Raw genomic sequence first — 72,089 nt, 5'->3', positions numbered from 1 at the left:
TTTCTGTGCAATACAACTCATGGTTCCAACCCCATTAAGAAGGCAAGAAATTCCACAAATAAAGCCTGACAAGGCCCACCTGTGTAGGGAAAACCATTTCAGGTGACTACATCATGAAGGTCACTGAGACAAGGTGAAGGGGTTCAGGAATCTAAATATATATATATAACATATAACATCGACTAACAGGTGTGATGAGATGAGTGAGTGCACTTCCTGTGAGGAGAATAATGGTAGTTCAAGCCAGAATGATACACAGGATAAAGCTCAGACCTTTGTTAACCGTGTAGATTAAGTTTTGGTTGGAGGTGGAGACAACGCTCAGCAGCAGCTAGCTTCAAAGTAAAACAGGAAGCTCACAAACTGTTTTACAAAGACAAACTCAGGGACACGAACAGAACATGAGGGGGGAGAATACAGGTTGGAGTAATAAACCACTGAACACCAGAATCAAACCATGAGAACTAATACAAAATCAGAAGAAACTAGAAAATAATAACAATAAACTCAAAGCAATGGGTCACTGACCCAGGACCATGACACATAGTGGGCAACAGAGCATTTACTTTCAGCTTCTCTGACCTTCACATACTGACCTGTTCACTATGATCATAACACCTCTATTCATTTATATTTTGTAGTGCTCATTATTCATTTTTCATTGTTTTTACTGCTTTAAAGAGAGTGCAATGTTTTACAACTTTAATGTAACACCATCCACTCATTTTGACGCTATGTGGCACCGAAAAGATGAAGGTAGCTGATGTCCACAGCTGTGCAAACACATGAGTGAGAATGAAAGAGACATAGGAGAGTTCACCTATAACATGAGGAGACATGTTACAGCAGAATGTGAGCACAGAAATGGATGATTCTGTCTTCCAGCAAGAATCAGAGGACATGAGTGGACAGAACAACTTTTCCTAATCTATGACTAATGATTTTACCATTTCTGTATTTGATTTGATTTGATTTGATATTTTGGAAGGGTTGGGTCGGGACTGCTATCACTCAATGCCTCTAGATCAAAAAGTGTATAATTCCCATTTAACATGTGTGTATGTGTGGCAACGCAAGGGAGTGATGATGAGAAGGTAAAAAGGGAAAGCAATCATGATGCACGCACACTAGGGTGGTGGTGTGGTGACTGCAAGCTCAAAAGCTTTACTGTTACAAGGAAAAACCTGAAAGCACCACCCATATTACTTACGGCTTGTATATTGTACATTATATATATATATGTTTTTCCCTATGTTAATACTGTCCATATGTACATAGCGCTGCAGAAGTGTACCCCCCCCCCCCCCCAGCATGTTTACACTGAGTAGGAGATGCTCTGTATCTCATTGTACAACTGTATAGTGACAATAAAGGCATTCTGTTCTATTCTATTCAGTCACGCCCACTTTAGGCTTTCAGCTTCTGAATAAGGGAAACAAAAGTTTTGAATATATCCAAAACATGAAAACAGTCGTCCTCTTCACCCTCTGTAGTTACTGTAGAAACACACTGGTGATATGCAGCTTCAAAATGACCTCTTTCCAGTGCTGTGACACAAAAATAAGAATTTACAAATCATTAATAAACAAAATGTCCAAAACAAAAGAATAAACCGAATCTCCAGTTTAAAGCAAAGAAACTATCCAGTATTGTGGATTGTGCTGTAGAATGAAAAAATCCATGCATTCAAAACACATTAACAAATTAACATTAACAACATTATTTTTCAAGGGAACTTAAAACCTGAGCAATAAACAAAGATTAATGCTAACTAGTACCCATCACGTTATAGAGCTGGGCACTCCCTTAACCACACGCAAAGCAGAATAAACAAAGTGAAAAAAAAGGGAAGGGCAAAGCAGCAGCTCTTCTGTAACACAGCCCAGAGTAGCAGTAGTGGCTCCGCTGAAAGAAAATATTAAGTGCAAACCAGGTATCTAGAATGTGCAATAAATTGTGCAAAGTCCTGTTAAAACATTTACACTGACCATTTCCAGTCAGATGATGGGGGTGTGATTAGGCCTCACTGAAAGTAGAAACCTATATTTAATAGTCTTTTGTGCATTACTGCACGCTTTGGATAGAACTGTTCCTCCTTTGGAAGGCCATGACAGAAACTGTATCCCATGTACTAAACCCATAAATACTCATCAACCTATATTCTCTCAGACCAGGGCCAACAGTTTGTATTCTCTGTATTTGTATCTGAATTTCTAGAAGATAAAGACTTCAAAACATCATCCCTAAAACTACCCAACTTGAAAGAAAGGATGAACCATTGAGGTAAAGATTGTTTCATATGTTGTTCGGCTCCGAGATTATTAAATCTTCGTCAGTACCGGCGTACAATCGCAGATTATGTAATGGACTTTTGGACCGCAGCTGCAGAGGCAGGCTTGGCCGGGTCAAGCCCTTCAGGAAGTTTACCTCTGTTCCTTGAATGAAGCTATGAAAGATCAAATGGCCTCACCTGACAAGCCAGCCACCTTTGAGGCGTTAGCCTCTCTCCCCCTTTGTATTGATAATTGTCTGAGGGACAGAGAGGGAGAAAAGAGTTATAGTTACCAACGTTCGCATGTGATTCACAAGCCCTGTCTTCTTCTCTCTGTGTCATTAATCATAAACCAGGTCACTCACTTATTTCAGGCTCTTGTTGATTCAGGCTATAAATATAACCCCTTGATTTGTATCTGGCTAGTCAGTTAAATATACCTCTCCTGCCCCTGGATTGCCCTTTTCTGGCCAGTGCTAACGGTAACCATAGAGAGAAACTGCCTTTCTTCATCATCTGTTCATGGTTCAGGTTTCAGGGGTGGCCGCTATTTATCATGACCTCCATCCAAGAGGTTTTCAATAACAGTAAAGCCCTGTCACTTCCACCATTCCACGACTGCACCATAGAACTCCTTCTCAGTGCCAGTCTACCCACCAGTCACCAGTACAATCTGTCAAAACTAGAATGAGTTGCCATGGAAAACTTCAATGGGTGCAGGGTTTGTTTTTGTAGGGGAAAAGGATGACTTGCATTGCCCCTGACTTCCAGGGCCTCTAAGAAAAAAACCCATAAAAAAATACCCCCGTTCCACTCATCAGCTCCGCATTTCAGCTGCACAATATTCACCAAACTCCACCTCTGAAAAGCATACCATTCGGTTCATGGTGTGCCAGAAATAAGGTACAGACTCTGCATCGTGACTTTTGTAGCCTTTATTCACACCTCACAGGCCATGGTCAAATATAATATTAGACTTTGTCACTGGTCACCCAGTTTCCTCTGGGAAAACAACCATGCTTACCGTCATAATCCCAGAAAAGCTCCCCACTGCTTCCTAAACCGCAAAAACACTGGTTGAACAGGTATTCGGGTTACATGGGATACCTATGGAAATAGTGTCAGACAAGAGACTACAGTTTGTTCCACAGGTCTGGAAGAAGTTTTGTACGGCCCTAGGGGCCAAAGCCATATCTCAGTTTGGGATATCTCCCTCAGGCTAATGGTCAGACTGAGCACTTCAATCAGGAGCTAGAAGCCACGCTCTGCCGCATCACTACCCATATCCCGGGTCTCCTTGTACACTTACCTTCCATGGGTCGAATATGCTCACAACAAACTCACTTCTTCTGCTACAGGTCTCTCTCCATTTGAGGCATCTTTAGGTTATTAACCTCTGCTGTTCCCAGAGAAGGAAACTGAATTTTCTGTGCCGTCAGTACAGCATCACCTTCAGTGCTGCTGCCAGGCTCGGTCATGGACACGGGAGGCCCTGCTTCGTTCGGTGACACGGCAGCTTCATTATACCAACCAACAACTCCTCTCTGGAGGGGAGAGGGAGGGGAAACAGGAGGACAAAGGAGGGAACAACTAAGCTGTAGTGCCTCTTCACCTCACTGTGCAATACCTTTTGTGCAATACTTTTGTAAATAGTGTACGGTGCAATAGACTCAATACTTGAAATGTGCAATTCACTTGTATTTTTATTTTTATTCCTATTTATTCTATTTATCCCCTTCGTATATTTTATTTATATTGTCTCTGTATTTATATATATGTGTGTGTGTATAACTCTGTAACTTCTGTCGGTGCTGTGCTTTTTTGGAAATCGAATTTCCCAGAGGAACCCACCCGAGGGATTAATAAAGTTCTATCTTATCTTATCTTATCTTATCTTAACAGCATACAGGGGCTCCTACATACTCGCTGTCACAAGAGGTGTGGCTGGCTGCAAAAGACATTCCGCTCCGGACATCTTCTCGCAAACTTTCACCTAGTATCCTCGGCCCTTTGATATTGACACAGTGCTAAGTCCTGCAGCTGTCATGCTCAAGCTTTCTTTCATCCATGTGGGTCCATCTCACATTCTGCGTGTTCCAAATCAAAGTGGTGCTTTTAAGTGCTCTGTGCCCACCATCCGAACTCTTGCCTCCACCCCAGCTCATCAACGGACCCCCAGCCTACTCAGTCCGGCGTATCTTAGATGTGCTGTGGTTTTCAGGAATCCTCTGGTCCAATATTTTAGTCTTGGTGATATTCAAATTCAAATCTGAATTCAGGGCAAACTACGCTAAATTAGCGTTTTTAGCTAACAGCTACAATAAGCATAACAGTTACTGTACGGCTATCATTTGTTAACATGACGCTTGTTCTTATACATGTAATACATTTATTAACAACCTGAGAGTTCATCCGCTGGTCATTCTCTATGAGGAATGACTTCTGAAGTCTTAATTCAGCTCAAGACACTGTAGATTCCCATCAGTAACACTTTCGGTCCGCTAGTAAAACGTAGTTCTATTAATCTGCGCTTGAACCGGAACCGGATGTAAGTTCCAAAAAACTGAATTTTGGAACTGAAATTGAATTGTAGAACTGAAACTGAATGGTGAGAAGTGAATCTGAAATTATTCGAGAGCTGAATTTTTAAAGGATAAAATGCAGTTTCAAAGCAAATCAATTCATTTTCAAAATATAAATTCAATTTCAATTTAGTGATGATCATTTTCAAACCATAAATTGAATTTCAAATTAGACTAATTCAAATTCAGTTTTCAAAAGCATTTATTCAAGTTACAATTCAGATTCAATCTGAGCAATTCAAATTCAAATTGAACTTGTTCAAATTCAGTTTCTGATGGCACAGATTTCTGCCCATAAACTAATTACTGACAGAGTGAAATGTGGGGAATTTATGCCAGAGTATTTATGTGAGTAAAAGTATTTCTATCAAATGTATTGATATTTTAAGCTCGAATGTGAAATATGCCTGAGGTTAAAGTTAGTTGACCTAGCAAGAAAAAACAAAATTGTGTGTGTGCACACGAATTGCTTTCGTTACCTTCTGTAATTGTAAGCATAATGTGAAGTGTGGTATTGTGGCATCTCAACAGTGATCTTCAAATAATTCTCTCACACATTTGGATATGACACAATTTTTCCAATTTTAAACTACAGTCTGTAGATTTATTTTATTATTTTTGGATTCATCTTTTCAGTGTTTCATTGTAGTGTTTTAGAGAAGGTTTTATACTTAAAATAACTTGTTTACTCAAAAGCCTCGATAAGTCTTTACATTACCAAAAGTTGCAATAAATTTCAAAATGCACTGGACTTGCAAAATTTGCAAATTTGAAACACCAAGAAGGAATCAGCTCTTAAAGCATTACAGGCTTAGACATAGCCATGGTGAACTATTTATGCCTTGTCATTTAAAACATGGAATAGCTTGCGAACCCATTTATCAAGGAGGTAGGAGGTATATTCCACCACGAGTAAAATTCAAAAGCTAAATTCTGTTTTGGTTTTTTGTTTTGTTTTTTATATAGGTACCTCAATGTCTCATCCTGCTAAACTTCGGATCATACTCAAAGAGCATAACATTCGAAAACTGGACTTACCACATGGAATCCCTGGAACAGTGGAAGAACTTGAATCTATTGTGAAAGAGACTTTTGAGGTTGATGGGAAGTTTACTTTGCACTATAAGGATGCTGACTTTGGAGAAGAATATTTTTCTCTGACATCAACAGGTGATATCAAGGACAAGGACACACTTAAGGTGGTTCAGATTATTGAACCTCCCACAATTACTCTGACATTTAGTGATGTAGACAGTTCCTTCAAATCTGCATCAGAGACCTTGGTCAATGCTTCAGCAATTTCAGAGACATCAGTCTCAGAGACATCAAGTGTGTCCTGTGGCACCAGTTGCTCATCTGGATCTCAGGATACAGTCATTCTTTCCTCACCTGAACATTTGAGTCGGCGTTTACAGCGCTGGCCTACCAATTTTTCTGTTCCTCGCTTTGCTTATGACACAGAGCTTTTACTTGCTTCAGGAAATGAAACTTTCAAAAAGGATGGAACTAAACTTAACTTTACTCCACTTCTTCCAGACATCCTTGAGAAACTGGCTGAAACAATCTTTCAGTATGTTGCCTACCCAACATCTGCACAATTAGCAGATGTAGCTGAAGCACTTGTTCAACAACATCCTTGCCTTAAAGAACCGGGATCCTATAATGGATGCTATGGATGGCAACAAAGACTGAAATATAAAATGGGCAATTACAGAAGTAAACTCAGAGGGCTTGGGTGCCCTGAGCTGGATGTGAACTCTCTCAAAAGAAAGCAAGCACATAAGAAGACACCTTCAAAGAATCTCAAAAAGCCAAGAAAGGCTGAGGTGAACTATTTGCCACCTCAACCACAAGGAGAAACAGAGGAAAGCTTGGAAAAGGAAAGATTGGAACTTCTTGATGAAGTGAAGAAGAGGAACAACTATCGGATCATCAGTGAAAAAATGGCCAAAACATTCTCGAATCGCAGACAGGAAGTTGTTAATCTGGCACCACCTGTGAATGACTTCAGAAGTAGATGGCCTGCGCTTTTTGATGCAGCACAGGTGATTTTATTAAATAATTTATAGGATAACTTATAAATGTCCCTGGTCTCTTCAAAAGGCGGTGCTGCAAAAATTAAGATTTAGCGCATCAGGAACATGTTGCAAGAGGTAAAAAAAAAGAAGCTGAATATAATTGATAATCTTACACACCTTAAAAGTTAATTATCTAATTCATTATCTCAGGAGCATTGTTGGCTATCTTTTACTGAAGAGTGAAAAAATGAACATCAGAGGTGGACAGAGTAAAAATTTGCTAAAGAAAACATCACTCAAAATATATTTGTCTGTTTTCTTTGTTGTAAGAGTCAAGGATATAGTGATGTATTTGTAACTTGGTAACTCAGATTGAAGAGAAAAAGTAAAACTCAGATGCATAAGTATTTTGCACCTCATAAGTGAGATGAAAAGACATTAATGTAACTTTTGGTCACATAATTGCAAACTGGGGTGGGTAAATTTAAATAGGTACTTTCCATGTCACATGTAACTTGACAATACATTAAGGTAAGTATGGGTCATATTACAAATAATGTGAGGAGAAAAAACTGAAGTAATAATTTGGAGTGTTACAAGTATCTTCATCAACTGCACAATAAACGTTTATGAGGAAGACAAGTTACACAAATACATTAAAGAGGGTAGATAGGAGCTTTTAATGTTGTAATCACATCATTACAAGACTTGTCCACAGGTGGCTTTTTCCAGTTCTGCATCACATATCTCACATATAACTATTATAGTTGAATCCATAGAACTCAACAAAAACTGTTTGAAATAGTCTCCAAATCTAGGTTATATTTACTTTCACTCACCTTATCCTACTGCTAGCAAAGGGTGCATTGAAAGCAGGGCAGTATGTAACAGATTAAATTCACGTTATAAAAATTAAATTGTTTATTTGTTAAAGACAAAAATGAAATCAATAATTAGCAAAACGCTAGTCCTATAAATGTAATATGTTTGACTTTTCACCTAGTAAACTTTTTTTTATTCTCCAGAGTTCGGTGGAAACAAGAAGAGAGGTCGCAATCCGTTGCCTGATGGTGTATCTGAAAGAGAAAGAAGAGGATCTCTTCAGAGAACAGCTGGTAGGTAAATATCACATTGTTTTGTGTTATGTTTTTAAATGGCACATAAAATACCAGAGGTGGGACCAAGTCATTGTTTTGCAAGTCTCAAGTAAGTCTCAAGTCTTTATCCTCAAGTCTCAAGTCAAGTCTCAAGTAATGTCAGGCAAGTCAGAGTCGAGTCTCAAGTCACTGGTGTAAAAGTCCGAGTCAAGTCACAAGTCTGAAACTTTGAATTTCAAGTCCTTTCGAGTCTTTAAAAAAAAAAAAACGAAAAAAAGCATGTTGCAGTTATATGCTAAATGTAAATATTAGACCATGTAATTTTAAAATCTGTGTTTTTCTCAACACATGACAAAATAGTGAACTTAGAAAATATACACAAATTGTGAAATTGCACCTCTTTAAAATGCAGCTCAATTAAACCTAGCTCCAAGAATAATTTTCACTGACAGTTCTGAGATAAGCTGCATGTTATTCTTGGATGCGGTTGTAGGACCGGCTTTAAAATCGCATGACAAAAATATCATACACATTAAAAAAAAACTGCATCACCAACGTAGCCTGGACAACATTTGCTAGTTAGATGAAGTCAGCTATCTCATCCTAGCATATTTATATGCATATTTATAATTATACGGTTCTTGGAGTGAGTGCATACACTCATGAAGTTTAGTAACTTCAGGTCACTGCAACAAGCCCAGGTACAGTTTACCGATGGATGGGTGCAGGACCTTGAAATGCACCGTGTAGAACGAAAGACCATCGTACGTATCATAAGTTTACCAGTCTCACAAACTGTCGTCATAAATACACATTCATTAACCGTTTATTAATAGGACCTTTGCGCTCAACGGTAATTAATTAGTAGTGGAAATAATTTCTGGTAGCATCACAGAAATGTAGCAGTGACAATAATATTGTATGCTGTAATCGTACTGGGCAATTAGTGATACAAAAAAACCCGTTTTATCCTGTGAATAAAAGTATGTTTTTGTCAATGTACCATAATAACAGAAGCGAAACGCAATATCATGTCAGGACAATTCACTATTTATGCACAATAAACAAAGGAGCATAGCGCGACCATTTCTGTTCAGCGCCAGACTTGCTTGTAACCTATATCACTAATTATGTTATGAAAATGACGTATTAACTACTAAAAAACACTGACCTTCGTGTAAATGCTTGGAGCAGACTAACCTGTGAGCTGGAGTGTTCTGGGACGTTATATTTGATCTTTGAATGGCTGCGATCCAGGCCATCCAGTCGCCTCTTTGTTACTTCGGAAACATGGCTCGAACAATTTCTCTTCAACGACGTAATCCGATAACAACCGATCTCTTTACCCGTCGGCTTCCCGTGGCTGTCATGCGACCGGCTATTGCAGTTAATAATACAACAGCTTCTTGCCATTTTTGTGTTTCTTTTTATCGCTGTGTGACTGATTTCAATTGAAAGTCTGTGTGCGCTAGTACCTCTTGCCACGAGTTCCCAGAATCCTTTGCGGTTCTACCCGTGAATGACGTCACATTTTCAATCTCTATATAATATGCATGTTAAATTTTATATTTGGGGTAAAATATCAAGTCTTTTCAAGTAAACCGGTTCAAGTCCAATTCAAGTCCCAAGTCATTGGTGTAAAAGTCCAAGTCAAGTCACAAGTCTTAGAACATTTTTTCAAGTCAAGTCTAAAGTCATAAAATTAATGACTCGAGTCTGACTCGAGTCCAAGTCATGTGACTCGAGTCCACACCTCTGTAAAATACTGACATGTTTCTTTTTAACCTACTTGCCAGGATGGTGAAGAACAGTTCCCAGAAGAAGTGGTAAAGATCGTAGTCACCAGACGTGCAGCAGTGTCTCCTCCAGCCGTCGCTAAAATTGTGATTGAAGGAACAGCTGTCCTGGAAGACCTTGATGTGCCCAGAGCATGTGCCTTAATGATGGGACTTATATACGCTCTCAATCTGAGCTACCCCAAACAAGTAAAGAACACTCTAGAGGTATTCCAGAAGGTGTTTCTGGAACTTGATGGGCCAGCCCACGGGTAATGTCTCTTAAGTACAAACTTCTGTCATAAAACAAATGTAATTTAGGCTGCAATATTCAGATGTGCTGATGCTTGTGTTTTTTATGCAGTCTTAGACAAGTGTAGTTTTGAGAGTTCATAATGCGTATAACCTTACCTTTGGATTGTTGTGTTGTTAAATATTAAAATGTTTTGTAGTTTTCTTGATTCTGTGATATTTACCAAGTTGATAGGTTAAAGTTAATGTTTAATAATAAGCAGATTTGCAAAAACAAATTGCCTTACGTTGCGATGTTTGTTTTCTGAGATATTTTAGAAGGGTGTGATTTAAAATTATTGTTATTTGGAAGATTTTATAAATATATATTTGCTGCTTTATTTAATATACCTTTACAAATCTTTATAGTGGTTCTCAAAGTCGGTTATCAGGCCCCACTGCTCTACTTGTTTCTATTAATAACTAAACACTGTTGATTGGCTGGTGTGTTCAGTTAATCAGAAGTTGTAGATACCATTGTGGAGTAAGAAAAATGAAGTAAATTGGTATGTTTTAGCTTCTGATTCAACCTTGTCCAGGTAATAAACATGTTACATTTACTTTTGTTGCTGAGGTTGTTTGTGGAGGAATTGTACTGAAATACATTGTTTTTGCCCACTCATTTATAATTAAAGGGCTGCTGTAATGTTTGATTTATGTTGTATGACACAGAAGTGTATTTCTTCGAAAATGTTATGCAATAAACTGTTTCATCAGTTGGAATAATTTAAATGGCTATGTTTGCATGGATAATTGTGAGTAGGATATATGTAAAAAAGTAAGTTAGATTAACTCAACTAATGTAATTTGTCAACTCAATATTACCAAGAATTCTTTTTTTTTTTTTTTTTTTTTTTTAATAAATAGGACAGGGGGAATGAATGAGAGAAAGAGGGGGAGAGAAAGAAAGAAAACCAAAGGGGAGAAGAGACGGTGAGAAGGGGGGGGAAGAGAGAGAGAGAAAAAAAAGAACTCCTGGGTCACCTGTATGGAGAAAAAAAAAAACAAACAAACAAAAAAAACAAACAGAGGAGACAGCAAACAACAAAGAGCAACATAATAATAGAGAAAACAAAGCACCATCACAATAAACTAGCTAGCCATAGATATCAATATTTACTAAATAATAAACGATATTGTGCAGCACGCAAGATAGACAGCGCACAGTGTGCTTTGAGGCAGCAGCCAAGAAAGCTTTAGTCCGCGTCTGTGAATACCCATGTGTGCATACCTGTGTGGATCAGCATGCTTGCATTCCAAAGGTTTCTCCATGTAATGATCTGCTAGGGAGTGTGGGGGGGCCACAGCCCCGTCCTCCAGGGTGTGAAGCGGGTATGGAGGAGATCAAAACTCCAGACATCCAGAGGCCCCCAGAACACAAGAGACCATGGAAGACCAACAGAGGGGCAGCCGCGCCACTGTTCCAGTAAGAGCTGAGGAGAGTCCCAGATGAGGGCTCGCCCAGCAGCCGCGGAGCAGAAGTCAGGGGGAGTTGCAGTGACGCGCCCGTGAGCTCCGCCGGCCCCCAGCTGTGCCTGAGTGACCGAGCCCCAGGCCGAGAGGCCGGGGGCACCCCACCTCCAAAGGGGCCCGAGCGAGCCCCAGGCCCCAGGCCCCGACAAGCGGCCGCCAAGGAGTGAGCCGGTGTGTACCCGGACGCCCACCCCCAGATACAAAGAACCACCAACACACCGACACCTGAGGGAGTCCGCCACTGGCAGGGGAAGTGGTGGTGGGTGGAGATAGGCCTCCAAACCTTGGAGGGCCTGAGGTGTCCCCAGAGAGGTGGCGTCTGATACCCAACCTGACATATAGACACAGACATACAGGCACACACAGACACAAACATCCATTCCCACCCTCATGCTCTCATATGCACTCACTCCACACTCAACCAACGTGGAGACAGACATAAAGAGACGCTGTACACACAATCACACTCCCCAAGCGTACTCTACAAACCGGGTCTAGGTACCCTTGCCCCTGGAGGGGGGAATTGCACCCAGACCCAGGTGGTGTTACCCTTTTCCCTGCGGTGGGGAGAGGCAGACCACCCCGACTCCGCAGCAGCAGGGAGGCCCCACACCCCAGACCGCAGTCGGACGGCCAACTCCTCCTACTAGCCCTCCCGCTCCAGCAGGCCGCAGAGAATGGGGGTGGGAGATATTACCAAGAATTCTAAATTAATATTAGGTTGCTTAAACTTAATTATGCTTTTAGAGGTTAAAGTAAATAATGTTGGTTTGTTGAACCAGTTGAGTTAGCCAAACCTAAAAATTTCTTGCTGGATTAACTTAATAATATGCAAAATTTGTAACTTAAAAAGCTGAGTGGAAATTGTTACCTCAATTTTTTTACGTTAAGCCAACAAAACATTTTTTAGAGTGTAGTGACAACTTCACAGATCAGTGGAAGAAGATTTAAAATTTACAATTTACACTTTCATTACAGGAAACTTTATTAAAACAGTTTAGCAAAATCAAATAATAATAATCAGATGACTTAAACTCTACTGATGTAACTAAGCTACTCTGAGTTTGTTCTTCTCTTTGGTGAGGAGAGGTCAGCCAGGCCTAAAGATGCTCTTATCCCCGAGTTCTGTGTTCATGATAATCCCCCAGCAGGAGAGCAGCTGGGCCTCCAGTGGAAGTGTGATGTCATCCAAATCCTACTGAATGAACCATCTAACACAGCAACAATGAGCAGATGAAGCCAAAAATCACACAATCAGTTGACAGGTTCACAGGTTGGACTGAGGTTCCCCCTCTAGTGTCTCTGCTGGAGTCTTCAACATGAACCTTAGATCCAACCTGCTGACCTGCTCCTCTCACAAAGGACTCATTTATCTTTGAATAACAATAAAAATTCTTTATTATTAGGAAACAGAAAAGTTCTGTTTCAGCACTCTGATCATATTTAATCACATAAAGCTGGACATTAAGACCTTTGAACCTCTGAGCTGTGATGTAGACGCAGTCAGGGAGGACTTCTATATCTTTCTCCCCCAGGTCACATGACACTCGTACATTTGATTGTGCTATAAAATGATTGTAGGCCCATTTATTATGAATAAAGCAGAGCTGTGTCTCTCTGTACTCACACAAACACCTGAGGAAGTCTCTGAATGAGCGATGTGAGGATCCACTGTTCTGAACCTCGGCTGACTCGACTCAGACTGACGGTTGATTTAGACTTCTGTGAGTAATCTGAGTAACTTACGCCGTAACCTTCCACGTGACCTGACGTTCACCTCCTGACAAACGTAACTACGCGTTGGGTGGACACATGGTGACTTGAATGGCGTGGAAGGTTGCAGTGTCAATTCAAGTTAATCAATTCGACAATTTTGTTAGGTGCGCTTACCTGAAGTAAACTGCTATCTATGCTAAGAAAGAAATTTTCTCACCTACTGGTGGTTGAGGTGAGAAAACAGCACCCCAGATGCATACCCAGTGGGGCCAAAATAGATAAGCACAAATGAGTGCAGAGAAAAGAGGTCCCATACTTTAGCATTGGCAAGTTGAATTAACCCCATGTTTGGGCTAGTCACTGCTGGCCTTAAGACATTGTTTCAAACAGTATTGATCAACATGTGTTCACAAAGCAAATGGCACAAAGTTTTATTAATATAATTGTAGATAATATTTGACCTTTGGGTCAAATATTATTGTACTAGGACTTCCATATTTGACCTTTGGGTCTTGTGATTTCAGCATGTAGGTTAAATGCTCAGTGATTCCATCATATAAAACACTCAGGTGTATGTATATGTATGGTGTATACAAGTATATATGATTACATAGTATATATGAGAGTATATGTCATATATTTCATTAAAAAATACAAATAAAAAATCAAATCGGGACACAGCTCATCCTCTCTCACAGTCCTGTTTACCATCATCAGCTCCACCTGCAGAGAGAAGAAGGAAGAGCAGAGGAGATAAACGAGTGTTTTTAGAGACTCTTCATCAGCTGTCAGTCAGTGATGCAGCACATCCAGTATAAAGAGCAGCAGGGACTTCAGTGCTGGGACTGTACTAGGACTCATTGTTGCTTCACTTTTTCTAATCTTTGGATTTTTATTGAAGTTAATGAAAATTTTTCTCACTTCTATGTTTTTTGGACTTTCATTCATTAGAATAAGATAAGACAAGATAAGATAAGATAACCTTTACTAGTCCTACAAGTTGAAAATTTATTTTGTTACAATAGAAAATGGACAGTGCAAAATTATATAGCAAAAATTAGAGAACACTGGAATAGAATAAGATAATGTACACAAATTTACATAATACAATAAAATAAAATACTATATACAATAAAACAAAATAAAATATTATATACAATAGGATAAAATAGAATACAAATGCTGTATGAAACATTTGTATTCTATGTTTTGTATAGCAGTCTGACCAAGGTTATTGTAAAAACACAATAACCTTGGTCTTTCAACTCTGAGCTCTTAAGGAACCCCAACAATCCAGATGGACGGTTCCAGCTGTTAACTGGAGGAATTCCATCCAAACATCTGCTCTCACTAAATTCTTCCTCACCTACAGAGTGTGTCAGCCGTTACTATAGTGACCATTAAGGCAGAAACAGGAAGTGTTTGTTTCCAATCAATAAGCTACTGACCTCAGAGTCTCCAGTCTGTAGTCTGGACTCTGCTGAAGGTCAGACAGCTGCTTCACATCTGGATCCTGCAGCTTGTTTAACCACAGGTTTAGCTCTCTCAGATGGGAGGGGTTGGACTTCAGCGCTGCTGCCAGATAATCACAGCTGATCTTCGACAAACCACAGCTTCTCAATCTGTACAAAGAATGAAAGATGTAAGTTTATTAGACAAAGTATGTGCTTGAAATCATTCAGTGTTTCATCATCTGTTCAGAGCTGAAGAAGGTTCAGAGTGTAGAAGTTTAGAAAATGGAAACTCCAAACAGCTGAAGCCAACAGGAAGCAGCTTCAAACAGGAAACTGTGCAGACTTTTCAGACTATATGCCCCGATGCCGCCAGTTTGAGTTTGGAGATTTAAATCTCTGTTCTGTGACTAAGTCCTTGAATCATTTCTTCCAGTTGATCCAATAAGACAGACTAAGTATTGGACGTGTGTAGTTGCTCCATTAGGGGAGCTTCTAAATGTGATGTGATGGCCCCTCTGGGTCTGTCAGATCACAGGACTGAAGAGAGCTCAAACTGGGCACACAGTTGTTCCAGTCTGGACCAAAGACTATACTGGGACTGAGGGACTGCTTTGACTGCACCCACTGGGACTTTTTAAAGGCTCATGTTCTCACTTAGATCATTGATTTCTACTTACATTTCTTTCTGGGGAAAAATGGGGATTACTTTGAAAACAGGAAGTATTTTCCCAATAAGCAGCCATGGATTAGTAAATCACTCCAACATGTTCTCAGGCAGAAGAAGCTGTCTTGTTATGAGGGAGAGAAGAAAAAGATTGAGGCACATAAACTTGTTCAAAGAGAGATAAAGCAGCTAAAAGGGGGGCAGGGATAGCTCAGTAGACAAGGTTATTGCTCCATTGTCGGAAGGTTGGTTGTTTGAATCCATTGAATGGCTACCCTGAGGTACCCATGAGCAAGGTACCGTCCGTACTCAGTGCTCCCGCTGTGCCTACTTAGTGGCTCCCCACTGCTTCATACATATTTCCCCACAGGGATCACTAAAATTCACAAAATTATTATTTAAAAGTAAAGCAGAGGATGAGCTGAATAAAGGACACTCAAGGCTGGCTTGGAAAGGAATGAAGTCCATGGTGGTGATGCAGAACAAGGACCAAAGATGAATGTGACACTGAATCAGCATAAGACATGGGAGGAAAATGATTGAAGTGTGCTGTGAACTGACTGGGAGATTTTCACACATTTTCCAGTCCTCCTTAGAACAACAGGAAGTTCCTAGCATATGGAAACACAGGTTAAGTGTACTACATACAAACATGGTGACTGACCTCACAATTTCAAGTCTACATCCTGGACTCTCCAGAAAACCACACAGCTGCTTCACTCCTGAATCCTGCAAGTTGTTGTTTCTAAGGTCCAGCTCTCTCAGATGGGAGGGGTTAGACTTCAGCGCTGCTGCCAGATAATCACAGCTGATCTTTGACAAACCACAGCTCCCCAGTCTGTATGAAGAATAAATGTAAGTTTATTAGACAAAGTATGTGCTTGAAATCATTCAGTGTTTCATCATCTGTTCAGAGCTGAAGAAGGTTCAAAATGTAGAAGTTTAGAAAGTGGAAACTCAAAAAAGCTGAAGCCAACAAGAAGCATCTTCAAACAAACACAACAAAAGATAAATCTCTGCATTTTCAAATTAAAGTCCTAAATTTATCACAAAAAACATGAAAAAGTCGTGTTTTTCATTCCAGGAACCACATGGCTTCACCTTTAAAAGTAAAGTTAGGAAGAAATGGACATATTTTAAGTCCAACACCTTTTCCCAGTCACATCATTAAAGTAGACAAACTACAAGCTCCTTTTCATTCCAACAAGTCATCTTCTGACCTGGACTAACAACACTGTAGACGGTCCCTGAGCACTGGTCTCACAGCCAGCTGCACATAGAGACTGTGGAGATTAGAGAAATATTTTCCTGCTATTGTTCATAATCATTATCATTACCCTTCCATTAATAATATAATCTACAGCATTGATATTGTATTCAGATGTTTAAACATATTGGCACCCAATTAGCCTTTATTACAGGTGCAGTTATAACCACTTTAAACTGTTGAGTTGAATCTATAATCTTAAATGCTTTTGAATGCTTTTCATAATCTTAAATGTTTATATGCAGATTATATTGCACTATAAAATAAAGGCCCAACTCTGAGTATAGTCTGGGCCTAAAAATCTTGACAGGAAACTGTAGGTTTGCAGAGCATGCTTTGCATCCAGGAAGTGAAACTACGTTAACCCTGATGAATCAAAAGCAATCTGAAGTGTCTTTTTGGGCGGAGATCTACAGCTGATGTTATGCAGTGTACATCTCACCACATGTGTTCATTAAAATCAATTGTTTGACGAAGCTCTTCTGGACCATGGTTGTTTATACTCTCGTCCTCAATATCGAACCCTTAACAAGACCAAAGTGCAACAGTGAAAGAACATCAGACACAAATTTGTTTCTATTGCTTTCACATAAACATCTACTGTCATTATTTTTACTCAACGCTGTGGAGTCCTTTATTGGAAATTCAAATGTGATTTTTTTCAATCTGTTAGCATCTCCCAAACTCAGCTATGTGACTTCCAAATGAATAAAAGCAGCAGAAGTGGCTTTACAAATGAAAGAGGAAGAAGAAGAGAAGAGAAGAGGAGAGGGAGAGGAGAGGGAGGCCACCCTCACCATCACTCCAGCTGAAAACATCACACTTCCATTAAAGTTGGTGAGAAAATGTTGAGCAGGATCAGCTGCTGGCTAATCTGGAGGCTGTAGCAGCTCACAATCACAATGAATTTCCACTCATGAAAAAGCTCAAACTGCTTTATTTCATTACCATATTCCAGTGATGCCTCCATAATGATTTCAGCTTTTCTGTAGACACACTGTGTGTCCTGTATGACTAATTATTGAAGAAGGAAAAGAAGCTGATCATTCAAACTCAGGTGGCGAGGGTCCATCACAAATCTCACTGACAGCCAATAGAAATAAAGAAAAATTCAGACCGACAGTCTTTATGGGGTTAGGCAGTGAACTGCTCACGCTGCATTCAAATGCATCTCAAACTATTGGAATTGGATTCAACTTTTTGAAGAAGATTTCTTCTCAGCTGCTGTTTGGAACATTTCTAATTGATCATGAACTGTATTAAACTCTGTAAATGAACTGAGAACTATTTCTACATTTGAAACTAGGGATTCATTTTCCATTCACTTCTGTACGTTAGTGTATAAATGAATGTTAGACTGGGCTCCATGGAAACACTGGTCTCGGCTGCCTTCTTTCTGTAGTCATTCCAACAGAGTCCTTTCTCTTCTCCAGCTTCTGTTTGAAATCGTTTCGCAGAGCCTGAATCCTGCTTTGTTGTCATGTTTGGGCCTGTGTTAGGCTGCACTGTGTTCCTCTGCTTTAACACACACCTAACCTGGGTTGTCTTAAGCAGCCATATCAGCTTCTGATACCATGAACATCATCACAGCTCCAAACTTCACCTTTGTTAGCTTTGACATTCATGTCTTTCTTTTCTCTCTCTCTGCTTCCACAGAAGCTCAAAGTCTCTGCAGCCGGTTTTTATCTGCTATCATCAGATCTTCAGCAGCCTCACTCTCATCACTCACACACTCTACAGCCTCATCAGTACTGACCTGATCTTCACTGACTGATGGAGCACAACATGAACCTGTGGAGGCTGAAAAACTGTCCTGTCAAACATCTCTCTATCACCACCCCGCTTCTGTCAGCCTTTAAATGAACCCTGATCAAGTATGTCACTTCTATTTGGAGCAAAAAGGAAAAACTGTTGTTCAGTTATTTGGAAAGACACAACATTTCTGAAAGGACTCAAACTTCTTCACATTTATCTTCAGACACATTATTAACCCTATTCTTTAATTGCCATGATAGAACAGAGAAAACCCTACTCATAGTGGTCAAAACATTTATAATTCCATCCATCCTCATCCGCTTTATCCGGGGCCGGATCGTGGGGGCAGCAGCCTAAGCAGAGATGCCCAGACCTTCCTCTCACCAGCCACCTCCTCCAGCTTATCCGGGCGAACACCAAGGCATTCCCAGGCCAGCCGAGAGGTATAATCTCTCCAGTGTGTCAGGGGTCTGCCCCGGGGCCTCCTCCCGGTGGGACATGCCTCACCTCACCAACACCTCACCTAGGAGGCGCCCAGGAGGCATCTTTGTCAGATGTCAACTGGCTCCTGTCGATGTGGAGGAGCAGCGGCTCTACTCTGAGCCTCTCCCGAATGGCAGAACTTCTCACCCTATCTCTAAGGGAGAGGCCAGCCACCCTTTGGAGGAAGCTCATTTCCGCCACTTGTACCTGCAATCTTGTTCTTTCGGTCACTACACACAGCTCCTGAACATCGCTTTTACACTCAGCTCCCTCTTCCCCATGACAGACCGGTGCAGCGTCCACATTACTGCAGCCGCAGCCCCAATCCGTCTGTCAATCTCTGGCTCCCTTCTCCCATCACTCACGGAAAAGACCCCGAGATACTTGAACTCCTCCACTTGGGGCAGGAACTCATCCCCGACCCGGAGTGGGCATTCCACCCTTTTTCGGCTGAGAACCATGGCCTCAGATTTGGAGGTGCTGATCCTCATTCCCGCTGCTTCACATTCGGCTGCGAACCGCTCCAGTGCGAGCTGGAGGCCTTCACTTGATGAAGCCAACATAACCAAATCATTCGCAAAAAGTAGAGATGAGATTCTGAAGCCACCAAAGTTAAAGCCCTCCACCTAGAAATCCTGTCCATAAAAATTATGAACAGAATCGGTGACAAAGGGCAGCCTTGGGGGAGCACATCACCCACCGGGAATGAGTCCGACTTATTACCGGCAATGCAAACCAAGCTCTTGCAACGGTTGTATAGGGATCGAATGGCCTGTAGCAATGGGCCAGACACCCCATACTCCCACAGTACCTCCCACAGGACACCCCAAGAGACACGGCCGAATGCCTTCTCCAAGTCCACAAAACACATGTAGACTGGTTGGGCAAACTCCCATGCACCCTGCAATCGTGGCACACACTGCAAACAATTCGGGTCTCAGCGCAGCTGGGAATCAGTGCTATGTATGGCCTGTGATCTGGGAGAAAAAGGGAAGTGGCACAAACAATTAAACAAAAAAAACAAAAGGGAGGTTAGTCCGCCCTTACACAACTTACTCTCAATCAATAACCGCCTTTACGGCTGGACGGACTAATCAAAACAAAATTACAAATCAATCAAAAGAACGAAAAAAGGACAGCAGAGACAGCACAGCTGAAAAACAAACAACATTATCAATTAAAATATTACCCAATAAAATAGCAATTTTATAAAACCATTCAAAATCATGAAGCTAAAACAAACACTCAATATACCTACAATATTGATCAGTTTCCCTGCGCGCAGTCGATCTAGGGCTTGATCAATTCTTCTATTAAAATTCGTGGTCACACTAAAAAAGTCCAATGACACATTAAAAATAGGCACATGCAATAGCAAACGATCCAAACAAAAATGGCAAAAGTCTCTTACCGACAGTATACCCACTCGCACCTGAGTGAATTAATTGCCTCTGGTTTTTTCCACAGAAGAGCGCTCACTTCACCCCACACACCCACTACCTTTTCACAGCTCTTCAGCCAATCACCTGGCAGAAAGCAACAAACTGCCAGGTGACACTTGTTACACTACAAACCTATTGTTAAGAAATTTATTCTAAAACACTTCTTCAGTAAAGACTCAGAGAAGAGAAACACACAGAACTTCTTGCTAGCAAGGGCAGCCTCCAGAACTGAGACTCGTGCTGAGGAACTGCCCCGGCCTTTATTTATACTTCAGTGAGCGTTTGTTCTTTACATTAAAATGTGGAGGTGTACGTTTGTGTGCGTGTGTGTGTGTGTGTGTGTGTGTGTGTGTGTGTGTGTGTGTGTGTGTGTGGTGCTGCTGATCAAAGGGTCATATAACATAAAAGCACAAAAGGAAACATCCTTGGTCAGGAAGAGGGTAGTCTCCCCCTCACCCTAGATGGTTTACCCTGGATAACACAGTGAAGAAGTCCAGCAGTTCATCTAAACAAAAGGCAGTTAGACTAAAACAGACATAGCTACGTTAAAACAATAAAACAATAAAACAAGGTACGACCTCTCCCCATGCTCCCAGGATGTGGGGGTGGACGCTAAAACACCTTGAAGTGTTACAGCCCCCCGAGGATGAGACATTCTTTCACTATGCCACCAACTAAACACTAATGATTACATTCAGTATTCTACCATATACAAACTTATATAATTAAAAGATTATACTGACTTTTATGTACAATTTCCTATTGACACCTATCATCCAGTGTTCCGCGACCAGGACGAAAACCGCATTGTTGTTCCTGTATTCGAGGTTCGACTAGCGGACGAACTCCTCTTTCCAGCACCCTGGAATAGACTTTCCCAGGGAGGCTGAGGAGTGTGATCCCCCTGTAGTTGGAACACACCCTCCAGTCCCCCTTCTTAAAGATGGGGACCACCACGCCGGGGTGCCCAGGGGTACTGCCCTTGATCTCCATGCAACATTGTAGAGGCGTGTCAACCAGAACAGCCCTGCAACATCCAGAGCCTTCAGGAACTCGGGGCGGACCTCATCAACACCAGGGGCTCTGCCACCAAGGAGTTGTTTAACTGCCTCAGTGACCTCGCCTCTGGAAATTGGCGGGTCATTCCCCTCATCCCCTGACTCTTAATTTCACTGACATGTCTTCCAGCTCCCCTCAGGTTGGGTTTAATAAATGCCAGATCGGTGGCGAATAAGACCTTCATCCTGAAGGATTTCTTTTCTTCCCATGCACTGGATTTCCTCTGTTTGACTGAAACCTAGAGTTCACCCGGTGAGTTAAGCGTTTTTTCTGAACTGCTGCCCGCTGGCTGTGCTTATTTTAGTGCTCCAAGAGCTTCTGGTCATGGCGGGGGGTTAGCTGTTTTTTTAAATCACACTTTGAGTTTAAGCAACTATCCTCATGGACACATCACACCAGCTTTGAACTTTGCCTGTGTGAACTGGGCCACTCGCCTTCATTGCTGTGTGCAATAGTTTATCGGCCTCCTAAATATAACAAGGAGTTTTTATCTGAGTTTTCAGAGTTTCTTGCTGACTGTGATTTGGAGTTATCATATGGATTATCTGTCTGTATCTTACATGTGGCGCATGCTGTATTCTCTGACCATATGCCCATTCTATTTGACGTTGTTCCTCTTAGTCCTGTTGTTAAACCGGCTGCACCTATGCGATGCTATCGTGCCTTCGGCTCAGATACTGCTGAGGATTTTCCAACACTATTTGAACAACTTGTGTCCAGTCCCTCTGAGTCGTCCTCCGTAAATGGATTACTATCTCACCTGGACTCTGTTTGTAAATCTGCCCTTGATGTTGTTGCACCTCTAAGACTCAGGCAGTGTAAACCCAAGTCCAGCCCTTGGCTAACCGATTTTACTCGAGCCATTAGAAGAGAATGTAGGAGATGTGAAAGACGATGGAAAAAGGACATGCTCTACGTTTCTCTGGAAGCTCTTAAGACGAGCTGGAAAGCTTATCAGAGGGCAGTAAAGACTGCCAAAAACTCCTATTTTTCACAACTTATTGCTGTTAATTCACATAACCCTCGTGTTCTGTATAATACCATTAATTCTGTACTGAATGCACAGGATCATGTTCTTTTGCAATCTTCTGAGGTGTAATAACTTTATCTTCTGTTGGCCCGGCTGTGCATGTTCCCTGTTTAAATTTTCTTATTGCTTTCCAACCAATTGTTCTACCTGAACTAGAGAAGCTTGTGTTAACTGCTAAACCATGCGGTTCTCCGAATGATGTCGTTCATCCCCGTTTTCTGAAAGAGGTGTTTCCTACTGTTGGACCACATATTCTGAACATAATCAATACCAGCCTCTTGTCATGTCAAGTACCAAGTGAGTTTAAGCATGCAATTATTTATCCCTTAAGCCAGGCTCAGATATTTCAGTAATGTCAAATTTTAGACCCATCTCTAAACTTCCTTTTCTGAGTAAGATCTTGGGAAAGGTTGTTCACACTCAGCTGATGGATTATCTAAACAACTCTCAAATGTTTGAATTTTTTTAGTCCGGCTTTAGGCCATTTGATAGCACAGAGACAGCTCTCATAAAGGTTATAAACGATATCCTGGTAGCGACGGACTGTGGTAAACACGTAGTGCTTATACTACTAGATATGACTGCTGCATTTGACACAGTGGATCACGACCTTCTGATCTCTTGATTACAGCATTGTGTGGGCCTTTCTGGCTTGGCACTCCTGTGAATAAAATCATATCTCTCAAACAGGAGCTTCTGTGTTAAGTTGGGCTCGTCATCGTCCTCTGTGGCCCCTCTGTCATGGGGTGTACCACAGGGATCTATTCTTGGGCCATTACTGTTTTCATTATATCTCCTGCCACTGGGTGCGATCTTTCGTAAACACAAAGTTGCATTTCATCTATATGCTTAGTGATGTTAAGTCATGGATGGCTCAAAACTTTTTAAATTTTAATGAACGTAGAACGGAAGCAATTCTGTTTGGCCCGAATCGTTTCTCTGACATCCCTGATGTTGACCTTGCTGCTCTGACCCCTTACCTGAAGAGCTCGATTACCAATCTTCGGTTAAAAATCGACTCTGCACTTACCTTTGATCGCCATGTGAATGGAGTGGTGAAATCGTCATTCTACCAACTCAGGCGTCTGTCGAAGGTTAAACCTTTTCTTTCAAGGAGACTGTTATCCACGCTTTTATAACCTCACGCTTGGATTATGGTAACTCCCTTTTAATAAGGGTTGGACCGGAAACTCTGACACGCCTGCAACTAGTACAAAATGCTGCGGCACGGTTTTTATCTAGTAAAAGGAAATTTGAGCACATTACTCCGGTCCTGGCCTCCTTGCACTGGCTTCCAATTCAATTTAGGATTCATCTTAAAGTTCTTTTATTGGTTTTTAAATCTTTAATTGGTCTGGCACCTGTGTATCTGTCTGATTTGCTGAAGCCCTATGTCCCCACTCGTTCACTCCGGTCAGCTGAGCAGCTGTTGCTCTCAGTCCCCAAATCACGGCTGAAACTGAGAGGAAACCAAGCGTTCTCCATTGTGGCTCCTACGCTTTCGAATAATCTTCCTCTTCACATTAGGCAATCGACATCAGTGATGGTTTTTAAATCCAGATTGAAAACACATTTGTATTCACTGGCTTTTGACTCTGTGGTTGACTAACTTGTATTTTATTGTTTTTGCTATATTCATTATTTTATCGTATTTATTATTCTTATGGTAACTATTATGTTTCTATTGTTCAGTACTTTGGTCATCCTTGCGTGTTTTTAAAGTACTATATAAATAAACAATGATGATGATGATGATGATACAAACACTGCTTATATGGTACAAGTTCCTCTTTTTTGTCTGGCTTCCTGTATTTATTAATATGCTAGTATAGCTCTATACTAACTTCCTGTTTTTCAGTCTGGCTGAGCACTTAGTTTGTGAGTCACAAGTGGCCTTGCTTTACAACCCTTCATTATTAAAGTACATAAAACAATATAATCAGAAAACAAGCACTAAGAGTATATTAATTACATGACAACATCCTGAACATTTATGAACATCAATCAAAGATCTGAAATATAGAAAAACAAGAACATCTGCTGTCAGTGAACTCACCTCAGAGTCTTGAGTCGACAGTTGGGACTCTCCAGTCCAGCACAGAGAAGCTTCACTGCTGAAAACGTCAGGTCATTTAAACTCATGTCCAGTTGTGTCAGATGGGAGGGGTTGGATTTCAGAGCAGAGGCCACAACTTCACACTGAGTCTCTGAGAGTCGACACTGAGTCAGTCTGTGATTAGAAAATATAAAATGTGTTATTATAGAAGAGGAAATTCTGCATTATAAACAGACTGAATGTACATGAAGACAAAACGGAGTGACGTCACAATCTGATGAACGTCTGCTCTTTACATCTGTGCTTCAGCTCCTCTTACTGTGTTTGACATGACACAATGACTCAGTCTCTCTCAGACCTGCAGACTTTTAATGAGCATTTTTGTTTGGCTTTAATGTGCAGATGAAGGAGGGAAGATGGCATCACTTTAAGGCTTCCATAATGTTCACGGTCTGTCAGTCAGATCTGATCCAAAGTCAGACATTTGGACTGTTTCCTGTTTTGAATCTGACTCCAGAACATTTTGAATGAGTTCAGCTCAGTGAAGAGTTCCAGCTGGAGAAAGCTGATCTTTGTTTGCTACCTGCTGCTGTCAGGTACGACTGTTCAATTTGACATGCAGGAAAAATGTGGTAACTGTTACCAAACGGAGCAGAAATCTCATCACTGGACAATAATGACAACTGAACTCAGAGCTGCTGATATCATATCTGATTTCAAGTGAACTAAAAAAAGAAATGATTAGCTCATTTTATCTTTCTTTTTTTTTTCTCTGTCACGATTTTTAACATTATAGTTCATTTCACTACAAAGATTCTTATTTCTGTCTTCTCTATAACAGGAGCGTCTGAATGACCAACAACAGCAGCCGCAGATTTAAAATACTGCCCCCAAATGACACAACACATGAACTACATGTAGAAGTGAGTCTACAATACACAGCATATGACTACCAATGCAGGATAATGCACATACACATTTCCTGATAAACAGAAAATATAATTTTATCTGAGAAACTCCAACTAATGAGAGTTACTGTGTACATCTGAAGAACTAAACTACTAATCTACACTAATAAAGTGTGTTAATGATCACATCTGGACTCACCGAGCCTTTTGGCAGTTCCTCACAGCTGGAATCAGTCTCAGTTGTCCCTGCTCTGATATGTTGTACCTCCGAAGGTCAAACTCATCCAGAACCACCTCTGACATCTGCAGCATGAAGGCCAGAGCTGAGCACTGGATCTCAGAGAGTTTCTTCTCTGATCTGTTCTCTGACTTCAGGAACTCTTGTATCTCCAGATGTACTGAGAGGTCGTTCATCTCCATCAGACAGTGGAAGATGTTGATGCTTCTATCAGGATACATGCTATCACTGTTCATCATCTTCAGGTTGTTGATGACTCTCTGGATGATTTCTGTACTGATCACTGTTTGACCCAGCAGACCTCCTAAGAGTCTCTGGTTGGACTCCAGAGAGAGGCCATGAAGGAAGCGAACAAACAGGTCCAGGTGGCCATTTTTACTCTGGAGGAATTTCTCCATGACTCTGTTCAGAAATGCATCGTATGATCGGAGATCCCTTCCAAAAAGCTTCTTGGTCATAGAAGTTATCTTTTGGAAGTAAATCATCTGCGTTCTCATCATAGTGCTCTGGTCCCAGACCTCTCTTGGATCCACGTAATCATTCACCAATCCTTCATCATCACTATAATTATCAGTATCACTATCATCATCTTCATACTCTTCCTCCTCATCCCAGATGAAGTTTCCCACCTGGGGACATAAGAAGTTCTCCACCACCTCTGTCTTCCTGTTGGTGAAACAGTGGAACATGTAGACTGCAGCCAGAAACTCCTGAATGCTTAGATGAACAAAGCAGTAGATTGGTTTGTGGAAGATCACACACTCTCGTTTGAAGATCTCTGTACAAACTCTTGAGTACACCGAGCCCTCTGTGACACCCAGACCACACTGTTCCAGGTCTTCTTGGTAGAACATATTTCCTTTCTCCAGATGTTCAAACGCCAGCCTCCCCAGCTTCAGAAGAACTTCCCTGTCAGCCTCCGTCAGCTCCTGTGGACTTGTCTCATGTCCCTCATCGTACTTGTTCTTCTTCCTCTTTGTCTGAACCAGCAGGAAGTGTGAGTACAAGTCAGTCACGGTCTTGGGCAGCTCTCCTCTCTCCTCTGTAGTCAACATGTGCTCCAGAACTGTAGCAGTGATCCAGCAGAACACTGGGATTCTACACATGATGTGGAGGCTCCTGGATGTCTTCATATGGGAGATAATTCTGCTGGACAGCTCTTCATCACTGAATCTCCTCCTGAAGTACTCCTCCTTCTGGGCGTCAGTGAAGCCTCGTAGTTCTGTTATCCTGTCAACACATGTAGGAGGGATCTGATTGGCTGCTGCAGGTCGGGAAGTTATCCAGACGAGAGCCGAGGGAAGCAGATTCCCCTGGATGAGGTTTGTCAGCAGCTGGCTGACTGATGACTTCTGTGTAACATCAGACAGCAGCTTCCTGTTGGTGAAATCCAATGAAAGTCTGCTTTCATCCAGGCCGTCAAAGATGAACAAAAGCTGACAGACAGCCAGCTTCTCTGCTGTGACCTTCTGTAATGTTGGATGGAAAACATGGATCAGCTCCAGAAGACTGTACTGCTCATCTCTGATCAGGTTCAGCTCCCTGAATGAAAGCAGAACCACCACACTGACATGTTGGTTCTCCAAGCCCTCTGCCCAGTCCAGAGTGAACTTCTGCACTGAGAAGGTTTTTCCAACACCAGCCACGCCGTTAGTCAGAACCACTCTGATGGGGATGGGTCTCTGTTGGTCAGGTAAGGCTTTAAAGATGTCCTGGCACCTGATTGGAGTGCCATGGAGGGCGTCCATCTTGGAAGCTGTCTCCAGCTGCCTCACCTCATGTTGGGTATGAACCTCTTCACTCTGTCCCTCTGTGATGTGGAACTCAGTATAGATCCTGTTGAGGAGGGTTCTACTTCCTGTTTCATCACATCCTTCTGCCACACGTTCACATCTCCTCCTCAGACTGATCTTATGTTCATCTAAAAGCTCCTGCAGACCAACAACTGCTGAAAGAAAGAAAAACAGAAAGAAAACTCTTCAATGTGTGAACAACACAACAAAAAGTCCAGTTTTCAGAAACGAGTCCATCAGCAGACAGATGTTTAGTCTTACTTTGGACACAGCTGCTTTGACTGGCTGTCTGCAGTCCAGCTCTGGTTCTGGATCTTTCTCCACACTGGGGACAGGAGGAGTCTCCTGATGAAGCAGACTGGTCCCAGTATGAGGAGATGCACTGTCTGCAGAACCAGTGTCCACAGCTGGTACAGACTGGATCCTTCAGGACGTCCTGGCACAAAGCACAGCAGGGCAGCTGCTCCTCCTCACAAACGCCACTGTTCTTCCTCTCTCTGTGAACACATTTCTTTATCACTAAAATCATTTACTGACTTTTGCACAAAATATCCAAATTTAAAAGATGGTGCAGAAGTCCTGTGGGTCAGAGCATTCAATCTGGAAACAAAGTGATGATTCATTGATTTCATCAACACTATTGAACTCATTTTCTGTCTGCCTTTCTCATTAAACATTCAGCAATCTGCTTGCAGTTTGCTGTGACTGCACATTTCCCGCAAAGACTTCACAGTAAAAGCCTTCCTTTGGAGGGTGCTGTTTATATCCTTCATGTTTTCCAGTCAGTGTATACAGATTATCTTTGTTTAGTTAATAATTGTGATTACTTTACAGAAGTAACTGATTAGTTACAGAAACATATCCAAGGTGAGCAGGTACCCCTCCAGCATAAACTCTAAGCAGCTAAAACATGAATGAATGTAAAAGGTGTCCCAGCTGTCAGTCAGACTGTACTCGGTGCCACATTAGAGATGTGGTTTCTGACAGCTGCTCCAGCTGCAGGATCAAACAGAAGTCCAAACATCTTTGCCTTTGTTGCTTCTTATTATTGAACAACACAGCTGAGCATTGGTTGAGCATCTGCAGCTCAACGTGGCAAAGACCAAGGAACTGATCGTGGACTTCAGGAAGACCAGGAAACACTTGACCCCTGTTTCAATTCAGGGGGTCAGTGTTGACATTGTGGAGGACTATAAATACCTTGGAGTACACATTGACAATAAACTGGACTGGGCTAAAAACACCACAGCACTTTACAGGAAGGGCCAGAGTCGTCTCTATTTTTTGAGGCGACTGAGGTCCTTCAACATCTGCCAGAGGATGCTGAGGATTTTCTATGAGTCTGTTGTGGCCTGTGCGATCCTCTATGCTGTTGCATGCTGGGGGAGCAGGCTGAGGGTTGCAGATGCCAACAGACTTAATAAACTGATCCATAAGGCCAGCAATGTTGTGGAGATGGAGCTGGACTCCCTCAAGGTGGTGTCGGAGAGGCGGATGCTGTCCAAGATAAAGACAATGTTGGATAACACCTCCCACCCACTCCATGACATGTTGGTCAGTCACAGGAGCTCGTTCAGTGAGAGACTGAGATTACCGAAAAGCACCACTGAACGACACAGGAAATCATTCCTGCCTGTGGCCATCTCCCTGTACAACGCATCCACTTAACACACTGTTTGCTGCTACAACTACACATGTTTCTTTTCCAACTATTTATTTATAAGTGACTTATGTATGTATGTATGTATATATATGTATATATTGTACTATTCTTAGTTAGCGTATTGTCTGTCTTGTCTTAATGTTGGTTTAAAATGGAGCACTGTAACAAAAAATTATTTCCCCCAGGGATCAATAAAGTATTCTGATTCTGATTCTGATTCTGATAATGCAGCCTTTAACATTAGCATTGTTAGCATATATGCAACAGAAATGTGGTCAGAAACTGGTATTGAGGGGCTGGCATAGCGAGAGGAGACGATCGCTGTTCCCACTCTCAAGTATTACAACCAACCCACCGCTGACTCGGTAAGAGTCAGGGGGTCATGCAGTGGGCCAACCCTCTCCCACTCAGTCTGAGGGAAACCCACACTGCACACTGGTCCTAATGTCAAACCACACAACAATTCCAAGGAAGGAGGAGAAGAAAGAAAGACTGAGGAAAGGAAACAATCAAAGGGAACATTAACAGATCAGCTTCTGTAGCGTCTCCAGGTTCTCCTGGTGACCAGCCGCTGTGTCCACACTGGCTCCAGTAGCTTCTCTTAATCTATTTAATCATTTATTAGTTAGGTGTGTAATTCTCATATTCTTTTCCCCCAACCTCATTTTGATCAGGACAAGTTTTTCTCTGAGTTAAACTAATAAGACTAGACATCTCTGTTCAGCAGCTATGAGATGAAGGCTCCAGGACATCTTCAAGGATACTAAGTATTTTAGAATAAGCTTCACCACAATCATTTTCAGAGCTCTGGTCTCTGCTATCAAACTACAACTGTTAAACTAGAACTACAGATTTCAAAATTTTATTTTAGAAACTTATTCTCAAAGGACAACATGAAAGATTATATCATTTTTTTTCAAATTTTTTTTCATAATTTTTAAACATTATTACATATATTTTGAATGAGTTGTATCCATGAAGTAAAGAAAAAAAAACATGTTTTAGAAGATCAGTCATTGCAGTACGAAACATCTATGAGATCAAAGACATTTATGAAACATTGCTGACAGTATCTCCTGTGACAACTTTGTGCAGCAACTCTAAACATTTTTGTAACTGTTGATCGTTCATGTCAGTTTGAGTTTGTTTGGTGCTTCTAAAACATTTTCTTACGTTACTTTGACGACAATTACTTGTTTGCTTTGTGTCTGTCTTGCTTTCTCCTGACATTTACTTCATATACACAATATCCTTCTGAGAACCAGCCTATACATTAATGTGATCTGTAATGGACATTTGTTTTTTTTATCTATATCTTTTGAGTTATTCAAGCTGCCATACTAGTCAAAGGAGTTTGCAAAGAAAAGCGTCTGGACTTCTTTAAGTTACTTGAAGACGTTTCACGTTTCACCTCTCGAGGTGAAACGTCTTCAAGTAACTTAAAGAAGTCCAGACACTTTTCTTTGCAAGCTCCTTTGACTACGATGACCTGGATGACTGAGAACCTTCACAGACAAGCTGCCATACTAAATCCTGATGTACTAGATAGAGGATATCCTGGGCTTTCCATTGATATCTCATATGTTTGGTCGCCTCTTTTAGCTCCAAATAGGCAGGAAATCACAAGAAATGTTCAATGGAGAGATTATTTTTTTGGAGTCAGTGGATACTGAAGTGCAAAGTTTCTGCAGAGCCTATCACTACTTCATTTGGCCATCAGATTAGTTCAAGAACAAAGCTTCATGAAATAGGTTTCCATGACAACCAGCTGCATTCAATCCTGACATCACCAAGCACAATGGTCCAGTGGTGTAGAGCACATGGCCACTGGACTCTGGAGCTGCAGAGATGTGTTCTCCGGAGTGACCAATCACACTTCTCCATCTAGCAATCTGATTCACAAGTATAGATTTGATGGTTGCCAGAGCAAACCATCCAGAAAATTTGATTATTTTTTCACAGCTGAAAAACAACATTTATTCTCTATTGGAATCTGCATCGTCCAATCCAAAGGTTACAATCTGAAGGAAACATCTGGTTTTGTTTCCTGTGATTAAATCTGAGCATCAGTATCGTGGGATTTATCCACTACATCCACACCACTGTTGTTCAGTGTTGTCATGATGGCAGTCTCATTAACAGCAGCAATTATGATCCAGGCTTTAGCTGCTTTGGTTGTCACATTCAAAAATATAACTTTTTGTATTCGTATTTAAGTTTTTTGTCTGATTCTAGATTCAAAATGAAAACATAACTGTAAATTCAGACACATGAGGTTGTGCTGAAAAGAATGATACCAAACAAGCCAAATACAAAGTTTTTAAAGGTGAAATATAGATAAATAAAAATAAATAAATAAATAAATATAACCACTCAAAAGTCATTAAAAATGTCCAATTACACCCTGGACCCCAGAGGGTTAAACGTTTTTTTAAAGTAACGCTATAGTTACTTTTCAAGTAATTACTTTTAGAATCTTGTAACTCAGTTATTAACTAAGTTAATTTTTTGATGAAGTAACTTGTAACTGTAAGTAATTACTTTTTCAAAGTAACTTGCCCAACACTACTCAGTACGCACTTTCCCCACAGACATGAGCATCACTGTCCTCAAACAGCAAATAACCAAGTATAATATTTTGATCTTTTCTCTTTCATTGTTTTCTTTTTAATGAATCTTTGTAACAATCTAAGGATGTTTCAGGTCATATTTATCCAGGAAAAGACAAACATGTAAAGGAGTCATCACAGCTCTCTGACCTCGTTGGTCCAGGTTCACCACTGACGTTTGGATTTTCAGGTTTGGACCAGTCACTCCTCACAGACGGACAGCTGGACCCTGCAGACTGTGACCTCTGACCTCTGCAGACACAAACATGATTGAAGCAGCTGTGATCACACAGACTGCAGATAATGCAGCTGTTTCCTGTCAGTAACAGTCCTCTTAGATTAGAGTTCAACTTTTTACAGGAAAACTGGACAAAACTGAGTTTTGTTAGAAATTCATTTTCATTTCCTCTCAGCTGACAAACACAGTCAGAAATTCAACCAGAATCAACACTAATTATAATGTCAGTGCAGAATTATTTCTGTTACTCAGTGAGTTCAGCTCTCTGACCTCGTTGGTCCAGGTTCAGTACTGAAGTCTGGAGAATTAACTCTGGAGTCGTCACTTTCACAGCTGAATCCTGCAGACTCTGCTCTGTCCTCCTCTTTCTCCATCATCATCTTCTTGTGGACTTTAGTCAGTCTGAAATCACAAACACTCCGTGAGTTCACATTAACAGAAGTAACTGAGTTACAGTCGCTGACCTCTGACCTATCATGTAACCTAGAAAAAAGGTCACATGATCCAGAGCAGCGATCACAGAAACATGATCTCACCTGCTGACTTAGAAATTTAAGTCATTCCGAAACACAAAACGCAAGACAATGACTGAACATTACGAACAGCTCTGAGTGTGATACAGTCAGCTCACTGCAAACTCTGACCTCAGTATGAATTAAAGCTCTTTTATGGCCACTAAGACACTTTAGGATCACATGATGTCCACACATGATATCTGTGACTGTCGTAGTTTAACATGTGAACTTCATACATGTAACATTCATGTTGATGCAGATCTCAGTCCCACATCAGCTCTGCTGAATAATCTAAAGTTTCTCTCTGACATCAGGATTCATGTCATGTCATGAACACACCTCCATGTTTCTGTTTCTCTGACACACTGAATTCAAACAGTCTAAGGAAAAACGATGAATTTAACCCTTTAAGACCTACCATAGAACCAAGTCCGCCAGAGCTTATATTATATTTTTACATGTTGTAGATAGGGTTGCCAACCGTCCCTTAAAATGCGGAATCATCCCGTATTTAGAAACAAAAGTACACGTCCCATATTGAGCTAATAAGGGACGCACTTTGTCCCGTAATACAGTGAGAATCAAAAGTAGTCTATAACTTTTAATGGAATTAACGCTTTGTTTGAAAACATAATTCCCTGCTTTGTGACCAATGAGCAGACAGCACACTTATGACAATTCGATTATGACAATTCAGATTACCGCTCATCTCATTGGTCGAGGAAAGGTCGCTTACGGAGAAAATACCGACAACTAGACAAGACAACAAATGACCACAACAAGAAGCATGGCCAACAGGGAAACAAACGCCGAGACTGCGGTGCAAGTCTCGGACGACAGTACACCTAAAGCTGGGCAGACACTGTGCGATTTTTTTCAGTCGCATTATTCAGCTCCGGCTCACAATGCATGATTGACTCGCAGGGGTTAGAAGTTGGTAGGTCACGATGTACTCTCACACTATACTGCCTGATGCTCTGATGCGACCTGAGAGCTCACACTGTGCGTCCATAAAATTAAGGTTATAACAGAAAATCTGTCGCTCTCTCTCCCTCTGTCTTTCACTCACACAGACACACCACCACCATAAACTTTGCTAAATCACTGATCGGGCAGCTAAGTGCATATGAGAGCATGAGGGTGGGAATGGATGTTTGTATCTGTATGTGCCTGTATGTCTGTGTCTATATGTCAGGTTGGGTATCAGACGCCACCTCTATGGGGACATCTCAGGCCCTCCAAGATTAGAAGGCCTATCTCCCCCCACCACCACCACCACTTCCCCTACCAGTGGCGGACTCCCTCAGACATCGGTGCGTTGGTGGTTCTTTGTGTCCGGGGATGGGCGTCCAGGTACACACCGGCTCACTCCTTGGCGGCCGCTTATCGGGGCCTGGAGCCTGGGGCTCGCTCGGGCCACTTCGGAGGTGGGGTGCCCCCGACCTCTCGGCCTGGGGCTCGGTCACTCAGGCACAGCTGGCTGCCGGCGGAGCTCACGGGCGCGTCACTGCAACTCCCCCTGGCTTCTGCTCCGCGGCTGCTGAGTGAGCCCTCATCTGGGACTCTCCTCAGCTCTTTCTGGGACAGTGGCGCGGCTGCCCCTCTGTTGGTCTTCCTTGGTCTCTTGTGTTCTGGGGGCCTCTGGATGTCTGGAGTTTTGATCTCCTCCATACCTGCTTCATGCCCTGGAGGACGGGGCTGTGGCCCCCCCACACCCTCTAGCAGATCATTACATGAAGGAACCTTTTAAATACAAGCGCGTCCATGCTCACAGGTGTACACACGGGTGATCACACCCACAAACTACACCCTTTTTGGCTCCTACCTCAAAGCACACTGTGTTCTGTTGATCTTATGTGCTGCACAATAATGTTTAACATTTAGTATTTACTGTCATATTCCCATATATCATTGTGATGTTGTTTATTCTATTACTCTTGTTCTCTTCTGCTTGTTCTCTTTTTTCTTTCTCAGCAGGTGATCCAGGTGATTGATATATGCATTTTTTTCTCTGCCCGTTCTGTTGGTTTTTGTCTTTTGCCCTTCTCCCCCGTCCCTCTTCTCAGCTGTTTCTCTTTCCCTCTTTCTTTCTCCCCTTCTTTCCCCCAGTCAAGTCTGTCCCGTATTCAGCAAGTGAAAATAAAATAAACAATAAAAGGTGAATCAAATGGACCATTACGGCAAGGCTGGGATGGTAAAAAAATAAATAAATAAAATCACTGATCGGGCAGATGTGATTGAGCAGCAATGTAAATCCAACTATTTTCACGGTTGTTGTGGTCGTGATAATTTTGTGATGCCACATCGAAAAGGCTCGGATGAGCTTTCCAAAGTTCTACAAGTTGTGCCTCCATTGCTTGTGTCCAGATCACACGCTGCACAGTCGTGCTGCTCCGTCTTTTTCCCCGACGTTTATGTGTTTGCGCGTGAGCAGTGTGAGCGGCTGTGGTGACACCCTCACGAGCGATTGATGATCGGGAGCTGGTCGTGAGGTGTTAATCGCTTCTCGTTACCCCACGTATACTACACGACGCACGATAGAGGACAAAATCGGTCCGATCACCAAAACGGTCGCACGACTCAAAAGTCAGCTCAAAATGGGCCTAAAACCGCACAGTGTAAGCCCAGCATTAGAGCAGCAATGTTTGTTCCCCTCAGAAAAAGGGAAGAATGGGAAAAGGAAGACACCTGGCTGGAAAAAGTTAATATGGACATGTGCAGTGAATATCAGCGCTATGTGGCCAGAAGTGTGATAATATAACTTATTTTGTGTAATAAACAACTGCAAGGATAGATGATTACAACAAATAGATCACTAATACATAAAAGTAATACATAGATGAATAATGATGATGAGTTAAGATGCGTAATCATGGGAACAAGTGGGTTTACAAACAGGAGCAGCTGATTAGCATTAGAAAAGTTGAAATAATACCTCAGCTGAAGCCAATTGTACTAAATGCACTAAATGTGCACTGTTACAAGAATGTTTTTCTTTCTATTATATTCTATTATTTTAAGTTAAGCAGGACAGAGTTCTTTTAAAGAAAGATTTACTTATATTCTCAAAAGTTAAGCATGACAGGCTTCTGTTTAAGAAGGAGACCTGTTTTATCGTGTTAATATTGTCATTTTGAGCTAAAAATAAATGTCTAAATGATCATTTGTTTCACATGTGTTCATATCACAAAGAATAGAATATGCATCTACTTAAATCAACTTCAAGTCAAATGGTTAAAAAAAAAATTTCACACACAAAAAAAGAGCTAGAAAATTCACCACACTGGGAAGGGTGAAAACAACTGGGTTGCCCGGCCCTGGCCACGAGGTGTCCCTTATTTATTTTTCAGGGAGTTGGCAACCCTAGTTGTAGAGCCATTTTTGGGAGCATTTCAAGTTGCTATACATCAATACAACCATTACAGCCTAAATTTTAATAATATGCATGCATGAAGTGCATAGTAATTACATAAATTGCAAAAAAAAGCAATAAACTACAAAAAAATTGAAAATCGTTTTTGTTTTTTAACATATATTTCTAGTTAGAGAAATTTAAGAGGCTTATCCCTCAAAACTGTAACTACAAAAAAAGTTGCACAAAATAGTTTCCCACCACAGGAAATTTATTTTGAGTGTCTTCATAGTTTTATTTTTGAAATACACTGTCATGGTCCTGCGACCATGACTCAGTGACTTTATGTTTGTGTTCTTTATTGTTATTACTTTCATTATTATTCGTGGCTGTTTTGGGATGGTTTGTGTTTTGGGATTTTAGGTACTGGGTTCTGGGTTTGTGCTCCCTCTATTGGTCCCTGGTGTTAGTGTTCCCCTGTCTCGTCAGGTTAATCAGGTCCAGCTGTATCCCCCACCTGTGTGTGATTTCCCAGTGTCTCTCTGTGTACTTATAGTGTGTGTTTTCCTCTGCTCCTCGTCGCGTCGTCTGTGTTCATACCCGGTGAATTCCCCTGCGTGCTCTCCCTGCTGTTCTCCCTTCATGTTCAGGTTTGCCACTCCTTTGTGTAGTTTCTCCCAGTTTAGTTCGTCCTTAGTTCTGTTTGCCATCTCCTCTTTATGTTCAGTATTGTCAATAAATCACCCTTCACGTCTGAAATAGTGCTGCGTTTGAGTCCTCCTTCCACTCTTCACACGGCCGCTGACCCGGACCGTGACATACACCAATTTCTATACACTGCAGGAAAAACGAAAATAAATATTATACTGCAAATTTGCAAAAAAGCAGCATATGCGTCAAAATAAAATATTTCCAGCAGTGCAATATGAGTCCTAAGCATCCCAGAAACGACACAGAAACTCATAAAGTCAAACATAACTTTTAAAAAGACCAGTATAGGCCCTGAGGCCCTGATGGTAAAAAAGACTACATTTCCGTGAAAATGACGTCACTTCCGGTTTCGGGCAGGTAATGGCGGAAATGCAAAAGTTCGCGCTGACGTCTATTCCAACATAGGAAGTGTTTTGAACAGCTGATCGGATCGGCAAAGCGTGTTTCTGGAATATTATGTTTTTGTTCCTGCAAGCGCTTTTTATGCAGTTTTTACAAAGCTTTATGTGGAAGGAAACCGTGACCTAGGACAAGCTGATGGCATAAGATGTAAGTACAACTCCTCTGGTTTCATATGCAAAAAAAAATTTTGCGCTAGCTTACGTGGTTGCAGTGCTACTGGGATTTAAAAATAGTAACGCAAAACAGAGCGTGCCCGCTCCGATCGGCTCTAAAGGGTTAAAGTGTTTTACATCTTTGCACCTGAACATTTCCAACAAACTGGCTTCACTGACTGTCTGATGTAGAAGGACTTTATAACAAATTATTCTTAGTTTATTATAAATATCATGCTATTGCTATTAATGGTTAAAAATTGACTGATTTGTGTTCTTTTGTGTATCTGACTGCGTGTTTTGTGGTGATCTTAAACTTTATATGAGTAACTCGAATAACATCAAGTAGCGTCATTCAGACCGAAAACTCACAAGGAACAAATTTTCAAAGTCCTAGACAAAACAGCCCAAAGACAAGAAACTAGAAACACAAGAGACACACACTGACCAACTATTAATGGTTCAAAGCTTCAAATGCTAAAAGAAAATTGAGATCCACTGATTAAAAACACAAAAGCTGCAGAGTCCAAACACTTTGCTTCATATTATGACTCGTCAAATCCTCCACAGGCAGATATATGAACGCTGACATTTTTTAGAACAAACTGAGTTTATGTAATTTTTCCAGTTAAAAGAAGCGCAATGATCTATCTGACCAATGATTAGTGTTTGATGGCTCTAAAGTTTCATACAGATCTATTTAAACTGTTCATCACAGTAACCAATGTTTCAGTGCTAAGTTACTGACTGATAATCAGTGTGGATTCAATCAATCAATAATCTATAATACCGTGGATTTGTCTTCAAACACATAAATTTTGTCCTGGAATGAGAGTTGAACATCAGGTCCAAACATTACAGAGTAGAAACAAAAAGCAAACTTACAGTTTCTTCACACAGAGACAACAACAACGAGCTCCACTCCACACCTGGACACTAAACAGGGACACACAGTTGAGCTGCTTCCTGGAAGGAGGCGGGACTCCATATGAAGCTCAGGCGGAGCTCAGCAGGAACAGTCGAGTTCATTTAACTGGACACTGGAACATTTCTCTGATTTCATTCTCTTTCATTTCCATTAAATTTGCATTTGATGTGCCTGTGTGTGTCTCTGTGTTCAGATGTGACTGACTTCTTTTTGAATTTTTTGCTGCATGTTCATCTCCATTACAGAGATGTGTTTGTCACAAGATTTTATCTTTACTGATTTGGCTTTTAGACCCCAGAGAATGTTTCACTGCTCTTAAAAAACTTACTTAAAAACAGTAAAGTTTGAACAGAAGTCACTTTCACTTCTTTACAAGCTGATCTTTAAAATATCAACCTTTGCATTAAACTATAATTCATAATCACTTTCTTTAACTACAGTGAGTCTTTTAATGAATGATTTAAAGATGTTCCTTTGGAGAAGACAAATCAAATCAGTCCATTAATTTCATTGATGTTGATCATTGTAGAAACTTTACTGAATGTCTAATAAAATGTATTTGTGTTTTTTTTTATTCAATGTAGCCTTCAAACTGGTCAGACTGGTTTAGATTAAAGTTTTGATATGAAACCTTGATGTAGCTGCAGTGTGAACACACTGATACCTGATCAGCTCTGACACAGTCACACTGTTTGCAGTATAAATATTTACACTGCAAACATTCAGAGTGAGTTTCTGTTTCTAGTCTATGGATCCAGTCACACTTTCTACCTTTCCCAGTGAAGTAAAGCCTGAGAGCAGAGTTGAAACCAACAGTGAGCATCATCAGCACCTGCGCTTCATTCAAATGTGGTGACAGGGTTTGGTTATTTGTTCAGCTGCAGTGGAAATTTCCTTTAACAGATGCAATCATTTAAATGTGAGTTTCCTAATTCTCAGTAATGTGCTGGGACTGAGAGTCTGCAGGATAAAGGAAAGTGGGCAGTGATGTAAAAACAGAGCAGTTCAAACTCTGTAGTACAGAAATAAAGAATCAATCTGGGTATTGTTAGTGTTTTTGTTAGTGATTTTCAGATGAAGCTTCACGAGGCTTTGAACCTTCCAGCTAACTGGTTCACAGAGTTTAATTTCTCAAGGGTCAGAATAAGAAAGACTTTATTTATCCCCAAAGCGCAATTAAGATACAACAGAGCAGCATGACGTTGAAGATAAAGACAGGGCATAAACTGGCAATAAGAGTAAGACAATAAATACACACAGAACATACAGTATATACACAGTTTTAAAATTAAACTGACTGAAAGGTGAATAAATAACTGTAAGTGACTAAAAGTGAATGAAGTGTCGGCAGTATAAAAAGACTGCAGAGTAGTTTATGTTTCTGGTGTGGGAAATGTTCTTATCGGCTGGAGTTAAAAAGCAGAGTGGCTTTGGGGACAAAGGTGGCGCTCCTCCTCTCAGTCCTGCAGGAAATGCAGCGGAGGCATCGCCCAGAGGGGAGCCATTGAAATGTGGGGTGAAGAATATGAGAGGGGTCGTTGATGATTTTGGCTGCCTGTCTAAGGGCCTGTTGGCTGAAAACCTGTGCCAGAGTTCTGACAGGCAGGCCGATGATTTTGATGCAGTGTGCTGCAGTCTGTTCCTGTTCTGAAGGCTGAGGGAGTGGAACCAGCAGGTGATGGAGAAGGTCATGATGCTTTCCAGGAAGGCATAGTAAAAAGTCATCATGACTCCAAAGGAGTTGAGTTTCCTAAGGAGGTATAGCTGTTGATGACACCGCCTGAGAATCTCCTCTGTGTGAGCAGAGAATTTCAGGAGGTTGTCAAAGATGGTTCCCAGGTATTTGTACTCCTCAACTACCTCCACTGGCTTCCGGTGGATGGTGGTGGTGACTGAAGCAGCCACGGGAAGGTCACCACCATCTCTTTGGTTTTGCTCACGTTCAGTTCAAACTCCTGCAGAGTGGGCCCTTGGTGTTGCGAGGGGCCTGACAACAGTGACAGGACAACTGTGTCGTCAGCATATTTTACCATGTGACAGTTGGGCTGTGTGGGTCTGCAGTCATCAGTGTTATAATATGTATATGTATGTAAATATGTTATAAAGAGCAGGGGGGAGAGCACACAGCCCTGGGGGGAGCCAGTGGAGGTGGAACGGAGACTGGAAAGAGAGTAGTTGACCCGTTGGTCAAAAAGTCCAATATCCACTGGATCAGCTGATCATCCAGGTGATATCGGGAGGAAAGTTTAGTGGCCAGGATATGAGGCAGCAGAGTATGAATGCTGTTGAGAAGTCTGGCGGTTGAGTCAGGGAGCTCCAGATGTTTGGGGATGGAGTTCAAGATGAAGATTTTTGCATCATCGACACCGGCACGGTAAGCAAACTGGAGTCAATCCATCAGGGCTCAGTTGCTCTTATGATGTGCTGTTTTATGATCTTCTCCATGACCTTCATCACCAGGGAGGTGAGGGCCACAGGACGAAGATCATTCAGAGACTTTGGGTTGTTTCTTTTGGGGATGGGGATGACTGTGGAGTGTTTCCACAGCTGGGGGACGGTGTGACTGTCAGTGTTGAAATAGAGTCCGGAACACACTTCCTAGTTGCCCTACACAGTGCCTCAAAACCTGACTGCTGATGTTGTCAGGGCCAGGTGAGCTCCTTGCCCTGGTTCTCCTGAGAGCTCTCACCACGTCCTCAGTGCAGAGTGCAGAGCTGCCAGGTTTGAGTGAGGATCTGGACTCCTCAAGCTGGGCCATGTTGTCCGTTTCAAACCTGGTGTAGAAAGCGTTGAGGTCAGCAGGGAGGGAGGAGGGGTTGCTGCTCTCCACCTGGATGGTTCTGGGGTGAAGACCGCAGTATTCACAGAGGCCATGGTTTTGAGGCCCTGCCAGGCTGAGTGGAGGTCCCCTGTGGTCAATTTCTTTTCAACTGTGTTTTTATACTTCAGTTTAGCAGTTTTTATGGCCCTCTTCACCTCTTTTTTATCCAGAGCAGAGCCGGTGAAGAAAATCCTCTTTTTTTTATCAAGGATTTCCTTGAGCTCCTTGGTGACCCAGGGTTTGTTGTTGGAGACTGTTTTTGAGAGGATAATGTTGTCAACACAGAAGGAGATGTATGATGTCACCGTGTCGACTTGTTTGTCAATGTCATCAGAGGGAGAAAGAAGGCTGTCCCAGTCAGTGGCTTCGAAACCTTCTTGTAAGGTGAGGATACTTTCCTCTGTCCACTGCTTGATACTTTTGGTGACCTTTTTAATCCTCTTGATGACTGGGGTGTAAGCAGGGGCCAGCAGGATGGTGTGGTAGTTGCTAAGCTGAGAGGGGGGAGGGGGAGGGCTTTAAATGCATCTGGTACATAGCCATAGCATTTATCCAGAGATTCATGTGCACAGAAACCTCCCTGCTTGTTAAAAATAGGCACAGTTATTACAGGTCATTTTAAGAACAGGATTTGTGATACAGACCTTCTTTAGATTTCAGACTATCATCATTTAAAGAAACTGCTGCAGCTTTTTGGACCTCACCTTTGTGTACTTTGTGTATTTGTGTAAACCAGACTTCAGGTTTATGAATTTAGTGACTTTTATATTTCACATTTGTATATCACCATGGAAACCTATGTTAAAGTCTGTGAATAATCTGGACTCCACCTGATGAAGTCACATCATGTGACTTTCCCCCTCACCCTGATGACCTTCAACTGTGCTGTGTAAACAAACAAAATGAAACGAGCTCTCAGTTTGTTTCTGCTCCAAGATCCGACTGTAAACACTGAAACCATGAGTACCAATATTTACCATGAGTACTTGACAGGCTCGAAGAGTGTGAGAGTCAAGAAAAGATAAAAAAAAACACATCTGTTCCACTCGACTAACTGTTCAAAAAGGGCCCTATAGCATTTCATGTGCCGACAGAGAAACTTGATGTGTTTTTGGTTTAATTCTGGATGAGCTTCAAAAAATATGACTTTTAGACATGTCACAGATTCTTTTGAATGAGGCAAATTGTAAAAAGGTCTTTGAGTGCTCAGGTAGAGAAAGGTCCTTTATAACCAGTGTATTTACCATGACTAGTGGACAGGCTCAAAGAGCGTGAGAGTAAAGAAAAGACAAAACACTCAGCACTGTTCCACTCGACTGATTGTTCAAAATAGGAAGACAGCATTTCATCTGCCAGCAAAAAACATGATGTGCTTAATTCTGGATGAAGTTAAAAAACTTTTAGACATTTCTCAAATTATTTTCTTGCTAACACACATAAGAAAAGAATTCAAAAGAAGTCTTATGTAAGCCACATCATGATTAAGAAACAACAAACACTGCATTTAGTTATGACTTATATTCAGTTTCTCCAACTAAGATTAGTCATCCTTTAATAAGATTTATGGAAATTATAAACATGTGATGAAGGCAAATGGAATCAGTCCAACATGTTTAATGGATCCTGATCATGTGCAGACTTTACTCTGTAGAAACAGATCTTTGGTTTTATAATTTAATGTTAATCTGACTACAGCTTCTGAGCTTCATCAGTGTGTTTGACTTCAGGCTGGTTCACAGTAAAGTTCACTTGTTAACATGAAACCTTGTTGTATCTGCCAGCGTGAACAGACATCTAATACAGCCACACCCAGACTGCTGGCTTTATTTACTGAATAAATATTTATACTGCAAACACTGACAGTCAGTTTCTCTGTTTCCAGTCTACAGATCCAGTCATCCTTTCTGTCTTCACTGTACATTAATCTGCTAACTTTGAACGATTTTCATTAAATATCTGATCACTGGTCACTGAACTGATTTCAGATCATTTCATTCTGTTTTAATGAAAATTTTCCACAAATTGTTCAGACTTTCTGTACATGCAGGTGGAGGAGCAGGGAAAGGTGTGCTGTTGGACGAGGGGTCAGGTGACTGGAAACAGTAGGAACACACTGCGGCCACCTACAGGGCAGGTGGGGAACAGCAGGGATCTGAAACCATATGAGAAGTTAGTGTGTGAGAAGTTAGAACAAACGGACTTAAGATGCTCTAAGCGATCAAAGTTGATCTGAAACAGAAGATAAATCCACTGATTCTTTGTAAAGTTCATCTGCTGCTCACATAAATCCTGTGATGAAAACTTTATTTCACTGAATGTTTCTTCAAAGCTCATTTCAACCTGTTGAAGTCATGAGTGAAAGTGCAGACTGAGAGTGGATCACATGATGTTTAAGGTGTGTCATGTGACATGCTCAGTATTGTCACACATGTCTAGATTGTCCCTGATATCACAACTGCTCAAACACTGATGATTATATTTGAAGGATTCTTACTGATGGCAGCAAAGTTTGAATGGAGCTCTCTGTCTGTGCTGATTTGTCGCCCTCTGGAGGTCAAAACACAAACTGCATGATGTCACTGTTGATAGGTTTGTAGCTTGAACCTATTCGCTGGAACGTTGAAGACAATATAATTACACAGCAAAAGCATTGAACACCAAGTAGGCAAAGTTCTTCGTGTTACTCGTGTGTGTGTGTGTGTGTGTGTGTGTGTGTGTGTGTGTGTGTGTGTGTGTGTGACCCCATAAATGACTTCCCTAAACCTGCTGGTCTGGAAGTCCAACAGTTCATCTAAACAAAAGGCACTTAATCTAAAACAGATACGGCCACGTTTATCCTGCCATAAAACAATAAAACAAGGTACGACCTCTTCCCATGCTCCCAGAATGTAGGTGTGCATTCCAGTGTGGAATACACACCAAGCCTTTGCAGCCAGTTTCAATGCAAACATTGTTATACACAGCATATGTCAATCACCCTAAATTACTGTAAAAATACACAGTTTGACAAATGTATTAGCAGTTATCCCATTCCTCATTGATCTCATCCAATGGCAAACTGCATCCTACGAGCAAACAAATGAATTGTTAATTTAATAGTGAAAATAAGAAAGTAACATTTTCAAAACATTCCAGCTTGGTGGTGCTTCCTCCGGGTGTGCAAATCACATGTCTCTCTGCAGAGTGGTTTGCGTTCTGCAGGGCGTCACAAATGTCTCTTCCAGTTGTTTCCATCACTGTCCATAGGACCAGAGTCCAAATGTATGTAGAATAAACATTCAAACATACCAGTTGGTTTTGTTGTTTGTCAACATGGGTCTCAGCTATCTCCAAAGCTGCAGACCTCTTTTCAGCACTCTAGTTTTATGGCCTCTACCAACCCCCATCACCTCACTTCAGGCCTTCGTCTTGTGAGGGGGATACTTATGACTCCTCCACTGTCCACACTCTGCAGAAAAACCCCTCTGTGAAAAGGGTGCAGGGTTCAGTTATCTTACTGCTGTTATGATCCCAGCAGTCTTCAATGTGCCAGCGTATGCACAGTATAGTGGCACAGCATTAGGTGATGTTCATAGGAAACTGCTGTCATCACCACCATAGCTTCTGGTTCCTGTGCTTTCACAGGATCATGATGTCATCCTTAGACTCCCTCTGGGCTGTCAATGGAGCTTGGCACGCTCCCCTCATCCTTCAGGTGCCCGTCTGTTGTCCAGAATCTCCTCTGTTGGCCTCTGGAAATCCCCTTTGGCACAGCTCTCATTCCAACGCAGTTTCATGGTCCTTGCTGTGGCTCCAAAGTCTGATCTCATGATGGGCCCCAAACAGCTCGACCTTTGACCTCAACCACTGCCTGGGCTGTCAGCTATGCCTGGAATGGTTCTTGCTTCTCACTGGGCCTCTGAAGATTTCTCAGGAGATCCCTTTCAGCAGACTGCTGCACCTGTATTTCCTTGCTAGGAAGAAAAACTTCTATTTGGAGAGCATGTCAACAATCATCAAGCCACATTCTTTAGTTCAGTGAACTTCACTTATAGGCCATCAAAGCCTCATCTGAACATGGATGCACCACTTACATAGGTTTAATACCTGTAAATAAACGGTTAATCACACAAATCACTGCAACAATCATAAAAAACATTATTTCATGTTAATCCTGGACCCCTCCTCTTGACGCATGGACACACACATGAGTCAACTCATCAAACCTGGATTCCTGTCTTAAAGAAAAAGGTTAGCGAGATCATGTCCCAGGCAACATCAGGGCATCTCCGCTGGAGTAGCTCCGTAACCCTGCAATAAAATATGTTAGTGTGTTTTGCATATTAAATTTTCTTAACACCTGGCTCTGCCAAGAGCCTGCATACACACCATCATGGCCTGGAAAGCAAAATCTGGAAGTAAAATCAAACTTCACACTTGTAAACAATTGTATCATAAGAGTAATAAGCATTCAACATCAACAAGACAAGTGTCATGTGCAGGTTTTCTCAAATCAGTAAACTACAACTATTACCATAATTTGCCTCAGACATGGATCATCCCATGTGCTCAGTTAACATTAATGTAATCGGTGACTTCCCTTAAGCAAAGTCACTCCACTCATATATTACTAGGAGCTCAAAAGTGGCCAGCAAATGAGCTCCATATTAAACTATCCCATAAACACTGCATCTCTTATTTGTTTTTCTCATGTTACTTGTCCGCTTCTGCTGAATCTTCTACATGCATTCTCAGAAAAACAAACATTAGCAATACACATTGACCGTGGTCAGACGGTGGTCAGACGGTGGTCAGACGGTGGTCAGACGCAGGTCAGACGCAGGTCAGACGCAGGTCGACAGGTTCCAGAGGTGCCATAAAAACACCATAAAGTTAGCCATCCATAGCTGTGGAAAGAAGTGACACTAGTTTTCAACACAGGAAATTTCTCGCATGTTATTCACATTATCAAAGTAACCTTCACATTTTCCCAACAACACAGTGTAACAGCATCACCACTCATAACCTATAAACACAGTTTCTTCACACATAAACCCAGAAATCCTGTAGTAGGAAAAAACATCAACCAGTTGTCCTGGTATAAATCGCATCATCAAATCACATGAAGAACTGTAATGCTGTAGAAAAGAAATGCAAATGTTAGCCCTGCACAGGTGTGTACACACTTTCTCACAGTTTCCTCTGTGAGCAACACAGGATAGTGAATAACACCCCTGGTAGATGCACAGACACAGAAAGTGGCATTTAAAAGGTTAAATCGTCATGCAACCTCGAATGTTGCTGTCATCTTTCTGCTCCTGTAAAAGGAAACACACATAGATTCATCTGCACCTCTGTCAGGTGGGGGTTAACTTCGCACAGTAGTGTTACATCAATAAAGTCTATCTTGCTGATAGTGGAACCTATCGTCGCATTTAGTTTCCACTCTCAGCAAAATGACGTCATTTGAAAAAGAAAAAGAAGAACTTTAGATCGGATTACCTCGCTGAATCCTTTTTAGGCAGGGACTCTCATTTTCTAATTGTCCCAGATAAGTGGCTTTCTCCAGAACCCATTTTAATGTGGAGAAACTCACTTGCAACAATTTTCCCGACGACGTGTAGTACAGCGCTTTCTGTTCTAATCGTGCAGATCTGCTCAAACGACAGAGATTATCAAACAAAACTTTCAGTGCACTGTGAAAGTATTAAAATAAAAAGGCCTTGTTAAGTCATGACACAAGCTCCTCATCTCAGGAGGGTAAATCATACCATTAGCATGGTTCATCATACCATCATACTAATTGGCAGGCTCAACTTCACAACAAAAAAAAATCATCAGCTAAATTCACTCCAAACCAACCATCAGCTGCACAACACACAACATAACCCTAATGTCTTATTAGCTATGAGTTTAGTCACCAGGTCTGCGCTCTTCACACATTTAGGCCACAGATTTTATTCAGTTTTCCTTTTTTCCCTTCATCATAAAACATGTGACATGCTGTCATGCACTTCACAAAAGAAGTTTGTTCTGACGTATTCAGAGTTGTGTATCTAAATACAGGATTCACTCGCACATCAAAACAGGAAACTCAGTGTTTTAGAGTCTCCACTCAACACACAACAAACTCCAACACATCTCATTCACTCGTGCTAGAATTCAGTCACCTTTCATTAATCTAAGAACGATCAACTAATTTGCATATCAGCTATTAACCCACTAAGATGACAGGAAAACAGAAATGCATGTTCAAAATAATATCACAAAAATAGAATTTCCCTCATACAGTAAATTACTTGTGCTGCATCAATCAAGCAGGAAGCTTCACCCAATTTACTATATCAACGACTAAATTTATTGTCTGATCACTGGTTGGTCAAACCAGAATCTTTTTTCCCACGAAAGTTAAACTGTTGTCCTGCAACCTAGAGAGTCAATTTTTGCATTGGATAAATTCAGTATTTGATAACAAGTGTCTGTTAAATTGACACTATTTTAACACTGATGAAAGATAACAAGCTAATTTTCATTACATGGGTGTTTGTGTTATTAGGCAGGTCTAATGCATGTCTGTGGAGCTGCATCTCCAGCAGAGCATGTTCTTAAAGCTGCCTTTCATTCACACTTCTCTGCTATTATTTGATCATTTCTTAACTAATGTGCTATGAGTCCACTGGTCTTTGCATCACACGAGGTGACTTGGACAAGATGATAAACAGACTCACGCTTAAGATGTTGTCTAATCTTCATGAGCTCTCTTGTGTTTGTGTTAGTAGGGTTAATGCATGTTGTGCTTGTGTGTGTGATTTTGTATATGTTTCTTTTTCGCAGTGTTTCAGACTCCTTCACAATTTTCCAACTTAAGCAGTCAGTTTTTTTTTCCCAGGTTTGCTAACCCAAATTTTGATTTCCCACATTAAATAACAAAATTCCTATGTGTTCTCACCACTCCTCTCACTCTGTTGTCCTCTCACTCTTAGACAGTCCAACAGCCGGCAGTTCTCCTTCAGCTTTGTCCTGTGTTCCACTGTCTCTTCTTGCCATTTTCTCCAAAGGTGGCAAATGTCAAACTCCAACAGTCTCCTCAGTTCTCCTCAAACGTTCTTGTCACATGCACAGTGAAGTTTCAGCTTGTTGTAGACACAGTGCCATTCATCCAATCAGGCAGGATGATGGGTTTGCTCTTCTTCTCTGATGCTGTTTGTCCACACTGCTGCTGCTTGCTGGGACTCTTTGCTCAGGACTTTGCTGCTGTCTCTTTATCTGCCATGTTATTGCTCTTTGGAGCTGCATTGCTTGTCTTCAGGGAGGAGTGAGAGCTTGCTTGTGAGGTTGAGAGACACATGGTGCTGTAAATAAGTTAGCCAGAAACTTGGCCTGAATGTTTCCAATGATGTTAAACTATAACTTTCTTCCGACCGCTGCATGTGGAAAATTGATTCAGGTCTGCTTTTCACCTGAAAGTGACAAACTAAGACATTTTCATTATTATCATCACTGCTTAATCAACACACATCTCTCTCTCTCTGTTTTTGTGAACAGTCCTTTCTTAAAAGCAGAAAATTAGATTGTAGTTGTTCTTGGCTGATCAACACAAAACCTTTTTCCTATGATTTTTTTTATCTACAATATAAATTCTCTCTTTTTCACTCTTTTTTTTTTTACAATAGCTGGTGACCTGCAGAATCACCGCTCTCACAATCAGAGGCAATTACTTTTACACAGCGCACAAAAACACTGTGACATCAAACACATTCACACTCACTTTGTCATCTGCATAAATAAATCATATGGCTGATGATATGTGCCATGGTGATCCATATGTATGATCACAAGTTTATTTAATTATTTTTAACCCAACAAAACAAATAAACAGAAACATGATGCGGATGCTATGAACACTCTACACACGTGAGTCAAGATGCAGAAAAACTGCTCACGGAAACGCTGCACACTCCAGTTATCACAGTTATAGTTCTGTTTCCCTCTCTTCGAGGAGTTCTCAGACAGCTCTCGATCTGATAATGTGTAGCTTGCTCATCAGCTCAGAAAAAACCGCAACGCAACCTCACACAGTGGTTGCGTGCTTTTCCCACAGTGGCAAAGACTTAAACTTTCATATTCAATTCAGCTTCTCCATCATGTACTTTTAGATGTTTCATACAGGGTTCAGCATATTAGTTGTTTTCACAGGTGTGCTCTATATCTCAACAATGGCTCATAATAAGACGACAGTCTTTCACACAGGTCAAGTGCCTCTATGCACTTCATTAGTTTAAATATTTGCCTATTTTACTACATCTCATATGTCATTGTACTGAATTTGAGCAACCACAAGCTTAATGTAGATTACTTTTAGCAATTATCCACCTCAATTAAATCTATGGTCTGGCACACAGGCTGTTGTCGATCAGGGAAAGCTAAAGAATAAACATTTTGTGTCAGCAAGGGGGTGGGGGAAGCCATTCACCAGAGCATATCTTAAGTGCTACTGATGTAGGCTGGCCTTCTCCACATGCTCTTCAAGGCTGGTGTGTTTTCTGAAAACTTCTAACATTTGAATCTCTTTCATTTATAAGCCTGCGATTAACCGCACGGCTCAGGACCATGTGAAACCCGCGCGACCATGCTCACGTGAACCCGCGCAGCTAAGGAGCCGTCGCTCTCTTTTTTTTTTAAAATTTAAATACTTTGTGCTGCCAGGAGCAAAGTCCAGCATAAACGTCTGTTACCCTCCGACACACTCTTGGTTGCTTAGGAATCCATGATAACGACAACAGCTGGTGTCACGGACCACGTGTTCCGCTCTGCACGCACTCACACAACAACAACAACGAAAACAACAACGACAACAACACAAAATAGGCCTATCGTCCAGCACAGTCTGGACCCCGCGGAACTTCTCAACACCCCACAAAGTGGCGGAGAACTCACCTCTCGCTCCACAAAGTAGCGAGGAGCCTCTCACTCCACAAAGTAGCGAGGAAGCCAGATAACCGAATTTCCCAGAGGAACCCACCCGAGGGATTAATAAAGTTCTACCTTATCTTATCTCTTATCTTATCTCTCCACAAAGTAGCGAACTTCTCAACGCCTCACAAAGTGGCGGAGAACCCACCTCTCGCTCCACAAAGTAGCGAAGAACTCACTTATCGCTCCACAAAGTAGCGAACTTCTCAACGTCTCACAAAGTGGCGGAGACTGCACAACCACACGGTTATAGAGTCGGGCTCTAGGGACTTACTTGGTGTTGCTTAGTGTGTAATATCAGCCTCGGATCCCGCCGATTGTCATTCATCGAGGAGAAAAGACAGACAGTTAATCCACAGGAACTTCCTGGCTGACGTCAGTCTTTCAGCGTGTCTCTTCTCCCCTCGGTGAATGTCGACTCCAGGGCTCCAGCTCTCGAAGGACCAATTAATGATAGGTTTGTAGCTTGAACCTATTCACTGGAACGTTGAAGACAATATAATTAAACAGCAAAGCAAGACACGAGTAGGCAAAGTTCTTCATGTTTCTCGTGCACGGGAGAGAACCGGACAAACGCCGTTCCTTCGCTTGACCCCAGTTGCTCTCGTCCGTTCTCCCGTAACACTGCTCTTTTATTGAGGTTACATGAATATGCATAGGTTCATTAACATATGACGTCTACATACACACAAAGAGTACCGTGTGTGTGTGTGTGTGTGTGTGTGTGTGTGTGGTACTGCTGATCAAAGGGTCCTATAACATGAAAGCACAAAAGCAAACATCCTTGGTCAGGAAGAGGGTAGTCTCCCCCTCACCCTAAATGGTTCACCCTAGATAACACGGTGAGGAAGTCCAGCAGTTCATCAAACCAAAAGCACTTAGACTAGAACAGACGTAGCTACGTTAATCCTACCATAAAACAATAAGACAAGGTACGACCTCTCTCATGCTCCCAAAGTGCTCTCTAATGCACACAAAGTTTGCAGACTATCAAGGATCAAAACCTCTACCAATCTACAACTAATTACAAAACTCTAAGCATATATAAGTAGATATTTCTAAGCATAAATGGAAATCAACAATACAAAACCTAACACCTGCTCCATGGTTTTTCACAACATTTTGCACATCACTATTTAATACAGGAAGTAGGTGAACTAAAACAAGTCATCGTTCTTTGTGAGAGGACCATATTAATGAAACAAACCTCAATGACATCATAGGGATCCCTAAAGATGCTCCTGCTGCTTCTCTTCCTCCTCATCCTAAGCTTCCTTCTCCTTGTCCTCGCCTTCCATCCAATTGTAATTCAACCTAATTGTGTTGCTCCCCCTCCTCTTCCTCATTTTGTTGGAGCTGTGAACACAATTAATGTGAATCTGGATTAATTTGTGCAAACAAGAAAAATCTACAGCTTTTTGGTCAGAGGTGCTCTTGTGATTTAAGCCGGGTAGAGTAGATTTATCTGTTGATGCTACCTGCTTCAGCTCTGGCTGCTGAGTGATATTTATACCCTGGCTGGATTACAAACTTTAACCATGTGCTGAACTTTGGCCCACCGTTGATACCTCTTGTTAGTATAACGACCTCTTCTTAGCTTGTATGTATGATGTATGATGGTGGATAAATGAAATATACTAAAAAATAACTATATTACAAAAGAACATGTCACGGTTCTGGGCCCGTTGGACCCAGTATTTTGAGTTTATTATGTTTTGGTTTATTTTTGCATTATGGATTGTTTTCTGATGTTCTGGTCCTTTGTTTATTATTATCATTATGGATCTGTTTCTGTTATTCTTGGTGAGGGATCAGTTCTTAGGTTTTGGGTTCTTATGTGTATTGCAGTTTCTGTTCAGTGTCATGTCTGCATCTGGTTTAGTACTTCTTGTTTCCTGTCTTATTGTGAAAGTCTTTGTCTTATGTTAGTGTGTGCAGCTTAGCTCCACCGTCTCGTTAGCCCTGATCTCCCCCAGCTGTGTCTCCCTTCTGTGGTCCATTCCCTCATTACTACCCTGTGTATTTAAGCCCTGTGTTTTCCCATGCTTGGTGTCGTGTCGTACCTTCAGATTATGCCTGTGTATTCCTGTTCTCTGGTTTCAGTGGTCACTTCATGTTTTGTTTTCGTACCAGCAATAAAGCTGAGGTTTTTGAGTTTCACGTTAGTGTCTGAGTCCTGCGTTTGGATCCTCCTCTCCGCCTGCCCACACACAGAGCCCTGACAGAACATCTATCTTGGAAACATCAAATGACCGGAGCATAACTTGTCAACTAGTCCGAAAATAAGTTATGCAGGAACAGTCAAAGACACACCTTCTCATGTCACATTTCTATTCATTTCTATATAATTAGATTAGACAATAAAGAGTTATCTAATCTAATTATTCATTCAAAACACTTATGCATAGCTGTATTTTATACAGCTCATACAGAATTCAAAGTACAGGTTCATGTGAGTATTTAATGTACGGCTCAGATTGTAACAGCAGTCTGGCGAGGAAGGAGCGGCTAGCCGGTCCAGCGGGCATGTGGTGTGGAGGTTAGCCGGATAACACGGAGCCGGTCAGTTAAATTAAACAACAGACCTTTATTCCTTGTCAGCAACATAAGACCATACAAGCCAGGTCTCCACGGCTCTACACTGTCCGTACATACATGTGCGGGGATCGGTAGTCGCCGGTGCCAGGCCGTTACGATGGTGAGGTCTATCCTGAGAACAGAACACGAGCAGCATGTAATGGCTGCCACGCTATACTCACACACCCCCTAGGAGACTCCCCCCCTAGTGGTGCTATAACCCAAAAGGTTTGTTACATCACCCCCCCGGCAATTCACAGGCTGTCCTCAGCCGGACCCAGGTGACCCTCCTCCCGCTACCCTTCTTCACTATACATAGTTACATTAGGTACTAAGCAGGTTGTGGAGGAATTGTTAGACACCCTTACCTTATGCATTGGTACAGTCAATAAACAAAATTAGTGCTTGAAGCAAACAATACAGAACATGCAGTATTACTGCCAATCCATCTTCCAGAGATGGTCATAGACAAGGGAAACAGTCAGACATACAACACAACCGGTCACACAAATCAGTACAACCGAAAACCAAACAAAGGCTCTCACGGGCCACGATGACGAGGGCTCAGTGGAACAGAACAAGTAATCACCCCTTATGAACAGAACAATTACAGCATGTACATGTATGAAACCAACCCTCAGTCAACATTGAGTCTGTCCGTATGATGACGGTTAGTCCACCTGGTAGCAGTCCAACCCTCAGTGATTCTGGGGCACCGGCGGGGTCTCAAATGATAGTGTTCCCCCTCGGCCGGTGGCGACTCAGAGGCGCCCTCGGCGGGGTGCCCGCCTGTTTCGATATCCCCTGAACTCGGGAATGAGGGCTGTTCCCCCGTTTCAGTCTCATCCAGGCTCTCCTGGGCCGAAGTCCGGTGCCCTGAAGGAGATGTGGAGTCCCAGGAGTAAAATGCCTGAACGTTCACGACGTGGAAGACTCCTGCGTCTTCACCAGTGTCAATCTTGGCTAATCTGTAGTTGACCTCCCCAAGCTTCTGAGTAACCTGGAGGGGCCCTGTAAACAAGGGTGCCAGCTTGGCCGTGAAGCAAGATTGAGCGTCCGATCGATGATGAGCTTTGACTTTCACCAAGTCTCCGACTGCGTAGGTCATCGGCCGGCGTCTCAGGTCGTAGTAGCGTTTCTGCCTAGCATGGCTGCGAGCCAGTGTCTCCCTGGCCCGATCGTGGGCCTCCTGAAGTGACGCTTTAAGGGTCTCCGGATAGGGCATGGATGACTCCTCGCTCTCCCCGGACGGCTTAGTAAGCAAGTCAAGGGGTGTCTCCAGCTCCCTACCATACAACATCATAGCAGGGCTGAGTCCTGTACTTTCATGGGGGGCCGAGCGCAGCGCGAAACAGATTTGGGACATGAACTTATCCCACGACGCGTGCTTATCGCCCACGTATGCGCGGATGGCCGTTTTGAGAGTTCTGTTCACTCTTTCGGTCGCATTAGTTTGCGGATGATACGCCGTCGTGAGGCGGTGGGTGGACCCAAGAGTGGAGAGAACAGAATCAAACAGCTCACTAACAAAAGGTGAGCCCCTGTCCGAAATAAGGTACCTAGGGGCCCCATGCCTAGCAAATACCTCGTTAATGAACTTACTGGCTGCCACTCGAGCCGTCGCATCCCGAATCGCACACACTTCGATCCACTTGGAGAAATAGTCTACGAAGACCAGTATGTACGAGTTCCCCGAAGCGGTGCGAGGTAGTGGTCCGACAAAATCGACCCCTGCGTATTCCCAGGGTCGCTGGGGCGAAATGGGGACCATGAAGCCCGCTGGCTTTCTTTGACTGGGTTTTGTGAGTTGACATACTGGGCACGACAAGACGTAGCGTTTAACTTCCGATGCCATCTTGGGCCAGTAAAACCTAGACTGCATTCTTGCTAGTGTCTTAGCAATCCCCAGGTGACCTGCTGTAGGGTGGTCATGATAATAACCGCACAGGGTACCCCGGAGAGCCGTAGGAGCATACAGCTTCAGCTCCTCCTGGGGGCGAAGATTGCGCTTATGTTTCGGACCTCGGTAATAGAGTAGGCCGTCATTGACCACCAAGGACGGTGAAGGACTGGCGTCCGAACCCAGGTTGGGGGAACACTCCAGGTCTCGGAGCTTTGGACCTGCACCTGGGTCATCTAACTGCAGCTGCCTTAGTTGTGTTCGGTCTTCTAACAAAAGGGGAGGCTGGGCACGAAGATCCATGCCCCACATGACAGCATGCTCCGGCAAGATTTCAATAGGAGGACCCTCTTGTGCAGGTAGTGGGTTGCGAGACAGAGCGTCTGGCACCCTGTTGTGCACCCCCGCCTTATGTACGATGGTAAAGTCAAAGTCCTGCAAGCGCAGGGACCACCGCGCCAACCGGCCAGTAGGGTTTGGGCGTGACATCAGCCACTTAAGGCTGTTGTGGTCAGTCAAGACCGTCACATGAAGCCCTTCCACATAGGGACGAAAGTGTTCTAAAGCCCAAATCACGGCCAGACACTCCTTTTCTGGCGTAGAGTATGGTTTCTCTGCCTTGTGAAGAGCTCGACTCGCGTAAGCGACCGGTACTTCCCTACCCTCTGCATCCTTCTGCATTAAGGCCGCCCCCAAGCCAAGGTCACATGCGTCCGTATGGATGAAGAAAGGCCGGGAAAAGTCAGGGAGTGACAGGACAGGCGCTGTCGCAATGCTCTGTTTCAGGAAGTCCATGGACTCCTGACACCTGTCATCCCACTGAAAGGTAACATCCTTCCTTGTCAGGGCGTGCAGAGGTTCTGCATGGCGAGCGTATTCCTTTACGAATCTGCGGTAGTATCCCGTCAGACCGAGAAACTGCCGCACCTGTTTCATTGAGGACGGAGTTCTGAACTGCATCACAGCCTTGATTTTGTCATCGTCCGGTTTAATGCCATCCGGGGTAACCCGGTAGCCCAGGAAGGTGAGCTCCTTCAGGCAGAACTGGCATTTCTTAAGCTTCAACGAGAGACCCGCAGACCTAAGTCTCTCAAGGACCTCCCGCAGGTCCAACAAATGCTGTTCGAAGGTAGGGGACACAACCACGATGTCATCCAGATATACAGCACATGTCTTGTAAACAAGGCCGCTGAGGACGTTGTGCATCAGCCTCTGAAAGGTGGCTGGTGCGTTGCAGAGGCCGAAAGGGAGCACGCGAAACTGAAACAGCCCACAATGGGAAACAAAGGCTGTTTTAGGACGTGAGTCCCCTGAAACCGGCACCTGCCAGTAACCCCTCGCCAGGTCCAATGTTGAAATGAATCGACCTCTCGCTAGGAAGTCGAGTCACCTGGTTCAGCCCCCTAAAGTCCACACAGAACCGTGGGTCAGCGCCCAACCTGTTAACAATCACGACAGGTGCGGCCCAGGGGCTCATGGACGGTTCAATTATGCCATCCTCCAGCATTTTCTGGACCTGCTCTTCAATGAGTTGTTTCTTTGCAGGGGAGGTGCGGTATGGGGGGAGGAGGTTAGCCGGATAACACGGAGCCGGTCAGTTAAATTAAACAACAGACCTTTATTCCTTGTCAGCAACATAAGACCATACAAGCCAGGTCTCCATGGCTCTACACTGTCCGTACATACATGTGCGGGGATCGGTAGTCGCCGGTGCCAGGCCGTTACGATGGTGAGGTCTATCCTGAGAACAGAACACGAGCAGCATGTAATGGCTGCCACGCTATACTCACACACCCCCTAGGAGACTCCCCCCCTAGTGGTGCTATAACCCAAAAGGTTTGTTACAAGATCTACAGACTTTCAGAGTTTCTAGAGCAGACACAGAGCTCACGTCACAACAGGCTTCAGGCGCCATTTTAGTGACTTTAACAATATATTACATTTTAATTTCGGTCTAGCTGACATTAGGTTATGTACGCAGCACGCAATTGAACCACATATTTTAGAAGCCAAAGGTTCAAATTAGCTGGGAGCACCTTCACTTAATTATAACAGTGGTTTTGTTAGGAAAACAGTTTTTGTATACCAGATACTAAATTGCGCTGACCTCAACGGCTAACGTATCTAGCTAATCGCTACTGTTAGCACAACATTAACAGCAAGCTACAATGACGAGTAACAAAAACAAAACAGTAATAAGGTTTCAATGAAAATGTTTTACCTTTTCCAACAGTCCCAGAATCCAGAGCTTCAAAGTCCAGCAGGTACTGAAGACTGTTATCCGTTTCGCTGTCACCGTCCGTGAGATTTTTCCCCCGAAAGGTCAAGGCCCGCCGCTCGCACACTCTGTCTGCGCATGCGCATACCAACGACGGACCCCCTCCGTCCGCTCCCGGGAGGTTATAGTATGACGTGTTCTGACATTACTCTCTCCCTGTCATTTATTTGGCTCAAAACACATATTAACAAATTGCTCAGTGATGAACAACTACTCAGATCATTTACCAAAGCAGTGTGCTTTGTCAAAACAAAGTGTGTGTTCATTACACTGACATTCTGTTCTGCAATTGTTATTTACTTGTATTTTATAATTTGACTTTACATACTGCTGGGTGGTTTGTAAAGTTTACAATAACTAGTATTATCATTATGCTATATTTTCAAAAATACATAATAATCTTAAAGGAATGCCTTGGAGTAGAAAATAGTAATGCTTTATTAAAATTTAAAACTAAAGTACAGTATTTGAATGTGTGTATTGTGTCTACTGTTTGTTAACTCACCATATTCATAATGTGTTTGTGGGGTTAGGTGTGTGTGTGTGTGTGTGGGGGGGGGGGGGGGGGGGGGGGGGTTAGGGTCTTTAGGCTTTGGCCCTCACCCCTGCCACCAGTATATTTTCAAGCAAATATTTCTAACTTTTATTTGAATATTCAGTTTCCTATCTTCTCTTAAAGGGTAATTGCCAGGTATCCCGCCCTCCCCCTTCGCACACACATGCACACAAAGAAAACACACAGTATAATTCACAGCCTCATTATAGTGAATAAATATTTATGCCATTTTCACCACCAAACTTAGATTGCTAAGAATGAAGAACCTTTTGTTCTTTAAAGAACCATTTGTAGTAGCTGAAGAACCATCCACAAAATAAAAAAGGTTCTTTGACGTATGATGGTTCTTTAAAGAACCATGAAGACATCTGAAGAACCATTTAAGAACCATAATTTTTCTGAGTGCAGTGGAGGTGGTGAGTGACAGGAGAATAGCAGCTAAGCTGTCATCCCTGTTGGACAACGTCTCCCACCCCATGCAGGAGACTCTGACAGCACTGAGCAGCTCCTTCAGTGACTGCGGCACCCACCTGGGGGGCTCTTCAACTGGTGGGGAAGATTGTCACATCTTGCAGGAGCTTTCCTCTCCTCAGGGGCTCTCTCTGCAGGAGGGGGAGACACAGGAGAGGTGGAGGAAGATCTCAGCCTGGGTGTTTATTGTCTTATGTAGTCTGGAAGAAGAGTGGATGGTGGGGTGGGTGCAGTTTTCTCTGTGGTGGGGTTGGGTGGACTGTCCCGGGCTCTGTGGGGCCGGGAGGCGCTGCTGCACTGGCCCCGGTCTGGATGGGCCTGGGCCCCCTTTCCCTGGCGGGTCGCGGAGTGTGGGGGTGCCTACTGGGGTCAGCGGGGGAGCTGGCCCCAGGGAGCGGTCACTTGCCCCTCCCTTCCTTCCCTCCCCATCTCCAGCTGCCTCCCTCTTCCCGCTCCACCACAACCACCCACACATGCAGGACCTTGGAGTAGGGGTATGTCACCAGGGTGCAGAGGAGGCCACCCCCCCCCCCCCCCCCCCCCCGTCCCCGTCCCCTTCTGGCTGCCTGTGCCTCAATTTTATCCCACAACTTAGACATTCACATTACTCACACTCTCATTACACATACATATAGGATCTTGGGGGTGGGCACGATACACGGAACCCAAAGTACCATCAGGGTGTACACCTCACCCCTGGCGTCGTTGCCCACCTCTCAGTTTTAAATACACTTAGACATTGAGGGCTAACAGGAGGGACTATGCGCTTACCTGCTGCTCTCTGGCAGGTAGCTCCATGCCCTCCTGGGTTTTAAATGCACCTTAGAACACACATGCATCAACACTACAATGAGCGGGTGGAGGGAGGTTTGGAGTCTTCTCTCACCCCCATTCTCTGCGACCTGCTGGAGCGGGGGGGCTAGGAGGAGGAGTTGGCCGTCCGACTGCGGTCTGGAGTGTGGGGCCTCCCTGCTGCTGCGGAGTCGGGGCGGTCTGCCTCCCCCCACCGCAGGGAAAAGGGTAACACCACCTGGGTCTGGGTGCAGTTCCCCCCCTCCAGGGGCAAGGGTACCTAGACCCGGTTTGTAGAGTACGCTTGGGGAGTGTGATCGTGTGTACAGCGTCTCTTTATGTCTGTCTCCACGTTGGTTGAGTGTGGAGTAAGTGTATATGAGAGCATGAGGGTGGGGATGGATGTTTGTATATGTGTGTGCCTGTTGGACAACGTCTCCCACCCCATGCAGGAGACTCTGACAGCACTGAGCAGCTCCTTCAGTGACTGCGGCACCCACGGTGTGGGACGGAGAGATTTCACAGGTCTTTCCTCCCCACTGCTGTCAGACTCCATAATAAAGACTTTAACTGATCAAACACACACATCCGCACGTGTGCAATAGCAATAACACTAAGTGCAATACTCTTTTCTGACAAAGTTGTATTTTTACTCAGTTGTATACAGCATGTGTATTCTATTTTTATCCTATTGTATATTTTATTCTATTTTATTCTACTGTATATAGTATTTTATTTTATTCTATTCTATATAGTTGTGTACAGTATTTTATTCTTATTGTATTCTATTCTACAGTAAAATATGCTGTGGGGCTGTGTGGACAGTGCAGGGACTGGGAATCTTGTCAAAGTTGAGGGACACATGGATTCCACTTAGTATCAGCAGATTCTGGAGACCAATGTCCAGGAATCAGTGACAAAGCTGAAGCTGCGCCAGGGCTGGATCTTTCAACAAGACAACGACCCGAAACACTGCTCAAAATCCAGTAAGACATTCATGCACAGGAACAAGTACAATGTTCTGGAGTGGCCATCTCAGTCCCCAGACCTGAATATTATTGAAAATCTGTGGTGTGAATTAAAGAGAGTTGTCCATGCTCAGAAGCCATCAAACCTGAATGAACTAGAGATGTTTTGTAAGAGGAATGTTCCAAAACATTCAACCACAATTCAGACTCTCATTGGAACCTACAGGAAGCATTTAGAGGCTGTAATTTCTGCAAAAGGCAGATCTACTAAATATTGATTTCATGTCTTTTTTTGTGCTGCCCAAATTTATGCACCTGCCTGATTTTGTTTAAACAATTATTGCACACTTTCTGTAAATCCAAAAAACTTCATTTCACTTCTCAAATATCACTGTGTGTGTCTCTGGCCGCTATATCTGTGGGGATGGTGTTCACTCTGTGTTGGAGTGTCCTGATGACATCCAGTTTGTGCTTGAGTGTTTGATAAGTGTATGTGTTGGTTTACTGTACACATCAACTTTTGTCCCCTATTGGTGATGGAAATCTCACAGTTTAGGAAGGCTAACCTGTCATGTTTTCCACATTCTCCTTGGTAAACCTGATGTGTTGGTCCACAAAGTTCATGTGATCAGTGAATACCTGAAACAATGACTTGGGTAGGGTTTTCCTGTTAGTGTCACCTGTCTATGAATGATACTTGATCTCAGTTTCCTGAAAATAGTGTAATTTGAATGCTAGCAAAAGGTATGCTCTTCCCAAGCATACTGATAGGGGAGCCTTGTTGTATGTACCGGTATGTAATGTCCCCGATCTAATAACACCAGGAATGCACAGAGGACACACACAAATTTGGATTCATAGTTATTATTTAGTTAAGACAAGAAAATACACCGCTGTTCAGGATGAAGCAACAGCATGTATGGGAGGAGGTGGATGAGACTCCGCCTCTGACCTTACACAAGTGCTGCGACAAACCAGGAAACAAGCTGTTCCTCTTTCTCAGTAAAGGGAGACACACAGACGATCAGTGAGTAGCTGTAGCTGCACGAGTGAGTGCAGCGACAGTGTAAAACTTCAACACTGCTGCTTCAAGCTGCTGACGCTCCACACACTGAATGTGAGTTTGAGCAAAAACACGACTCAAAGGAAGTTTCAGTGAAGGTGGTAGAGGAGGGAGGGGAGCCAGGACTGACTGTACTTCCTGTCTGCTGTTTTCAGCTTCACTCACAGACTCAATGGCTTCCAGATCAGAGGAGGATCTCTGCTGTCCGGTCTGTCGGGAGGTCTTCAGAGATCCTTTTATTCTGTCATGTAGCCACAGCTTCTGTAAAGACTGTCTGAAGAGACGGTGGAGAGAGAGACCAACACACGAGTGTCCAGTTTGTAAGGAAATATCAATGGATGATCCACCTTTAAACCGAGCTTTAAAGAACCTGTGTGAGTCGTTCTTACAGGAGAGAGATCAGAGAGCTTCAGAGGATCTCTGCAGTCTGCACTCTGAGAAACTCAAACTCTTCTGTCTGGACCATCAGCAGCCAGTGTGTCTCATCTGCAGAGACTCAGAAAATCACACCAACCACAGATTCAGACCCATCGATGAAGCTGCACAACAACACAAGAAGGAACTTCAGGAAACTCTGGAGCCCTTAAAGAAGAAGTTAAAGGTTTGTGAAGAAGTTCAAGTGAAGTTTGATCAAACAGCAGAACACATTAAGGTCCAGGTCCGACACACAGAGAGGCAGATTAAGGAGCAGTTTAAGAAGCTTCAGCAGTTTCTAGCAGAGGAAGAGGAGGCCAGGCTGGCTGCACTGAGGGAGGAAGAGGAGCAGAAGAGTGGGATGATGAAGGAGAAGATGGAGGCTCTGAGCAGAGAGATAGCAGCTCTTTCAGACACAGTCAGAGCCACAGAGGAGGAGCTGAGAGCTGAAGACGTCTCATTCCTGCACAACTACAAGGCTGCAGTGGAAAGAGTCCAGCGCTGCCCCCTGCTGGATGATCCACAGCTGCCCTCAGGAGCTCTGATAGACCAGGCCAAACACCTGGGCAACCTGACCTTCAACATCTGGAACAACATGAAGGACATGGTCTCCTACACTCCTCTCATTCTGGACCCAAACACTGCTCATCCAAACCTCATCCTGTCTGAAGATCTGACCAGTGTGAGAGGAGGAGAGAGGCAGCAGCTTCCTGATAATCCAGAGAGGATTGATTATTACATTTCTGTCCTGGGCTCTGAGGGCTTTAACTCAGGGACTCACAGCTGGGATGTCGAGGTTGGAAATAATACAAGCTGGATGCTTGGTGTGGTAGAAGAGTCTATTCAGAGGAAGGGAAACAAAGAGTTTGGATTTTGGGGTGTGATTTTCAGTTTAGGTAAATACTCAACACGCTCACCATCAGCTCCTGTTACTGCTCTCTCAGTTCAGAAGAAGCTCCAGAGGATCAGAGTGAATCTGGACTGGAACAGAGGAAAGCTGTCGTTCTCTGATCCTGATACTAACACACACATACACACATTCACACACACTTTCACTCACAGGATGTTTCCATTCATTCAAACTGGTGATGAAGTGAAGGTGTTGCCGGTGACGCTGACGGTGACGGTGTCAGTGTCAGCGGCACCGTTAGCAGATCAGGTCAGTTCAGGATGGGTTTTTTTCTAATGTGCTTTCCTGTCAGTGCTGCATGTAGCCAAAACCCCAAATATTTCAAAGATATTCTTTTTGTCCTTTTTAACATTGTGCTCTAAAGCTTCTGTGACTATAGCTTATTCAGTTCAAAATTTTAAGTTTATTCGCAATGCATGACAGCAGTAAGCTACAGCACAAATGGTTGTATAAAATCTGTTTTGGATTGTTTGTTATCTTATATGGGTACATGCTGTATTAATTATTTTTTTGTTCTCTTTGAGTTCCTTGGCCCCCGCTCCAGTCTTTCTGGGTTTGAGTGAAAGAGGAGGTTGAGCTGAACATGTCTTGCGATCACACAGGGGGGGATGGTGTTCTTCTTAAAAACACACACACACACACACACACACACACACACACACACACACACACACACACTTTTTTAATAGTTTGGACCTCTGTGTTTTTGGCTTATTGGTCCCTAATAGACTGCCAGACTACTAACATGTTCTAGCAATCTCATTCTGGACCCAAACACTGCTCATCCAAACCTCATCCTGTCTGAAGATCTGACCAGTGTGAGATATGGAGGAGAGAGGCAGCAGCTTCCTGATAATCCAGAGAGGTTTGATTATTACATCTCTGTCCTGGGCTCTGAGGGCTTTAACTCAGGGACTCACAGCTGGGATGTCGAAGTTGGAGACAGTACAGGGTGGGAACTGGGTGTGTTGGCAGAGTCTGTGGAGAGGAAAGGAAACATACAATCTGGATTATGGGAGATATTGTTTGATGGAAGTAAATACTACAAACACTCACCATCAGCTCCTTTCACTCCTCTCTCAGTAGAGAAGAAGTTCCAGAGGATCAGAGTGAATCTGGACTGGAACAGAGGAAAGCTGTCGTTCTCTGAACCTGATACTAACACACACATACACACCTTCACACACACTTTCACTCACAGGATGTTTCCATACATTCAAACTGATGATGAAGTGAAGGTGTGTCCGTTGAAGGTGTCAGTGTCAGTGCAGCAGATGAGTTGAGGATGATGATGTTTCTAATGTTGTTTCCTGTCAGTGAGTTGAAGCTGTTAAACTGCAGCTGTCCTCCTGCTGCCTCGTTGTTCCAAAGCTCTTTGTTTCTCTTTTAGTTTCACTGTTTCTTTCTGTTTCTGCTGTCCACCTTTTCACATGGAAAATCATTTCACTGTTTCTCACTGAATGACTCCCCAAACTAGATTTGAAATTCTATCAAGTTTCTAATCATTACAAGTGATTCATGTTTCTATTTGATGTGTAAATGGAGATGATTTAGTTTGCTGGGATATGGACTGACATGTGTTGAATGGGAGGAGCAGTTTGTTGTTGTCTTCTTGTCTGTTTATGACAACAATAAATATGTTGTTGAAACAATGATTCATGTTTAACTCCATATATGAAATGTTTCTGATCTTTGAATTCTGTTTGATTAAAGACTTTCTTCATGACACAAATGAGATTTCAGTGTATTAATAGAACTAAATAAGCTCAGAGTTGAAAGGCTGGAGTATTATGTAAAAATTATAAATTGTTCATCAAATTGCCCTGGGACAGACTGGCGACCTGTCCAGGGTGTACCCCGCCTCTCGCCCTATGACAGCTGGGATAGGCTCCAGCGCCCCCCACAAACCTGAAAAGGATAAGCGAAAGCGAATGGATGGATGGATGTTTATAAAATAAATAAAGCTGTGTGTTATTGTTTTAATATATACACGATGCAAATTTGCTCATAAATGGGTTGGCGTTTCATGTTTTCAGAGTCAAGAGCTTCATTCAATGTTAATGTTTGGATTTGAAATATTGCCGGTAGACATAGAGTGCAGAGGGTTTTTCAGCATGCTTACACATACACCAGTGATGGCTTTTTATACGTCTGTGGGTCACAGAGTCCAAACAAGATGTCCTGAACTGGGCCTTAGAATCAACTGAAGGATAACATTCGATAGTCAAGGCTACACAGGGTGTGTTTTTGTGTCCATGTTTCTCTTATTTCAGGAAAAGGAACAGGAACTGCCAAAGCAAATTAAATCTTTCTAAACCACAAATATTTCTTCTTAAATATTTGAACACAACAACAGTCAAATAGTGAAAAATAGGAAGTAAGCATGGTGCGACTGGAGTTGTGTGTGTTAAGACTGATTTCAGCAGGAATGGAGAGAGGGGAGAGTAGAGTGAACAGGTATTGTTTAGAAGGGTTCAGCAAATCTGAGCTGGCAGCAATCGCTTCAGAGTGTCAGGTCAGAACACTTGCAACTTTTCAGATGCAAGAGGAACAAACTGCCAGAGTCCAGGAATAAAGTTGTCATTCTTTATATTTCAAGAATGGCCCACACGTGGGCGAGAGTGTGGGGTGTGAGTGTGTGTGGTTTGGTCTTATGAATGCACACACTGTCGGTTGTGCGGCTGCCATTTGTCTCTGAACTGAAGCTGCATGTGTGCACATGAGCCAGCTTCAAACTTGGAAGTTTTGTGTCTGGATTAATGCAGGAAGATGTTAAATATTTGAAATACTGTATTTGTGTTTCTGATAATATCTGTGAATACTGGATTACTAAAGATCAGAAAGAACTGCGTTTTTCCACATTATTACTTCTGTTTTTATTTGCCAACTTCAGAAATTATTTTTGAGAATAATAAAAGAAATATTTGAAAAGAAAAAAATGTAAACAATCATGGATGGATAATATATGACAAGATTATATATATTATATTTGAGTAAAGGAAGCACTCAAAACGCGTGGCTATCCTAAATGGGCGTTTTTAAAGTCAGCAAAGAGGCACAGAAAAGAAGACCAGACACCAGCGAAGGAGGATAAGAAGGACAGACGCAACAACATTGTCATCCCCTATGTAGCCGGTGTATCAGAATAACTCAGGAGAGTTTTCTCCAAGCATGACATACCAGTGTATTTCAGACCCAGCAACACACTCAGACAGAAACTGGTTCACCCGAAAGACAAAATGCCAAAACACAAACTTAACAATGTGGTGTATGCTGTACAGTGCAGCGAGGAATGCTCAGACCTCTACATTGGAGAGACCAAGCAGCCACTTCACAAGCGCATGGCACAACACAGAAGAGCCACCTCCACAGGACAAGACTCAGCAGTCCATCTGCATCTTAAGGACAAAGGACACTCTTTCAAGGATGCCAATGTTCACATTTTGGACAGAGAGGACAGATGGTTTGAAAGAGGAGTGAAAGAAGCCATCTATGTCCACTGTGAGCGACCATCTTTGAACAGAGGCGGGGGTTTACGACACCAACTCTCTGCCATCTATAATCCAGTTTTGAGATCCCTTCCCAGACGCCTTAACGCCCACTCACATCCTGGGCAATCTGACCTCAGGAATTCGCATGATAAGGTGGGGCCAGGTTTCACACAATGAGCTCACCCGAAACTCTGGCTGATTGGGTCCCACACCCAATTTCACACCTTGGCTCAGGTGATTAGAGGATCATCAGGGGGTCCTTTTGTCCCTCTGTGGGGGGTTACTCCCACTAGGTTTATATCTGGGACTCTCCACCTTAGAACTGAAGAAGCTTTTCGGATGAGAGGTGAAACGTCTTCAAGCAACTTAAAGAAGTCCAGACGCTTTTCTTTGCAAGCTCCTTTGACCATCATTATTGTTACTATTATTATTATGACACAAAAGTGACATTACTAAAACATGTTATCAATACATAAAATAAAGAAATATCAATCACAATCCCCAACAGTGTCACCAGCAATGCACCTCCACACCATCACACCTCCTCCTCCATGCTTCACAGTGGGAACTTTGGTGTTAAGTGATGTGGTTAAAAAGTTTGAGTGCGCCTAACTTTTGTGATGGCGCGCCTAAGAAAAAAAGTTAGGTGTACCAGTGCAACCATGGAAAAACGTTAGTCTAGAGCTCTGCGTCTGCTTGTTGCTTTTTCTTAGTAGTGGTTTCTTAGCAGCTGTTTGACCATAAAGGCCTGATTCACAGTCTCCTCTGAACAATTGATGTAGAGATGTGTCTGCTACTGGAACTCTGTGTGCCATTTACCTGGGCTCTAATCAGAGGTGCTCTTACCTTGTGATTTCTGAGCCTGGTCACTTGGTTGAAATTATCCTCAGCAGCAGAGTTGACTCTTGGTCTTTCTTTCCTGGGGCGGTCCTCATGTGAGCCAGTTTTTGTGGTAGCACTTGGTAGCATGGTTTTTGTGACTGCATTTGGAGACACATTCAAAGTTTTAACAATATTCCGGACTGACTGACCTTCAGTTCTTAAAGTAATGGTGGACTGTAGTTTCTCTCTCGCTTGGGGCAGGGATAGCTCAATAGGTAGAGTAGCTGCCTCATGATTGGAAGGTTATGGGTACAACCCTACTGAACAGCTATCCTGAGGTACCCCTGAGCAAGGTACCATCCCTACACACTGCTCCCCGGGCGATGCATTGGTGGCTGCCCACTGCTTCACTAGGCGAATGGGTTAAATGCAGAGGAGCAATTTCCCTACGGGGACTATCACATACACATTATTATCTCTTTATTTAGCTGATTGGTTCTTGCCATAATATGAATCCTAAGACTTGTCAAATAGGCCTGTTAGCTGTGTACCAACCTGACTTCTGTGCAATACAACTCATGGTTCCAACCCCATTAAGAAGGCAAGAAATTCCACAAATAAAGCCTGACAAGGCCTACCTGTGTAGGGAAAACCATTTCAGGTGACTAGATCATGAAGGTCACTGAGACAAGGTGAAGGGGTTCAGGAATCTAAATATATATATATAACATATAACATCGACTAACAGGTGTGATGAGATGAGTGAGTGCACTTCCTGTCAGGAGAATAATGGTAGTTCAAGCCAGAATGATACACAGGATAAAGCTCAGACCTTTGTTAACCGTGTAGATTAAGTTTTGGCTGGAGGTGGAGACAACGCTCAGCAGCAGCTAGCTTCAAAGTAAAACAGGAAACTCACAAACTGTTTTACAAACACAAACTCAGGGACACGAACAGAACATGAGGGGGGAGAATACAGGTTGGAGTAATAAACCACTGAACACCAGAATCAAACCCTGAGAACTAATACAAAATCAGAAGAAACTAGAAAATAATAACAATAAACTCAAAGCAATGGGTCACTGACCCAGGACCATGACACATAGTGGGCAACAGAGCATTTACTTTCAGCTTCTCTGACCTTCACATACTGACCTGTTCACTATGATCATAACACCTCTATTCATTTATATTTTGTAGTGTTCATTATTCATTTTTGATTGTTTTTACTGCTTTAAAGAGAGTGCAATGTTTTACAACTTTAATGTAACACCATCCACTCATTTTGACGCTATGTGGCACCTAAAAGATGAAGGTAGCTGATGTCCACAGCTGTGCAAACACATGAGTGAGAATGAAAGAGACATAGGAGAGTTCACCTATAACATGAGGAGACATGTTACAGCAGAATGTGAGCACAGAAATGGATGATTCTGTCTTCCAGCAAGAATCAGAGGACATGCATGAGTGGACGGAACAACTTTTCCTAATCTATGACTAATGATTTGACCATTTCTGTATTTGATTTGATTTGATTTGATATTTTGGAAGGGTTGGGTTGGGACTGCTATCACTCAATGCCTCTAGATCAAAAAGTATATAATTCCCATTTAACATGTGTGTATGTGTGGCAACGCAAGGGAGTGATGATGAGAGGGTAAAAAGGGAAAGCAATCATGATGCACGCACACTAGGGTGGTGGTGTGGTGACTGCAAGCTCAAAAGCTTTACTGTTACAAGGAAAAACCTGAAAGCACCACCCATATTACTTACGGCTTGTATATTGTACATTTTATATATATATGTTTTTCCCTATGTTAATACTGTCCATATGTACATAGCGCTGCAGAAGTGTACCCCCAAGCATGTTTACACTGAGTAGGAGATGCTCTGTATCTCATTGTACAACTGTATAGTGACAATAAAGGCATTCTATTCTATTCTATTATATTCAGTCACACCCACTTTAGGCTTTCAGCTTTGAATAAGGGAAACAAAAGTTTTGAATATATCCAAAACATGAAGACAGTCGTCCTCTTCACCCTCTGTAGTTACTGTAGAAACACACTGGTGATATACAACAAAAGAATAAACCGAATCTCCAGTTTAAAGCAAACAAACTATCCAGTAGTGTGGATTGTGCTATAGAATTAAAAAATCAGTGCCTTCAAAACACATTAACAAATTAACATTAACAACATTATTTTTCAAGGGACCTTAAAACCCGAGCAATAAACAAAGATTAATGCTAACTAGTACCCATCACGTTATAGAGCTGGGCACTCCCTTAACCACACGCAAAGCAGAATAAACAAAGTGGAAAAAAAGGGAAGGGCAAAGCAGTAGCTCTTCTGTAACACAGCCCAGAGTAGCAGTAGTGGCTCCGCTGAAAGAAAATATATAAGTGCAAACCAGGTATCTAGAATGTGCAATAAATTGTGCAAAGTCCTGTTAAAACATTTACACTGACCATTTCCAGTCAGATGATGGGGGTGTGATTAGGCCTCACTGAAAGTAGAAACCTATATTTAATAGTCTTTTGTGCATTACTGCACGCTTTGGATAGAACTGTTCCCCCTTTGGAAGGCCATGACAGAAACTGTATCCCATGTACTAAACCCATAAATACTCATCAACCTATATTATCTCAGACCAGGGCCAACAGTTTGTATTCTCTGTATTTAAAGGAGCCGTCAGACAATGGAATTTCTAGAAAATAAAGACTTCGAAACATCATCCCTAAAACTACCCCACTTGAAAGAAAGGATGAACCATTGAGGTAAAGATTCTTTCATATGTTGTTCGGCTCAGAGATTATTAAATCTCCGTCAGGGCCGGCGTACAATCGCAGATTATGTAATAGAATTTCGGACCGCAGCTGCAGAGGCAGGCTTGGCCTTCAGGAAGTTTACCTCTGTTCACTGAATGAAGCTATGAAAGATCAAATGGCCTCACCTGACAAGCCAGCCACCTTTGAGGCGTTAGCCTCTCTCTCCCTTTGTATTGATAATTGTCTGAGGGAGAGAGAGGGAGAAAAGAGTTATAGTTGCCAACGTTCGCATGTGATTCACAAGCCCTGTCTTCTTCTCTCTGTGTCACTAATCATAAACCAGGTCACTCACTTATTTCAGGCGCTTGTTGATTCAGGCTGTGAACATAACCCCTTTCTTCATCATCTGTTCATGGTTCAGGGTTCTGGGGTGGCCGCTATTTATCATGACCTCCATCCAAGAGGTTTTCAATAACAGTAAAGCCCTGTCACTTCCACCATTCCACGACTGCACCATAAAACTCCTTCTCAGTGCCAGTCTACCCACCAGTCACCAGTACAATCTGTCAAAACTAGAATGAGTTGCCATGGAAAACTTCAATGGGTGCAGGGTTTGTTTTTGTAGGGGAAAAGGATGACTTGCATTGCCCCTGACTTCCAGGGCCTCAAAGAAAAAAAAAACATAAAAAAATACCCCCTTCCACTCATCAGCTCCGCATTTCAGCTGCACAATATTCACCAAACTCCACCTCTGAAACGCATACCATTCTGTTCATGGTGTGCCAGAAATAAGGTACAGACTCTGCATCCTGCGTGACTTTTGTAGCCTTTATTCCACACCTCACAGGCCATGGTCAAATATAATATTAGACTTTGTCACTGGTCACCCATTTCCTCTGGGAAAACAACCATGCTTACCTTCATAATCCCAGAAAAGCTCCCCACTGCTTCCTAAACCGCAAAAACACTGGTTGAACAGGTATTCAGGTTACATGGGATACCTATGGAAATAGTGTCAGACAAGAGACTACAGTTTGTTCCACAGGTCTGGAAGAGGTTTTGTACGGCCCTAGGGGTCTATTATCTCAGTTTGGGATATCTCCCTCAGGCTAATGGTCAGACTGAGCGCTTCAATCAGGAGCTAGAAGCCACGCTCTGCCGCATCACTACCCATATCAGTGCGCTGAATCTTAGCTTTGAATGTCCAGTATATTCTAATCAGTGCAATTTAAGCATTCACTGAACCTACAGTATCTACACCTGTGTGGCAAATGTGTGGTAAAGACACAGATAATGAAATTTAATTATTAATACAATATACATCAAACAAAAGCTGAAAATGATTCAGTTCAGTACTTTTCTCTGTATGCTCTGTGATTATAAAGGCCTTAAATTCTGTGATATATACTGTAAATAATTTTTAAATCAAATCAAATCAATTTTATTGTCACATCACATGTGCAGGTACATTGGTACAGCACATGTGAGTGAAATTCTCGTGTGCGAGCTTCACAAGCAACACAGTTGTGCAAAATACAATAACGTAAACAAGCAAAATACAAGAATGGCTAATCTGAAACTAATAAATATATGTACAATATATAATAGTATATGCATTTCTGGATGTGTATACTAAATGTTTTTCTACGTGTGTGTGTGTGTGTGTGTGTGTATACACATTTTTTACAAATTAAATAGAGTAAAAATAAAATAAAATATATAAAAATATACAGAGTTGAGACATGTGCAAAACAGTGGCATTACTGTACAGTGTGTAGTGCATAATGTTGAAGTTCCAGTAGTGAAGCTGAGGTGTCTTTGAAGTGTTCAGCAGTCTGATGGCCTGATGGAAAAAGCTGTCTCTCAGTCTGCTGGTACGGGACCGGATGCTGCAGAACCTCCTTCCTGATGGAAGTAGTCTGAACAGTTTATGGCTGGGGTGACTGGAGTCCTTGATGATCCTCCCCGCTTTCCTCAGGCACCGCTTCCTGTAGATGTCTTGGAGGGAGGGAAGCTCACCTCCAATTATCCGTTCAGAGCACCGCACTACTCGCTGGAGAGCTTTGCGGTTGTAGGCGGTGCTGTTGCCATACCAGGTGGTGATGCATCCAGTGAGGATGCTCTCAATGGCACAGTGATAGAAGGTCCTGAGGATGCAGGGGCTCATGCCGAATCTTTTCAGTCTCCTGAGAAAGAAGAGGCGCTGCTGCGCCTTCTTCACTGTTTTGTTTGTGTGTACTGACCACATAAGATCCTCAGCCAGATGTACTCCAAGGAACCGGAAGCTGCTCACTCTCTCCACAGCAGCGCCGTTGATGGTGATGGGGGTGTGTACTTCTCTGCACCTCCGGAAGTCCACTATCAACTCCTTTGTCTTTGCGACGTTGAGGGTGAGATGGTTGTCTTGACACCAGTGGGTCAGGGCGCTGACCTCCTCCCTGTAAGCCGTCTCATCACCGTTGGTGATAAGACCCACCACTGTAGTGTCGTCCGCAAACTTCACAATGAAGTTGGAGTTGTTAGTGGCTGTGCAGTCGTAGGTGTAGAGTGAGTACAGGAGAGGGCTCAGTACACACCCCTGTGGTGCACCAGTGTTCAGTGTGATGGGGGATGAGGTGATGCTGCCCAGTCTGACCACTTGGCATCTGTCAGACAGGAAGCTAAGGATCCAGCTGCAGAGGGAGCTGCTCAGTCCTAGATCCTGCAGTTTCCTGTCCAGCTTCGAGAGAACGATGGTATTGAATCCTGAGCTGTAATCTACAAACAGCATTCTCACATACGTGTCTCTCTTCTCCAGGTGTGACCTCTGTCACACCTGGAGAAGAGAGACACACCTTTTACAGAGGTCTTAAAGTACTTAAATCACTGCTGATAGTCTGGTTGTTTATATTTTCACGTTTTTGTGTCTGTAGGGCTGTTTGATGACGATTTGGACTCCTCTGGGAGATGAGGACACACCCACATCTGTTCCATACTGCAGCCATGGATGGTGTTACAGGTCAGAGTCAGCTTTGGGCCATCAGATGCACACACTAGAAAACCAGCACCTGGACTTCATGCAGGAGAGAAAGCCTAATCCAGCAACTAATCCAGAAGTTAATCCCTGAGCAAACAGGAAAGGGAAATGGATTTTGAAATGCAGTTTATTTTTTTGCCTGTCCCATTTGGTTCTTTAGCCGTCAGAATTGTTGTCTGAAGACCAACAAGGATACCCAATGGATTTACTTTGCCAAATGGATCATCGTGGCATTGCCGTATTGGTCCATTTGATCGACCTTTGTTTTTATTATTTATTATATTTTATTTTCAGATGTTACAGACGGGACAGACATGAGTGAGGGATAGGAAAGGGAGAGAGAAA

At 42.6% G+C, this 72,089-nt stretch overlaps 2 protein-coding genes and 1 long non-coding RNA gene across 5 annotated transcripts; 1 reads left to right on the top strand and 2 right to left on the bottom strand.

The window, feature by feature from the left end:
* Nucleotides 1-12,607: 12,607 nt before the first annotated feature.
* LOC143414460 (protein NLRC3-like) lies at nucleotides 12,608-37,985 on the bottom strand. 3 transcript variants are annotated; one of them, XM_076878859.1, is made up of 10 exons: nucleotides 37,901-37,985; nucleotides 36,268-36,587; nucleotides 32,154-32,285; nucleotides 31,796-31,897; nucleotides 27,635-27,870; nucleotides 25,542-27,528; nucleotides 24,435-24,608; nucleotides 16,007-16,180; nucleotides 14,673-14,846; nucleotides 12,608-13,947 (listed from the first exon to the last, which is right to left on the bottom strand). In XM_076878859.1, the coding sequence occupies exons 3-10, from the start codon at nucleotides 32,261-32,263 to the stop codon at nucleotides 13,938-13,940; spliced, it is 2,967 nt and encodes a 988-aa protein (XP_076734974.1). In that variant the 5' UTR covers nucleotides 32,264-32,285; nucleotides 36,268-36,587; nucleotides 37,901-37,985; the 3' UTR covers nucleotides 12,608-13,937. The 3 variants fall into 3 exon arrangements, with proteins under 3 accessions (XP_076734974.1, XP_076734970.1, XP_076734972.1); XM_076878855.1 differs by having other exon boundaries at nucleotides 36,351-36,587; XM_076878857.1 differs by having other exon boundaries at nucleotides 25,542-27,525; nucleotides 36,351-36,587.
* LOC106676211 (uncharacterized) lies at nucleotides 19,755-20,309 on the bottom strand. The gene is made up of 3 exons (XR_001342234.4): nucleotides 20,259-20,309; nucleotides 20,106-20,178; nucleotides 19,755-19,824 (listed from the first exon to the last, which is right to left on the bottom strand). It is a non-coding gene; the product is annotated as an uncharacterized LOC106676211 (long non-coding RNA).
* Nucleotides 37,986-60,340: 22,355 nt separating the features above from the next.
* LOC106676210 (nuclear factor 7, ovary-like) lies at nucleotides 60,341-63,377 on the top strand. Its single transcript, XM_076878852.1, has one exon. The coding sequence runs from the start codon at nucleotides 60,494-60,496 to the stop codon at nucleotides 61,919-61,921; it is 1,428 nt and encodes a 475-aa protein (XP_076734967.1). The 5' UTR covers nucleotides 60,341-60,493; the 3' UTR covers nucleotides 61,922-63,377.
* Nucleotides 63,378-72,089: the final 8,712 nt, after the last annotated feature.

Source organism: Maylandia zebra, linkage group LG3 (genome assembly GCF_041146795.1).
Source record: "Maylandia zebra isolate NMK-2024a linkage group LG3, Mzebra_GT3a, whole genome shotgun sequence".
Taxonomy (NCBI): Eukaryota; Metazoa; Chordata; class Actinopteri; order Cichliformes; family Cichlidae; genus Maylandia; species Maylandia zebra.
The sequence above is the reverse complement of the archived record's forward strand: the minus strand, read 5'-3'. Positions and strand labels throughout refer to the sequence as shown.

Excerpts from the sequence above, each read along its gene's own strand:
- LOC143414460 (XM_076878855.1), bottom strand. The coding sequence starts at position 36,460 with ATGGCAAACAGAACTAAGGACGAACTAAACTGGGAGAAACTACACAAA. Across the intron at positions 27,871-31,795 it reads GGTGAACCTGGACCAACGAG|AGAGAGGAAGAACAGTGGCG; the intron begins GTCAGAGAGCTG and ends ATGTGTTCACAG. Across the intron at positions 14,847-16,006 it reads TGTAGACTTGAAATTGTGAG|ATTGAGAAGCTGTGGTTTGT; the intron begins GTCAGTCACCAT and ends TTCTTTGTACAG.
- LOC106676210 (XM_076878852.1), top strand. The coding sequence starts at position 60,494 with ATGGCTTCCAGATCAGAGGAGGATCTCTGCTGTCCGGTCTGTCGGGAG.